At 39.1% G+C, this 72,089-nt stretch overlaps 2 long non-coding RNA genes across 2 annotated transcripts; both read right to left on the bottom strand.

Annotated features, from left to right (window-relative positions):
* Positions 1-36,666: 36,666 nt before the first annotated feature.
* On the bottom strand, positions 36,667-48,731 carry LOC132618167 (uncharacterized). Its single transcript, XR_009574009.1, has 3 exons — positions 47,881-48,731; positions 39,703-39,753; positions 36,667-38,456 (listed from the first exon to the last, which is right to left on the bottom strand). It is a non-coding gene; the product is annotated as an uncharacterized LOC132618167 (long non-coding RNA).
* Positions 48,732-60,771: 12,040 nt separating this feature from the next.
* Positions 60,772-62,288, bottom strand: LOC132619256 (uncharacterized). The gene is made up of 2 exons (XR_009574635.1): positions 61,963-62,288; positions 60,772-61,023 (listed from the first exon to the last, which is right to left on the bottom strand). It is a non-coding gene; the product is annotated as an uncharacterized LOC132619256 (long non-coding RNA).
* Positions 62,289-72,089: the final 9,801 nt, after the last annotated feature.

The raw sequence follows: 72,089 nt of genomic DNA, 5'->3' as shown, positions 1-72,089 counted from the left end.
AGATGGGCTCTGTAGAAGAGAGCGCCCCAAATAGCAGAAATAGGATCCTAAACGTGTGGATCAGCGAACCTGTCGTCAGTACCTGCGCGGCATGAAAACGCAGCCCCCGAAGAAAGGGGGTCAGTACGAAATATGTACTGAATATGTAAAGCGGAATCACAGAAGTCAAATCATAATGGTTACAGAAAATGAGTACAGAATCCAGAGTGTCAAATGCATATTTCCAAAACAGACAGAATGCGTATAGAAACATATGTCATATCATATCATATCATATCATATCATATCATATCCGGTCCCTGACACGGGACTCGGCAGACAGAATGTGGCCACCCTCCCGACGCTGGTGCCACTATACAGAGGAATCAGAAAAAGGGGGGTGGCCCCGTATCATATAATGTCATATCAAAATGGCCATACAGATCAGATCAGAATAGGCGGACATGGCACATCATACTCCACAGACCCATGTACGCGTATACCTGCCCCCTCACATCGGGACGCGGCGAACAATGCAGAGAATTACGCTTGACAACATATCCTGGCCCGGGCTCAGTGTGGGAAACATTGGGACATCCACGAATGGAGTAGTGAGAGACTAATGCAATTTAAAAATATCATAAATGTTTTCAAAGACTCGATGAAGCGTATCAAAGACAAACCAATCCAATGGAGTCGGACGGAATCATAATAAATGTATTTCGGATATCATAATAAATTACAGAAGTATAACTTTCCCGAAGTCATTCCGAGTGTCAAAATAATTTATAATATTTAACAGAATATTTAAAATAATATTCGTTAAGCGATTAGTAGGGTAATTAAAACATTTCTTTCAAAAATCGCTTAAAAAGGAAGCTTTAACACATTAGGGGCAAAACCGTAAATAGCGGGCCCGCCTTGGGACAAACAAGGCGGCGGGCTCAAATTGTGCCCTCTAAGCATATAGTATCACCTAAAAAGGTTATACAAACATTCTATGACTTTCTGAATAATTTAGAGCAAAATTGCATAATTTCAGAAAAAGCGTATCAAAATGGTTCAATTCTACTGAAGGAAAAACTGAAATTTTGTCTTGCGGATTCCGAGGGCCAAGAGGTCCTTCGAGGCCCGGATCCGACCCTAACACACTAGGGGCATGCCAAGGGAAGAATTGGGGTTGCTTTACATACCTTTCGCGCTCCTTAAGCCTTTCCAAACTCACTTCCCGTTTCGTCGAAAAACTGCAATTGGTCAAGTTTACCAATTGTGAATTATTAATGCCATTATTTCAACTTTAAGCATATTTGGCTACCGAAATTTCGGCAGCACTTCCCCTATACATATGACACCCCGAGAATTCAACTCGGCTATAAATCATCAACAACAACCCAAACGACAACAACAATATCAACAATGAACATTAAAAACACAAATATCCTTCAACTAGTCATTTTTCTCACAAGTTGACATAATCTTCAATTCAACCCAACTTTCAACTAAGATCAATAATTTCATATTCAACAACCATCATGATCATCACCATATAGTTCTAGAAACATTTCATATCGTTTTCCTTAAGATATACACTCGATATACATGATATACAATCTTCCGCCAAAATCATAACTTATGCAAAACATCAAATCTTTGGCATACAACTTCATAACAAGTTTCCAACTTCCAAATTCATCAACCATAATCATAATTCACATCTTAACAACTTCATTTCCATAATATCACAAAATTATTCTAAAGTGACATAATCATCTACATTCCAACTTCAACCAAAATTCATTCAACTTTCATTCCCAATATAATTTCCATCATAACCACAACTAGAATGCAACATAAAATTCAACTCATATATGTATACAACATATATAGACCCATGGCTACATATATATATACATACCCACTTTGCAAACTTCCTTATTTCCATAATTTCTACTCATTTCCACATACCACAACATAAACAAACCTTCATAACATAAGAAAAAGGAATTGATTCTTACCTTTTTCTACAAACTTCTTCACTTGAACAAGTTGTCAACTTGAAGAAATAAGTGCTCCTTCTTCCAAAACAATTACACCAAGTTGTAGAGGACACTTAATTTAGTAGGAATTCAACAAGAAAATAATTTTAGAGGCAAGATTTTGAGGGGTGATTTTTCTATGGCCAAACCCGAAATGCCCTCTTTTTGTTCTTGTTTTTCTCTTGTTTTTCCTCCTATTCTTTCTCTTGAAAGTTCTATGGAATTTGGATGATTAAGTGGTCTTTTATTCATTGACCACATGACTTAATTCCATGGGCTTGGATCCTTTTTATGGACCATGGCCGAATGGCTCCTCACTTGGGCCTGAATTGTTTTTTCATTTTTTTGGGCCAACTCGGTTGGTCCCGAGTTGGGCCTAGCCCACTGACCTTTCGACCTTACAACGTTCATATCTCCTTGTACCGACGTCACCTCGGAACCCACGACCTTACAACGTTCATATCTCCTTGTACCGACGTCACCTCTACAACTTGTATTTCAAGGTAATTTCGAAATTCCAAACTTACAATACAGTTTTTGCCCCCCAAAGTCAGGTCACCCGAAAACGTTTTCTTAAAAATATTCGTTTGGAGGGTTTCCACTTTGATTTGGTCCAAAGGTACTTCATGAGTTGTGTTTAACTTTACATATGTGATTCATATGACTTTTCAGATGTTCCAAAAAAAATCTCGGTATGTGGGCCCCACCCCAGCAGATGCTCCGAGGTTCAAAAATACGGGATATAACAGTAGCTTTCTGGGATTAGCAGGTTATTATAGAAGATTCGTAGAGGGCTTCTCATCTATTTCAGCCCCATTGACGAAGCTAACCCAGAAATCAGCTAAGTTCCAATGGAATGATGCTTGTGAATGCAGTTTCCTAGAGTTAAAAGACAGATTGACCTCAGTCCCGGTCTTAACACTTCCAGAAGGGTCAGATGGCTATGTTGTGTATTGTGATGCTTCCGGTGTCGGATTAGGATGTGTATTGATGCAGAATGGTAAAGTTATTGCATATGCTTCGAGACAATTGCGGAAACATGAAAAGAACTATCCAACTCATGACCTTGAATTAGCTGCGGTCATTAATGCATTAAAGATGTGGAGACATTATTTGTATGGTGTGCACGTTGATATCTATACAGATCACAAGAGTCTTCAGTATATTTTCAAACAGAATGAGTTAAATCTGCGGCAGAGGCGGTGGTTAGAATTATTGAAAGATTATGATGTGAACATTTTGTACCACCCCAAGGCAAATGTAATAGCCGATGCACTTAGCCGCCGATCCATGAGTAGTTTATGTGAAGTCCCTCCGGAAAAGAAAGAGATGGTTCATGAGCTCCACCAACTAGCTAATCTTACAGTACGTGTAATTGATTTGGGTAATGCAGGGATTAATATTAATAATCCTACAGTTTCTGTCACACCCTCATCTTGATAGGGCATGATGGGCACCCGACTCCCTTCAGAGTCGAGCGAACCCTTAAACATTCGCTTTACGAAAACCTGTCATTTCAAAAACTTTTAAACACATGAAACTTTTCCAAATAGAGGTCATTATCTTTATACAAATTATAAAAAAACTTTCAATCAATTACGTACTTTTTACCAACTGAAATCATCTAAAAATACATACTCTTTTAACGTCTATAAATGATTCGCACTTCTCGACGCCTTATCCACAGGACACTGTCTGCAAAGTCTCTAACACATACAAAACACCATAACAAAGGTACTCGACTTGGCAATACTCCAACTGAGATGGAGCTCGCCAATCCCGCTGGAATACCTTCTAGCAAAATCTTGTACTCACCTGGGTGTACCTGCGTGACATGAAACGCAACCCCCAAAGAAAGGGGGTCAGTACGGAATATGTCCTGAATATGTAAAGCGGGAATAAATGATAACCATCGAATAATTTAGGAAAGAAGAAATCATAACCAACCCAATACCTGCAGCCTTCGCTGGAAGAAACGTAAATATGTACGCAAATCTCAAGCAGGCTTCAAGTAAATAATTGCAATCTAACTAACATTTTCAAAATAAGTAATGTAATCTAACACACCTCCTTTAAGTGAATAATGCAATGCAACACACGTGCCGCTTCCGGCAAATTAATGATGGCCCCTTCGGGCAGCCGCTTCCGGCTCTATATCAATAATGGCCCCTTCGGGCATCCGCTTCCAGCTCAACATCAATAGTGGCCCATTCGGGCAGCCGCTTCCAGCTCGATATCAATAATGGCCCCTTCGGGCATGAATGCAAATATGCAAATGTATGGAAATCTCTTTTAAAGAAAATCCATAACATAAACTAAGGCCACGTGTCACATAACACACTCAGACATAAACTGAGGCCATAGCGCACCCAGGCGTAAGCTGAGGCCATAGCTCACTCAGGCACGAGCTGAGGCCATATATCATATAGCACACTTAGCTACGTCATGAAGTCATCTAGTGACTTAGGCTTGAAAATCTCGCACCCCCTTCGGAGTGGTTTTTCGAAAGTCTAAATAATAAAATATCGCACTCCCTTCGGAGTGGTTTTGAAAATCGACTTTATGTTTCCTTTAGTACAAAACTAGTTTTCTTGAAATCATTAGTAAACCACAAGCACGTTTCAAGTAAATCCGAGTTAGTCTACGAAAGTTACGAGCTTTTGAAGTACGAAACCTTCTAAAAACATTTCATAAGCCATATTTCGAAATTCAAGTATTATTCATATTAGGAAACTTCTGAATAATGTTTTGGACAAAATCAAATAGGGACCTTAAGATTATATTTAAGTATCAAAATATTCATCAAAGACTTTAGTCATATCGATTTTCTTTCGAACAACATTCAGAAATATACCCACTAAAATCTTTGAACATCATGTATATACATATCAAACCATATGGAGTACTTATGGAAATCAAAGACATCGGCCATCCTAGTGGCGCTAAGAATAGAATTTTCCTTAGAATCATACATATACGTTATTTGTTCATTTCATAAAGGTCATGCCAAAAGAAAGAAAGGTAGGCTCTACATACCTGTCAGTGACTTAGTCGTGGATCCTTTTCGCCTCGTCGCCCTTTTAGCCTATTTATATAAAAGTAACGTTATCGTTAGTAACTATATTTTCTAGTCCACAATTCTATAACCCATTTCTTATTGAACCTATATTTTAGTTTATATATCCCCATTTGGGGTTTTTTTATTATCTAAAAATCTAGCGAAAATCCGGCAGCACTTCCCCTATACATTCGCCTATCCCAAATTTTCAATCGCCCTCCTGTTGACACAGAAATACCAACAACAACATATGGATACAATCATATCTTCAATTCCTTCAATTCAACGAAAACAACATCATATTCACATCAACAAAATTCCAACTTTAACTTTCTAATCTTTTTGCCATATAATCCATGATAATAACAACCACACTACTAATTAAACTTCATTTACCATAGCTAGTTTAAATTGGCCCCATACGGCTCAAACTCCACTTCCATATCAACATACACAACTCTTGCAATTTCTTCCACATCCACCAATTCATACAAAGACTAATCATCTTCTAAAATATGTAGGAAAATATTAAACCTTACCTTAATAGTAGCGCCGTGAATAGTGACGCCGTGAACAGTACCCCGTCGTGAATAGTAGCCGTGAACAGTTTGCCGTCGTGAACAGTTTGCCGTGAACAGTGTCCCCGCCGTGAACAGTCCCCGAACCTCTCTCTCAATTCTCTATCCACAAGATAAAAAAATGATCTTTTGTTGCTGAATTTTTCTGGAAATATTGGGAACTTTTGTGCTGAAAACAAATGAGATTTTTGTCCCTTAAAAAGGAATGCTGAAGTCGGTTTCACGGTAGCTACAGTACTGTGGCAGTACTGTAGCGGTACTGTTGCAGTACTGTAGCGGTACCGCGGGAATGTTGTTTCTGCATCGACAGTTCAGTTTGTAACGTCTATAATTCCCTATTCTGATGTCCTATCAATGAACGGTTTGTTGCATTACAAACTAGACTCAACGAACTTCATTTTAGGATTTTGAAATACCATAAAACTCCACATATAATATGAGGTACGCGCCTCCAAAGTTGACTAAAACCCGTCTCGCGTTTCTCAAATTTTCGTCGAACTTATTTTCTTCAATTTGCTCGATCTCGAAATATTCTGAAATTATCCATACATGGTATTTATCACTTATTACACTAATAATGACCATGTTCTCGTGTTTCAAAGTACGTTTTCCCGATTACGACTTACGAGATCGTAATTCACCCGTTTTCTTCGTTGTTACGTACTTTCCATGGCTTGTGCCTTTCAAAGCACCCTGGGATGTCTCCGATACCCCATTACTACGATGAGGTACATGCCATACTCATGCACTGGAAATGCGAGGTATAACATCTTTCCCCCCTTTTGAACATTCGTCCTCGAATGTTGGACTGACTCTGAATTCCCAGTACTTTCTCAAGTGTTCTCTTAGTTAATTATGTCCTTCACATACCCCTTCTGTTTGTCGACTTGCTTTAATCCATTATAACGCACTCCAGGTCCTTACGTAGTCATTCCTATAGTATTTCCTCTTTCTGTTGTTTCCCGAGGTAATAATTCCACGTCATTGCCTTCACTCTCCTCTTAATTCGCAATCCGTTGTTAGTTGTATTGCGAGCTCTTCCGTTGAAATCTTACTTTCTACCTTGTGCGGTTAGTCTTAACTTGACTCCTTCTTCTTTCAATTAACTCCTCCTCTTTCTGTGTTCGTTTTCACTTTCGTTACAACTTGACTTTTATCCTAAATTTTCCCTATAGAACTTTGTAAGTCCTTCTTATTCTAAATTTGCTTTCCCGTTTCACACTAATCACATCATATCCTCTAGTTACTTCCTTGCTAGGCTTCACTCACTTCTAAAACAATCCTTATGGTATTCATATTACATCCTGCGGACTAGGCGTACCTAACCCTTTACCCTTTTCTGATTGATCTTGCCCTATCGGCATCAACTTTCAAGGCACATTATGAACCTATATTTCATTCTCCTTTTTACTTATTCCCGAAAAATTTTGGGCAGAGTTTCCTCTGTACTTCTTACTATCCCAGAACCTGCACGCAGGAAATACCAACAATGCCTCACAGGGCCAACATATATACACATATATCATATCGTATCACAGCCACACAGGGCTCCTAATTTCCAGAAAAAGTATAAAGGTGTCGGGACTTACCTCATATATCGCACCTCGAGACGTACCTGATCCTTTAACTATCTGTTCTGTTGTACTTTTCTATCCACCTTCTCTTTCATCCTCCAATCTTACATTTCAATCATATTCCAATATTCTTACCTTATACGACACACCTCTTTCGTACCATAACTTACTTGCTTATTGTGTAGCTCCCAATATCATCGGTCACTTTCTTTTGTCGATATCATTCTTCAGCTGAAATCAAAGGTTAGTGTAAGGGACTTCATTCCTTACGACTGGGCTCTATCGAACGATTTTAGGTATGAAAGAAAGAATGACACCCTATTAATGTCTCGTAGCCTCCTGTATATAGATGTGGTGCACAACACACCGATAAACAAGACTCTACTAGACACGACTTTGCAGACAACCCCTAGAACGACCTGCTCTGATACCACTTTGTCACACCCTCATCTTGATAGGGCATGATGGGCACCCGACTCCCTTCAGAGTCGAGCGAACCCTTAAACATTCGCTTTACGAAAACCTGTCATTTCAAAAACTTTTAAACACATGAAACTTTTCCTAATAGAGGTCATTATCTTTATACAAATTATAAAAAAACTTTCAATCAATTACGTACTTTTTACCAACTGAAATCATCTAAAAATACATACTCTTTTAATGTCTATAAATGATTCGCACTTCTCGACGCCTTATCCACAGGACACTGTCTGCAAAGTCTCTAACACATACAAAACACCATAACAAAGGTACTCGACTCGGAAATACTCCAAACTGAGATAGAGCTCGCCAATCCCGCTGGAATACCTTCTAGCAAAATCTTCTACTCACCTGGGTGTACCTGCGTGGCATGAAACGCAGCCCCCGAAGAAAGGGGGTCAGTACGGAATATGTACTGAATATGTAAAGCGGGAATAAATGATAACCATCGAATAATTTAGGAAAGAAGAAATCATAACCAACCCAATACCGGCAGCCTTCGCTGGAAGAAACGTAAATATGTACGCAAATATCAAGCAGGCTTCAAGTAAATAATTGCAATCTAACTAACATTTTCAAAATAAGTAATGTAATCTAACACACCTCCTTTAAGTGAATAATGCAATGCAACACACGTGCCGCTTCCGGCAAATTAATGATGGCCCCTTCGGGCAGCCGCTTCTGGCTCTATATCAATAATGGCCCCTTCGGGCAGCCGCTTCCGGCTCAACATCAATAGTGGCCCATTCGGGCAGCCGCTTCCGGCTCTATATCAATAATGGCCCCTTCGGGCATGAATGCAAATATGCAAATGTATGGAAATCTCTTTTAAAGAAAATCCATAACATAAACTAAGGCCACGTGTCACATAGCACACTCAGACATAAACTGAGGCCATAGCGCACCCAGGCGTAAGCTGAGGCCATAGCTCACTCAGGCACGAGCTGAGGCCATATATCATATAGCACACTTAGCTACGTCATGAAGTCATCTAGTGACTTAGGCTTGAAAATCTCGCACCCCCTTCGGAGTGGTTTTTCGAAAGTCTAAATAATAAAATATCGCACTCCCTTCGGAGTGGTTTTGAAAATCGACTTTATGTTTCCTTTAGTACAAAACTAGTTTTCTTGAAATCATTAGTAAACCACAAGCACGTTTCAAGTAAATCCGAGTTAGTCTACGAAAGTTACGAGCTTTTGAAGTACGGAACCTTCTAAAAACATTTCATAAGCCATATTTCGAAATTCAAGTATTATTCATATTAGGAAACTTCTGAATAATGTTTTGGACAAAATCAAATAGGGACCTTAAGATTATATTTAAGTATCAAAATATTCATCAAAGACTTTAGTCATATCGATTTTCTTTCGAACAACATTCGGAAATATACCCACTAAAATCTTTGAACATCATGTATATACATATCAAACCATATGGAGTACTTATGGAAATCAAAGACATCGGCCATCCTAGTGGCGCTAAGAATAGAATTTTCCTTAGAATCATACATATACGTTATTTGTTCATTTCATAAAGGTCATGCCAAAAGAAAGAAAGGTAGGCTCTACATACCTGTCAGTGACTTAGTCGTGGATCCTTTTCGCCTCGTCGCCCTTTTAGCCTATTTATATAAAAGTAACGTTATCGTTAGTAACTATATTTTCTAGTCCACAATTCTATAACCCATTTCTTATTGAACCTATATTTTAGTTTATATATCCCCATTTGGGGTTTTTTTATTATCTAAAAATCTAGCGAAAATCCGGCAGCACTTCCCCTATACATTCGCCTATCCCAAATTTTCAATCGCCCTCCTGTTGACACAGAAATACCAACAACAACATATGGATACAATCATATCTTCAATTCCTTCAATTCAACGAAAACAACATCATATTCACATCAACAAAATTCCAACTTTAACTTTCTAATCTTTTCGCCATATAATCCATGATAATAACAACCACACTACTAATTAAACTTCATTTACCATGGCTAGTTTAAATTGGCCCCATACGGCTCAAACTCCACTTCCATATCAACATACACAACTCTTGCAATTTCTTCCACATCCACCAATTCATACAAAGACTAATCATCTTCTAAAATATGTAGGAAAATATTAAACCTTACCTTAATAGTAGCGCCGTGAATAGTGACGCCGTGAACAGTACCCCATCGTGAATAGTAGCCCGTGAACAGTTTGCCATCGTGAACAGTCGCCGTGAACAGTGGCCCCGCCGTGAACAGTGCCCGAACCTCTCTCTCAATTCTCTATCCACAAGATAAGAAAATGATCTTTTGTTGCTGAATTTTTCTGGAAATATTGGGAACTTTTGTGCTGAAAAAAAAATGAGATTTTTGTCCCTTAAAAAGGAATGCTGAAGCCGGTTCACTGTAGCTACAGTACTGTGGCAGTACTGTAGCGGTACCGCGGGAATGCTGTTTCTGCATCGACAGTTCAGTTTGTAACGTCTATAATTCCCTATTCTGATGTCCTATCAATGAACGGTTTGTTGCATTACAAACTAGACTCAACGAACTTCATTTTAGGATTTTGAAATACCTTAAAACTCCACATATAATATGAGGTACGTGCCTCCAAAGTTGACTAAAACCCGTCTCGCGTTTCTCAAATTTTCGTCGAACTTATTTTCTTCAATTTGCTCGATCTCGAAATATTCTGAAATTATCCATACATGGTATTTATCACTTATTACACTAATAATGACCATGTTCTCGTGTTTCAAAGTACTTTTTCCCGATTACGACTTACGAGATCGTAATTCACCCGTTTTCTTCGTTGTTACGTACTTTCCATGGCTTGTGCCTTTCAAAGCACCCTGGGATGTCTCCGATACCCCATTACTACGATGAGGTACATGCCATACTCATGCACTGGAAATGCGAGGTATAACAGTTTCATCTTTGAATATAGAAGTGAAAGAACGGTAATATGAAGATCCTAAATTGTACCATTACAGAGACACATCTCATGACAAAGAGAAGTCCCCATTTGAAGTTTCCACGGATGGAATTCTTAGATACTGAAGCAAGCTATGTGTGCCGAATGTGGCAGAATTACGCCGACGAATTCTAGAAGAAGCACACTGTTCCCGGTATTCTATTCACCCAGGTGCAACCAAGATGTGTCATGATCTTAAACTAATATATTAGTGGGATGGCATTAAGAGAGACATAGCAGAATTTGTAGCTCAGTGTCCAAACTGCCAACAAGTAAAAGTCGAACATCAAAAGCCAGGAGGCTTATTGCAAGCAATGGAAAATACCTACTTGGAGATGGGAGGTGATCAATATGGACTTTATTGTGGGGTTACCTCGTTCCCTAGGCAAGTATGATTCTATATGGGTGATCGTGGATAGACTCACGAAAGCAGCTCATTTTCTTCCAGTCAGAACCACATATTTAGCAGAAGATTATGCGAGGTCGTATCTCAAGGAAATTGTGTGGCTCCATGGTATTCCACTGTCCATTATCCCCGATAGAGGAGCACAGTTTACAGCCAAGTTTTGAAAGTCCTTTCAAGAAGGTCTAGGTACTCCGGTGAGGCTTAGTACGGTGTTCCATCCGCAAACTGATGGGCAAGCCGAGCGTACTATTCAGACCTTGGAAGATATGCTACGAGCATGTGTGCTGATTTCGGTGGTAGTTGGGATGATCACTTACCCCTTATTGAGTTTGCATACAACAATAGTTATCATTCCAGTATCCAAATGGCTCCGTACGAAGCATTATATGGAAGGAAATGTAGGTCTCCAATCGGATGGTTTGAAATAGGAGAAGCATAGCTACTAGTCCCTGAATTGATTCGACAAGCGGTAGAAAAAGTCAAGGTGATTCGAGATCGATTGTTGATAGCCCAAAGTCGCCAAAAGTCTTATGCGGACAATCGCCGGCGAGACATGGAATTTCAAGTTGGTGATTGGGTATTTCTGAAAGTATCGCCAATGAAAGGGGTGATGAGATTTGGCAAGAAAGGAAAGTTAAGTCCTAGATACATTGGACCCTATAAAATTATCCGCAAGGTGGGTCATGTAGCCTATGAATTGGACTTGCCTTCGGAGCTTGAATCAGTCCATCCAGTCTTCCATGTTTCGATGCTCCGCAAGTGTGTGGGAGATCCCACAAAGATTGTCCCGATAGATGATGTGCAAGTGACAGAAAAGCTAACGTAGGAAGAAGTACCCATTGCTATCTTGGATAGGCAAGTGCGAAGACTTCGAAATAAGGAAGTGGCTTCAGTCAAAGTGTTGTGGCGAAACAACAACCGGGAAGAAATGACTTGGGAAGCGGAAGAGAAAATGAAATCCACATATCCATACTTATTCCAAACCCCAGAAGAGATTCAAGATGAAACACTAACACTATGAGGTACGTTCCCTTATTTTTCATGCTTTTGGTCATGTGTGGCCATAGATATGTTGTTATTATGTTGTGGCCCTGTGAAGGAATGATATTATGGGTTTTTGTGACAGGATGGTAGTGCCATATTACAGGGGAAACTCTGGCAAAATGTTCGTAGAATTCCGAGTGTTTAACATTCGAGGACGAATGTTCCAAAAGGGAGGGAGAATGTTACACCTTGGAAAATTCCCCGTTAGCGTACGGTGAATAGGATAGCGAGGAACACGAGGCATATGATGATTTGGATAAGTATGAAATAGCATTTTATGATCTTAATCCAGATTCAAAGACATTTGACCAAAAGGAAGAAGTTTGGCAAAGAAAGAAAAGGGTATGTTGCGTGTCGAGTAAGAATTACGAGCGACGAGTTAATGATGGCATAATGATGTCTTGGAGATGAGTGATAGCGTCCCTTAGATTGGTATTGAGGTGCTAAACAAGTGTCAAGAAGGTTCCATAAGGATCGGAGATCAAACGAGTCGACGAAAACGAAAACGGAACCACTGGGCATTATACGGCCCAACATACGGACCGTATAAATTATACTGGCCGTATGTTAGGCCGTATAATTGGCCAAGAGGGACATCACATTCTGGACCAAACATACGGTCCAACATACGGTCAGTGAAAACAATATCAAGTCCATGAAAACAAGTGTGTGAAGCTTAGTAAAAGTTCATCTACCTCAAGAAAAAGTTCACCTACCTCAAGGGAAGTGAAATAGGATTTTGGTGCTAGAAGAGTATTTACATTCAAGGCTTGTTCCTCCATCATCTAAGGAAATTTTCATGACCATATCATGTTGTTTAAGGTGTTGGAAGGCTAAGACACTTGAATTGTAGAAAGACATAGAAAATGGGTCATAAATGAGTGAATAGTGTCATTGTTGAATAGTGGTTGGGATGAATCATGAATGTTGGTAAGTTGTGATTGTGAATATGTTATAAATGACATTTAGACCATGGAATAGGTATTATATGTGAGAAAACGCGATAGGGGGTCATAACCATAATTGTGAAGAAATTGAAGAAAATTGGTGGATTGTGGTAAATGTATACAAATGATGATTGTTGTTTGCAATATTGTGAATGTTGTTGTGAACGTTTGGGACCTAATATAGAACATGGGAAAATTAGTATAAATGAAGGAAATGCTGCCCAATTTCCTCTAGCGTTAGTGAGTCCGTTCTTATAATTGTTAGCTAATGTCGATACGAATTCTCTTGAAGGTAGAACGTGGGCATTAAAGGAGCACAAACAAGCGATAGACTAGTTAAACGACAAATGTATGTAAGACTAATCCCTTCCTTCAAAGGCATGAATCCTTCAAGTTTTCTATAATCCCCCTACATGATGAAGCTTATGAGTCCTTAAATATACTAAACTACATACGAGCACGATAATGATGATGATGAGTTAAAGCACAGAGATCGTAGAGTTCATGATATGATGCTCCTATTATGTTAACAATGTCATTATTGTTAACACTCACCTTATATACTATTTCCTTCAAGGTGAAGCAGAATACTCATGAATGCTCATACTATAATCGGGGGTTCACGACCTTACGTCACCCCGACATAGCCATAGTTGCCTTCAAAGCCTAATGTATGCTCCTAATGATAAATGTGAAATGATGCTATGTAATGATATGTCTATAAGATTATCAATAATGCTAGCTTATAATATTCCTATGTTATGTATGACAATGCCGAGCTATGATAAGATTGTGATACGTTCATGAGATGTGTAATAATAATGGGTTATGATTGACTATATGACGATATGATTCCACCACGCCAATATGGCCGGGCATGTCACCGCTAAGGCGGGCTGCATATGATTCTACCAAATCTGGATGGCCGGGCATGTCACCGCTAAGGCGGGCTGCTATGTTTACACCGAGCCTCGAGGGCCGGGCATGATCAGCACTAGTGGGCGGCATATGATGGTTACCCGGACGCAGGTTAACGATGAGGATTACGATGTGATGATATATGTAATTTGATGACGTTTGTACCATGCTTATGTTAAATATGATATATGTAAGAAATGTATTTGCCTATGACACTCATGCAGGTTATATCTTTCCCTTATGGCTCACGATCCCTCTATTATATTTATTTCATTCTTGTCTTACATACTCAGTAAAATATTCGTACTGACGTCCGTTTTCTTTGGACGCTGTGTTCATGCCCAAACGTAGACAGGGAGGTGAGCTTGATCCAGACTCGTAGGAGCTGTTAGCTGACTGAAAGCACTCCTTTGTTCCGGAGGTGCTTATGACGATTCTTTTGTGTATATTCATGTATATGTATTTTGGACATGACGGGGTCTTGTCCCGTGCTTATGTCTAGCACTCCAGTAGAGGCTCGTAGATACGCAGTGTGGGTTATGTGGTCTCACGAGGTTGCCATTATGTATATGTATATATATATATTATTTTGATAGCCTAAAGGCCTATGTATATAAAGTATTATGTTTTGAAATGAAAGATGATTTTTCTTATAATTTGAGTATGAAATTGATAAAGGAACGTTGAATGAGTATAATGAGTAATAGAACGAGCGGTGCTCGGTGGTTAGCCCCGGGTACCCGTCGCAGCCCCTAGTCGGGTCGTGGCATGAATACTTTTAAAAAGTGTTAAGCAAGTGCCTAAAGGTACCGGGACCAAGAAAATCGAAGAAAATAAATTATTCAAAAATTTAGAAAAAGTTGGCAGATTTTTAGTCAACTTTGGAGGGGTATATCTCCTCGTATATTAGGAATTTTAAGGTGTTTCAAAAGCCTAAAATTAATTTTGTAGAGTGTAGTTTCCAACGCAACAAACCGATCGTCGATACGACATCGGAGTAGAGAATTATGGACGTTACAAGTTAGGCTGACAGAGCAGAAACGCACGCTATAGTAACGGGGCTGCTACAGTAGCCGCGCTTCTACAGTGACTGCTACAGTACCGGAACCGACTTTAAAACCTTATAAAAGGGGTTTTACCCCTCATTTTTCATCCAAACACTTCTCAAAATCTCCCAAACTCTCTAAAATAATCCCCCAACTTCCGTCCATAGAATGTTAGCACAAATTAAGTGAAATCTCCGGATTTAGGTCCGAACAGCGTATAGTTGTGATTATAAAATCGTATAGCGATGAGTTTTGGCTCACGTTCAAGTGGGAAAATCAAGATATCACAATATCAATGGGAGTAAGGTATGAATCTCTTGTTATTAATGTTAGTTTCGGTTTATTTACGAATATAAAGTTGTTAAATAGTCGTATAACGAGTTGGTTATTTGTGGAACTTGGAAAACATTGTCACGACCCGACTAGGGGCCGTGACGGGTACCCGGGGCTAACCACCGAGCACCACTCATTCTACTACTCACCATACTCATTAAGCGTTCTTTTATTAAATTCATACTCCAATCATAAGAAAATCATTTTTCATTTTAGAACATAAGTACCTTTATATACTTAAGCCATTCGGCTATTAAAATGATAATATATATATATATATATATATATATATATATATACAGTTGTAACATCGTGAGACAATATGACCCACACCTGCATATCTACGAGCCTCTACTAGAGTGCTAGACATAGGGATGGGACAGGACCCCGTCGTGCCCAAAATATACACATGTACACAAAAGAATAATCAAAGGCACCTCCGGAACAATGGAGTGCTCTCAAATCAGCTACTAGCTCCTACGAGTCTGGATCAAGATCACCTCCCTGTCTACCTGTGGGCATGAACACAGCGTCCAAAGAAAACGGACGTCAGTACGAACATTGTACTGAGTATGTAAGACAAGAATGAAATGAACATAATGAAAGAATCATAAGCCTTGGGAGGAAGATATCACCTGCATGAGTTTCATAAGTGAATACATTTCATACATATATCGTATATATATATAATCGTAGTACATATGTCATCACAGTGCATATATCATCACATCATAATCCTGATCGTTAACCCGCGTCCGGGTAACCATCATATGCCGCCCACTAGTGGTGTCATGTCCGGCCCTCTAGGCACGGTGTAATCATAAGCAGCCCGCATTAGCGGTGACATGTCCGGCCATCTAGGCACGGTGTAGTCATAAGCAGCCCACATTAGCGGTGACATGTCCGGCCATCTAGGCACGGTGTAATCATATCGTCATATACCCATCGTAACTCAACATTTTCATACGTAGCGTAGGTATGTTATAAACTTACATTATTGATTATCTCATAGACATATCATGACTTAGCATCATGGACATCTTATATTACACTAGAATTCCTCATACTTGCATTCATCATCATTATCATGCTCGTATCGTATTTCCTTTCTTAATCATGTGCGTATGTAGCTTTATATATTCATGGACTCATAGTCTCCATCGTATAGGATGATCATGGAAAATTAGGAGGATTCATGCCTTAGAAGGAAAGGATTACCCTTACCTACCTTTTTCGTTTAACTAATCTATCGCTTGCTTGTTCTCCTTCGATGCTCACGTTTCTACCTTCAAGAGAAATCGCATGAACATTAGTTAATCGATCACTTAAACGTGCTTGCTAAAGCTAAGCAAAATTGGGCAGCATCCCCTTTGTTCCTACTGCTTTCCCCATATCATATTTCAACTCCCAAACGTCAATAATAACATTCATAACGTGATTACAATCTCAACATATCAAGATTCATGATTCATATTAATCTACTATTCATAATTGCCACTAATCTCATCTTTTGTAATCCATTTTCCATTGTCTTCCATAATCCACGTGTTTCAACCTTTCCTTACCTTAAACAACATGGAATAATCATGAAACTCACCTTTGAATGCGTAGGAATGGGTTTTGGTCGGCAATACTTCACTTGGAGAAAACCCTAGCTTCACTCCCAAGAGAATTCTTGACTTGGAGGAACCCTAGTGAGCTTCTTGCACTTGATTCACTTGAATTCTTGATATTGATCTTTGCTTTCCTTTGTATTCTTGTATATGAAATTTGTGTGGAACTCTCTAGAAGCTTGGAGAGAAGTGGCGAAGTGAGGAGAATGAATATAATGAAGTGGGATCACATTTAAATACTTGGAGTAACTCAGCCCGTCGGGACTTATACGGACCACTTATACGGTCCGTATAACATTATACGGTCTGTATAACATTATACGGTCCGTATAAGTGTCTGTGGTTCACCACCATGGAAGACATTGTTGTTGTTGGGTTATACGGACCATTATACGGTCCGTATAAAGTTTCACGGGTCGTATAATGTGGTCGTGTAACTCACAGTTTTTCCGAAGTTGTCCTCGTCGTTTCGTTTGATCTCCAATCCTTATACAACCTTCTTAACACTTTTTTAATACTTCATTAATGATCTAAACATCCCTATAGCTCGTCCTTAAGTCCTTACCAAACAATCCTTAACGCAATAATTTATGAAACCTTTCCCAAACCCCACTTATGCTCCACTTGTCATTATCATTCCTTATTTCATCAATTCATATGTCTTCAAAGTCTTAACGTATGCATTTTACAACCACTAAATATCTGTCTTCTGTCTTAAGAACTTCCTGTTACCCTTAAGCTCGCATTGGTTTATTCACTGCGCGACGACATGAAATTTTCAAGGTGTAACAAACATCGTGTGGGATGTTTATGGAACATGATGGTGTTGTAAATGATGTTGTTGATGTTGGTATTGATGTTGTTGTTGTTGGTTGTTGAATTATGATTTCGGGCTAGGCATATAAACAGCGTAGATTCTGCCCAAATGTAGGCAGATTTTAAGGAGATTAAATTTGAAGGCTTAGGATAAGTATATAACAATGGGCCTAACCATAGTATGAATGATCTTATATGTAGATTGCGAGACCGGAAATATGTGGGAAAGCCGAGACGTGAATTTTCAAGTATGTTAATGTTACACCTCGAAAAATTCCAAAATTCCCCGTTGATGCACAGTGAATAGACTAACGAAGGGCATGAAGTATACGGTATTTCAATAAGTGAGAAATGACATTTAATGACCCTAATTGAGATTTGCAAAGACAATCGGAGAAGAGGAGAAAGTTTGCCAAGAGAGAGCAAGGCATACGATGTGTATCGGAAATAATTTATGAGTAATAAGTTAATGATTATTTAATAGTGTCTTGGAGAACAATTATAACGTCCCTTAGATCGTTAATGAGGTTTTAAACAAGTATCAAGAAGGTCCCATAAGGATTGGAGATCAAACGAAGTGACGAGAAAACGATCACAGAAAAGATGGGTTACACGACCGATTATACGGTCCGTATAATGGTCCGCAGAATCATCACAGTGAAGGTCCCTCACTGATGCGATTATACGGTCACTTATATGGACCGTATAATGTGCCGTATAATGGTCACAGAAGAAATATGTTGAAGGGGAAACTTCACGGTCACTTATACGGACCGTATAAGTGTCCATATATTTTCCCGACGTGTCAGATTTTTAAGTTATTAAAAAGGGTACCAAGTTCATTATTTCATTTCATTTTCATCCAACACTTCAAGAACTCTCTAGAACCCTCTCCACTCTTCATCCATAAGAACTCAAGAGAAATTTATGATCAACTTCATCAAACTAAGAAAACCAAGTGTAAGAACTCATTAGAGATCATCCAAGTCAAGAAATTTCATTGGAGATGAACTAGGGTTTTGGCTCAAGTGAAGTATTTCTACCCAAGCCTTATTCCTACACCATCTAAGGTAAGTTTTATGGTCTTTCCATGTTATTTAAGGTATTGAGAAGTTGAAACACTTGGATTGTAGAAGAATATAGAAAATGGGTCTTGAATGTCAGAATAGTGATGTTTGTGAGTAGTAGCTTGGGTTGAGTAATGATTCTTGATATGTTATGATTATAATCATGTTATAAATGATATTGAGAACATGGGATAAACATTGTATATGAGTGAATGTAATAGTGTGCTATGACCATGGATATGGATGACTCGAAGTGAATTGAGGAATATGGATAATATAGGTAAATAAAGACCATCGTTATGATGTTGTGAATGTTATTATTGATGTTTGGGAGTCGATATATGCTATGGAGGAATCCGTATAAATAAAGGAGATGCTGTCCAATTTTCTCTAGCTTTAGTCATGTATGCTAAGCTATCGATTTTCTAATGATAGTATAACTCTAATGAAGGTAGAAACGTGAGCATTGAAGGAGAACGTGCAAGTGATAGAATAGTTGAACGGAAAGGTATGTAAGGCTAAGCCTTCTTTCACAAGGCATGGTTACTTGGCCAAATATCTAATCTTCTATAAGCCTATGAGGTCCTCCAAATGATTCTATCTTTAAAAGCTACTAAACTCATGATTCTCGATATGTTACGATTGTACTAAATTCCTCCTATGATGAGTAATCCTCTAGGGATAGATGTAATGAACGACGATAGTAATGATGCTAAAGACGCTTATGGGCTTTTATGTATATGTGCTTATGTACGGCTACTATGAAACCCCGACCTTATATGGCCGGGTAGAATATATATATATATATATATATATATATATATATATATATATATATATATATATATATATATATATATATATATATATATTGAGCGCGCACCACTGCAGTTGGATACGGACAACCCTAAGCCTTGGTAGGGCCAGGTATGTATGACCCTGAGCCTTAGTAGGGCCAGATATGTGAAACACCGAACCTTCATGGTCGGGTATGCTATGTATATGATATGTATATGAATATGAATATGTATATGAATACGAAAATGGATACGAAATGAAAATGTGTACGGAAACGGATACGGATGTATGTACACAATCACGCATTAGAAATGGAAAGTCCCTATGAAGAGCAAGTAAGTGTTTATGACGATGATACTACCATCTCCCATCCTATGATATTTCTTATGTTTTCTATTATGCTTTCATAATGATGCTGATTATGCTTTACATACTCAGTACATTCTTCGTACTGACGTCCTTTTGTTTGTGGACGCTGCGTCATGCCCGCAGGTGGCCAGGGAGACAGGCTTGATCCATAGCTTTATTATTCAGGGACTACATAGCGGAGCTCCATTTCATTCGGAGCTATAGCTTTTGGTATTCATTCTTTTGTGTATATTTTTATGGGCATAGATGTGTCCTGTCCCGCCTATATGATATGACATACTCTCCTTAGAGGCTCGTAGACATGTGTATATGGTTAGATGTGTTTGGCCTTGTTGGCCTATATTTTGGATATCATTTTGTTAGCCTCGTCGGCTTATGTACATTGATATGGGCATAGTTGTTAATGATGATATAAATGTATTGTTGTCCAATGGGATTAGTATGATTGATGGATAGAAAGTATGATTTAGGTATGTGGCTCACCTAGATGTAAATGTGAAAGTATGATAAGAGGTGCCCGGGTGGGTTAGCGGTTGGGTCGTGACAAAAGTGGTATCAGAGCAGTTCTGTCCTAGGGTGTGTCTACGAGCCGTGTCCAGTAGAGTCTTGGTTATGGGTGTGTTGCGCGCCACACTTATAAACAAGAGGCTGCGGGCATTTTAGGAATGAATGACCTTCTTTCTTCATAAGATCGTGCGATAGAGATATGATATAAGGACTTCTTTTCCTTGACCGTGTGTTATGTATTTCAGAGATGCCTGTAAAGAGAAAGGCTATGGCAGCCCAAAAGGGCAAGACAGTGACAGAAAAGCGGGCTGAAAGAGCACCGTCAACGGTTGTAGAGGAAAGTGAGTCCCAGAATGCGGCTCAATCTCAGTCTCCCCCCCCCCCCCCCATTCAGTGCCTATTTCTGTGGAGTGTGAGGGAGCCTCAGCCCCAGCTCCAGTACCTCCGGCTCCTCCACCGGATGCTTTAGGCCAAGATTTAAAAGAGGACATTCATTTGCTTACTCAATTGGTTGCCGCCCAGACTCAGCGGCAAAGTACAGGGCAAGGTGATAGGGCTGTTAGTACAAGGGCCCTTGATTTTATTAGCTTGAACTCTCCGAAATTCTTTGGATCAAAGCCGGATGAGGACCCTCAGAATTTTATTGATGGAATGTTGAGGACACTTCTGTTGATACATGATTCGGACACCGAATCGATAGAGTTAACATCCTATAGATTGAGGGATGTCGCGATCCATTGGTACATGGTTTGGATGGATTCACGGGGAGCCAATGCGCCTCCCCCGGTATAGCAAGAATATGTAGATGCCTTCCTCCGACATTATTTGCCTCCAGAAGTTCGGCGAGCTAGAGCTGATAAGTTCTTGAATTTGAGGCAAGGAAGCATGAGTGCTTTAGAGTATAGTCTCCGCTTCAATTCTTTGGCTAGGTATGCTTCGGCCATGGTAGCGGATATGGGTGACTGAGTGCACATATTTGTGAAAGGCACGACCCAGCTAGGGGCCGCGACGGGTACCCGGGGCTAACCACCGAGCACCGCTCGCTCTATGACTTATTCTACTAATTTAATGCTCTTTTAATCAATTTATATTCAAATCATAAAGAAATCATCTTTCGCTTGAAACATAAATGCTTTCATAAACATAAGCTATCAAAATAATATGCACTTATATGTATATAACTTTGGGAGACCCCATAACCCACACTACGTATCTAGGAGCCTCTACTGGAGAACTAGACATATACAAATATATACAAAAGCATAGCCCGACTGGCACCTCCGAAATAGTGGAGTGCTCCTGTAAATCTGCTGATAGCTCCTATAGGTCTGCGTCGCCTCTCTGTCTACCTGTGGGCATGAACACAGCGTCCAAACAGTACGAATATTGTACTGAGTATGTAAGGCATAACAATGGAAATACATCAATGACATAAAGGAAACATCAATAAGGATCAACTGTATGTGACTGTCTCGTATAGAAGAAATAGCACATGCTGACTTACTTCATATCCATCATCATATCATATATTGCTGCGAAACGTGCAGTCCGATCCATGTATCATCATATATATATATATCTGTTAGTGCCGAGGAACGTACGGCCCGATCCATAAATAATATAGTATGTTAGTGCCGAGGAACGTACGGCCCGATCCATCACCCATATACCCCGCGTCCGGGCACCCCGCGTCCGGGATGAAATCATGCTACGCCAGCTGTACAGGTGGCTATGCGTCTATAGCGCCTCACCTTTCCCCACTTCCCCTGAAAACATTTTCATATCATATATATATCTATATACATACATACATAATATACGCAGCATGCATGAGAGCCCAAGGAGAGTTGTGTTCCTATCGGAGTGACGTAAGGTCGAACACCTCCGATTATATTATGGATTAATCATGATCGTCATGTCTCGCCTTGAAGGGACAATCATCATAAGGCGAGACTATCAACGAAATCTAATATAAAAAGAACAGAAAGTAGGGTCACCATCTTGTAGGAAGTCACTTCGTATACTTTTGGAAATCTTAAGGGAAGTATAGTCGTCATCCATGAATAAAATTTAGAAATCAAGAAATAGCTCGATATTCTTATATCGTTATTGAAAACATAAACTTGGAACCTTTAAACCCGGAATCATCATCATCATAATCAAATAGGAAAATATTCTCGTCTTGACATCATATTCGTCATTGCAAAAGCGTGTCCATCATTATGATCATAAAATCTTACGAAATCATAAACCTTCGTTTTGGAAAGACACAAACATTTTGGAAAACATTCACGGGTTATCAAGAGAGGAATCATAAACGTTTAGCTTTGGAAAATGAGGAAGCTATGGAAGCATTCATGAAGTCGTAACATTGGAGTCATGCCTTTGAAGGAAAGGGACAAGCCTTAACATACCTTGTTTGCTTAGCTAAATATCGTTCACTTGCTCTTCTTCAATATCGCGTCGTTACCTTCATAAGGGAATTCGAATTATCATTAGTTGATGGACTATAAGAACGCGTCGCTATTTCTAAAGAAAATTGGGCGGCACTTCCTTTGTTTATGCTACTTTTCCCATGTTCTATATCAACATCCAACATTCACCACAATATCACAATCAACAAACATCATTTACATACCCTCATCACATCCCACCAATTTCCTCCAATTTTCCCCATATTTATCCATATAGCTTATTATCGTGTTTCCGTACCTTTAATACTTATTTCATGATAAAAGCAGCATTTCTAGCATATTCATAACTATAACACCTCACTTCCATGATTTAATTCCATCATTATTCACTAGTGGCACTATTCACCCTTTTAAGACCCATTTTCCATGTCTTTCTACAATTTAAGCTTTCCTTAGTCTTCTAACACTTAAATAACTTGATAAAGTCATGAAACATACCTTGGATGGTGATTGAACAAACCTTGAGTTGAAATACTTCACTTTCACAAAACCCTAGTTCCACCATCTAGGGAATTTCTTGGCTTAAATGAACAATGAGGAGTTCCACACTCTTAATTCCTCTAATTTGGTTGTTATTGATCTTGATTCTTACTTGAATTCTTGGTTTAGAAGTGTGTGGAAGGTTCTAGAGAGAGAGAGGATCGTGTAGGAGAAAATGGGAAATGAAAAATGAAACTTTGGATCATATTTTTATAAAACACACTTCAGTCCCGATGTCATTATACGGTTCGTTATACGGTCCGTATAAATTTATACGGTCCATATAACTGACCGTAAAATGGACTCAGTGATCGCCCCTCTCTGTGACCATTTGACGATCCATTTGACGGGCCGTATAATCGTTATACGGTTCGTATAATTCACCGTAAAACTGACCTTCTCTCAACCTCATTCTGTGACACTTTGACGATTCATTTTACGGACCGTCAAACCGTTATACGGTCCGTATAGTACACCGTAAAACTCACCCTTCAGTCAGTCTCTTCTGTGACGCTTCTGCGGTCCGTATAATGGACTGTAAAACACTTTTACGGCCCGTATAATGGACCGTATACTCCCAGTTCACTGAATCTTATTTTCTTTACTTTGTTTCATTTCCGATCCTTATGGAACCTTCTTAAAAGTTGTTCAACTCCTCGATACCAATCTACGGGACCTTATTACTTGCCTTCGAAATGCCACACACACATTTTATCCTTATTAGACTATTTTGCACATGCTAACGGAAAAATTTCCGAGGTGTAACAGGATATGGGTGACCGAGTGCACATATTTGTGAAAGGCCTAGGGCCGCATTTGATGGATAGGTGCTTGACTGCGTCCCTTCAGGACAACCTGGATATTTCACGCATTTAGGCCCATGCCCAGAATTTAGAAGAAAGCCAAAAACAACAACAAAGTGAGCGTGAGCATGATAGAGGGTATAACAAAGGGGATAGATCTTCAGGTCTAATGAGTGAGTATAGAGGCGGGCACATACAGCAGTTTTCGAGGCATTCAGGCCATTCTATGACTAGTGCGCCTCCACGGTTTTCAGGCCAGAGATTTGATAGGTCCACTCATTCCGGGTCAAGTCAAAGTTTTTTCTGTTCGCAGTTCAGAGGTGATTCGGGTCAGGCAAGGCCACCCATGCCATGATGTTCCCAGTGTCGATTAGGCTCGGAGGTTTGCTATTTATGTGGTCGGCCAGGCCACATTATGCGCGATTGCCCCTCAGTTGGTGGTAGAGGTAGCACCCAGCCTTTAGGGTCGGTGGTCGGGTCTTCATCATCTGTACGCCCTATGGGGCCAGGTTCACATGCGCCAGTCGGCCATGGTAGAGGTAGAGGGAGAGTCCCCAGTTCTAGCAGTCCTCAGCACCGTATTTATGCTTTGGCTGTACGCTAAGATCTTGAGTCTTCTCCTGATGTGGTCACAGGTATATTATCGGTATTTTCTCATGATGTATATGCTTTGATAGATCTGGGATCCACATTTTCATATGTTACTCCGTATATTGCGGGACGGTTTAGAGTCAAACCGGAGTCGATCAAACCTTTTGAGATGTCTACACCAGTTGGTGAATCGGTAATAGCTAACCGAGTATATAGAAATTGCATAGTTGTGATTTGTGACCGTCGAACTATGATTGACTTGCATGAGTTAAAAATGGTGGATTTTGATGTTATTATAGGCATGGATTGGTTGGCTTCTTACTATGCCAATGTTGATTGTAGAATGAAAATGGTTCGCTTCCAATTTCCGGGAGAACCAATTTTAGAATGGAAAGGGAATATTGCGTCACCAAAAGGTAGGTTTATTTCCTATCTTAAAACAAGGAAAATGATCACAAAAGGGTGCATTTATCATCTAGTGCGGGTTCACGATGTAGAAGCTGAACCGCCAACTCTTCAGTCAGTTCCCGTAGTGAACGAGTTTCCGGATGTATTCCCGGAAGAGCTACCAGGCCTCCCTCCCGAGCGGGAGATTGATTTTGCTATTGATGTGTTGCCAGACACCAAGCCTATATCTATTCCACCTTATAGAATGGCCCCCGCAGAATTGAAAGAGTTAAAGGAGAAATTGAAAGACTTGCTTGATAAAGGCTTTATTAGGCCTAGTTCATCCCCGTGGGGAGCACCCGTATTGTTTGTCCGAAAGAAAGATGGGTCCTTACGAATGTGCATTGACTATCGGCAATTAAATAAGGTGATGATTAAGAATAAATATCCTCTTCCGAGGATTGATGACTTATTTGATCAATTACAAGGTGCCAAATGGTTTTCAAAGATAGATTTGAGGTCCGGGTATCATCAAATGAGAGTTAGGGAGAAAGATATCCCTAAGACAGCCTTCAGAACAAGATATGGCCATTTTGAGTTATGGGAAATGTCATTTGGGCTAACTAATGCACCGGCAGTATTCATGGATTTGATGAACAATGTGTTCAGGCCCTTCTTAGATCTATTTGTTACTGTATTCATCGACGACATCTTGGTGTATTCTAGATCTGAGGCAGAACACGCAGATCATTTGCGTACTGTCCTTAGAGTGCTTCAAACTCGAGAGTTATTCGCCAAATTTTCTAAGTGTGAGTTCTGGTTAAACTCAATGGCATTCTTGGTTCACATTGTTTCAGCCGATGGTATTCGGGTAGATAGCCAAAAGATTGATGCGGTGAAGACTTAGCCAAGGCCCACAACTCCTACGGAGGTTCGTAGCTTTCCGGGCTTAGCAGGTTATTACAGGAGATTTGTTGAAGGTTTTTCTTCTATTTCTGCACCACTCACAAAGCTGACCCAGAAATCAGCAATGTTTCAATGGACAGATGCTTGTGAACGTAGTTTATAAGAGCTAAATGATAGATTAACTTCTGCCCCAGTCCTGACACTTCCAGAGGGATCGGAAGGTTATGTTGTTTATTGCGATGCTTCAGGCATTGGGCTAGGCCGTGCGTTGATGCAACATGGTAAGGTGATTGCGTATGCTTCAAGGCAATTACGAAAACATGAGAAAAATTATCCAACCCATGACCTTGAATTGGCTACAGGTTTATGCTCTAAATATGTGGAGACATTATTTATATGGTGTCCATGTGAATATTTATACAGATCATAAGAGCCTTCAGTATATCTTCAAGCAAAAAGATTTGAATTTGCGGCAACGACGATGGTTGGAATTGCAAAAAGATTACGATGTTGATATCCTATATCACCCCGAAAAGGCATGTTGTGGCTGATGCTCTTAGCCGTAGATCCATGGGAAGTTTGTGTGATGTACGACCAGAGAAAAGGGAAATGGCTCGTAAGCTCCAGCAGTTAGCTAGCCTAGGAATTCGAGTAGTGGACTCAAGTAGCAGGGGAACTACCATTCAGAATTCAGTAGTCTTGTCGCTAGCAGTGGAAGTGCAAGAGCGACAATACGAAGATCCGATGCTAATGCATTACAGAGGTACACTCCCTCAGAAGGAGAAGTCATCATTTGAGATTGCAGGAGACGGAGTTCTCCGATGCCGAGGCAGAATATGTGTTCCTGATGTGGCAGGGTTACGCCACCAAATATTGAGGGAAACCCATTGCTCCCGCTATTCTGTCCACCCCGGACCAACGAAAATGTACCATGATCTTAAATCTATATATTGGTGGAATGGGATGAAGAAAGATATAGCGGAATTCGTAGCTCAATGTCCCAACTGTCAACAAGTTAAAATCGAGCACCAAAAGCCGGGCGGATTGTTACAAGCTATAGAAATTCCAACTTGGAAGTGGGAAGTAATTAACATAGACTTCATTACAGGCTTACCCCGTTCTCGACGTAAGTATGATTCTATATGGGTGATTGTGGATAGATTCACGAAGTCAGCTCATTTCTTACCAGTCAGAACTACATTTGTGGCAGAAGATTATGCAAAGCTTTACGTTAAAGAGATAGTGCGGCTTCACGGTGTTCTGGTATCTATTAGCTCTGATAGAGGGACTCAGTTTACAGCTAATTTTTGGAAGTCCTTCCAAGAGGGTTTGGGGACTCAAGTGAGCCTTAGCACGACATTTCACCCGCAGACTGATGGACAAGTTGAACGTACCATTCAGATTCTTGAGGATATGTTACGGCATGTATGATAGATTTTGGAGGTAATTGGGATGATCACTTACCACTCATTGAATTTGCTTATAACAATAGTTATCATTCTAGCATCCAAATGGCACCGTATGAGGCTTTATATGGGAGAAAGTGTAGATCCCCAATTGGGTGGTTCGAGGTAGGAGAGACTAAATTGATAAGGCCAGACTTGGTCCAGTAAGCCATAGAGAAAGTTAATCTCATACAAGATCGGTTATTAGCAGCTCAAAGTCGTCAAAAGTCCTATGTGGATAATCGTCGACGGGACTTAAAGTTCCAAGTGAAAGATTGGGTATTCTTAAAAGTGTCACCAATGAAGGGTGTAATGAGATTTGGCAAAAAGGGGAAGCTTAGTCCTCGGCACATTGGGCCTTATGAGATTGTGCGCAAGGTAGGCAAAGTGGCTTACGAATTAGATCTACCTCCTGATCTGGAGTCAGTTCACGTAGTTTTCCATGTCTCGATGCTTCGTAAATGTGTTGGAGATCCTACTAGGATCGTGCCAGTAAATGATGTTCAAGTGACATAAAAGTTGACTTATGAAGAGGTACCCATTGCCATATTAGATAGGCAAGTACGGAGGCTTAGAAACAAAGAAGTGACCTCAGTTAAGGTTTTATGGAGAAACAATAACCGAGAAGAAATGATATGGGAAGCGGAAGAAAATATGAAATCCAAGTACCCACACTTATTCCAACCCCCGGGAGAGATCCAAGATGAGATATCAAGATCATACGGTATGTATGTTTTCCGTTTTATGCATTTGGGTCGTGTGTGGCCAAACTCTATTGCTATTATGTTGTGGCCTGTGAGGTATTGTTATTAAGGGTTGTTGTGACAAGATGGTAGTTCCCTATTACTGGAGAAACTCTGGCAAAATTTTTATAGAACCCCCGAGATCTTAACATTCGAGGACGAATGTTCCTAAAGGGGGAAGTATGTTACACCTCGGAAAATTCAAAAATTCCCCGTTGATGCACAGTGAATAGACAAACGAAGGACACGAAGTATACTGTATTGCAATACGTGAGAAATGACATTTGATTACCCTAATTGAGATTTGCAAAGACATTCGGAGAAGAGGAGAAAGTTTGCCAAGAGAGGGCAAGGCATACGATGTGTATCGGAAAGGAGTTACGAGTAATAAGTTAATGATGATTTAATAGTGTCATCGAGAAGAATTATAACGTCCCTTAGATCATTAATGAGGTGTTAAACAAGTATCAAGAAGGTTCCATAAGGATTGGAGATCAAACGAAGTGACGAGAACAAGATCAGAGAAAATATGGGTTACACGACCGATTATACGGTCCGTATAATGTTATACGGTCCGTATAATGGTCCGCAGAATCATCACAGTGAAGTACCTCACTGATGGGATTATACGGTCATTTATACGGACTGTATAATGTGCCGTATAATGGTCACAGAAGCGAGAAGTTGAAGGGGCGATTTCACGGTCACTTATACGGACCGTATAAGTGTCCGTATATTTTCCCGACGGGTCAGATTTTTAAGTTATTAAAAAGGGGACCAAGTTTATTATTTCATTTCATTTTCACCCAACACTTCAAGAACACTCTAGAACCCTCTCCACTCTTCATCCATAAGAACTCAAGAGAAATTTATGATCAACTTCATCAAACTAAGAAAACCAAGTGTAAGAAACTCATTAGAGATCTTCCAACTCAAGAAATTTCAATGGAGGTGAACTAGGGTTTTGGCTCAAGTGAAGTATTTCTACTCAAGGCTTATTCCTACACCATCTAAGGTAAGTTTTTTGGTCTTTCCATGTTATTTAAGGTATTGAGATGTTGAAACACTTGGATTGTAGAAGAATATAGAAAATGGGTCTTGAATGTGAGAATAGTGATGTTTGTGAGTAGTAGCTTTGGTTGAGTAATGATTCTTGATATGTTATGATTATAATCATGTTATAAATGATATTGAGAACATGGGATAAACATTGTATATGAGTGAATGTAATAGTGTGCTATGACCATGGATATGGATGACTCGAAGTGAATTGAGGAATATGGATAATATAGGTAAATAAAGACCATCGTTATGTTGTTGTGAATATTATTATTGATGTTTGGGAGTCGATATATGCTATGGAGGAATCCGTATAAATAAAGGAGATGCTGTCCAATTTTCTCTAGCTTTAGTCATGTATGCTAAGCTGTCGATTTTCTAATGATAGTATAACTCTAATGAAGGTAGAAACGTGAGCATTGAAGGAGAATGTGCAAGTGATAGAATAGTTGAACGGAAAGGTATGTAAGGCTAACCCTTCTTTCATAAAACATGGTTTCTTGGCCAAATATCTAATTTTCTATAAGCCTATGATGTCCTCTAAATGATTCTATCTTTAAAACTACTAAGCTCATGATTCTCGATATGTTACGATTGTACAAAATTCCTCCTATGATGAGTAATCCTCTAGGGATAGATGTAATGAACGACAATAGTAATGATGCTAAAGACGCTTATGGGCTTTTATGTATATGTGCCTATGTATGGCTATTATGAAACCCCGAGCTTATATGGCCGGGTAGAATATATATATATATATATATATATATATATATATATATTGCGCGCGCACCACTGCAGTTGGGTACGGACAACCCTGAGCCTTGGTAGGGCCAGGTATGTATGACCGTGAGCCTTGGTAGGGCCAGGTATGTGAAACACCGAACCTTCATGGTCGGGTATGCTATGTAAATTATATGTATATGAATATGAATATGTATATGAATACGAAAATGGATAAAAAATGAAAATGAGTACAGAAACGGATACAGATGTATGTACACAATCACACATTAGAAATGGAAAGTCCCTATGAAGAGCAAGTAAGTGTTTATAACGATGATACTACCATCTCCCATCCTATGTTATTTCTTATGTTGTCTATTATGCTTTCATAATGATGTTGATCATGCTTTACATACTCAGTACATTCTTCGTACTGATGTCCTTTTGTTTGTGGACACTGCGTCATGCCTGCAGGTTGCCAGGGAGACAGGCTTGATCCATAGCTTTATTACTCAGGGACTACATAGCGGAGCTCCATTTCATTCGGAGCTACAGCTTTTGGTATTCATTCTTTTGTGTACATATTTATGGGCATAGCGGGGTCCTTTCCCGCCTATATGATATGACATACTCTCCTTAGAGGCTCGTAGACATGTGTATATGGTTAGATGTGTTTGGCCTTGTCGGCCTATATTTTGGATATCATTTTGTTAGCCTCGTCGGCTTATGTACATCTATATGGGCATTGTTTTTTATGATGATATATATGTATTGTTGCCCAATGAAATTAGTATGGATAATAGATGGAAAGTATGATTTAGCTATGTGGCTCACCTAAATGTAAATGTGAAAGTATGATAAGAGTTGCCCAGGTGGGTTAGCACCGGGTGCCCGTCGCGGCCCTCCGGTTGGGTCGTGACAGTTAAGGCTAGTCCCTTTCTTTCCAAAGGCATGATTCTTTTCTTGTGAACCCATAAACGTTCTCTAAAATGTCCTTATTCTCAAAAGTTAGAAGTTCATGATTCTAAAAGCTTCTTATGATACTAAAGATAAGATGTTTTCTATGATGAACATGATGATGATGATGATCCTAATTCTAGAGATTCCAAAGCTTGTGATTTTAATGTTATTATGAGATTATTGATCTTATTTCATTATTTTCTTTATTTTATTCGTTGTTGTTGATCTCACCTTATAATAATTGTTCTTTCAAGGTGAGATATAGCGATGATGATTGTTCCATAATATAAATTGGAGATTACCGACCTTACGTCACTCCGAAAAAGTTATAGATTTTAATTGGGCTCTCATGCATGTTTATGTTTATGTATGATTACACCGGTCCTAGTTGGCCAGGCATGACACCACTTCGGTGGGCGGCTTATGGATAATGAAAACACCGTGCCTAGTTGGCCGGGCATGACACCACAAGTGGGCGGCGTGAAATGGTTACCCCGGATGCGGGAGGCTTGGACGCGGGCTAATGATTATGTTATGTAAATTTATATGATATGAGAAATGTTTTATTTAAAGGTTAAGCATGCATGATATCTGCCTTGAGAGGCAGTCAGATGTACAGGTTATCTCTTTACGTCATGTTATGTTCCATGTCTCTTATTATGACATTATTCATGCCTTACATACTCAGTACACTGTTCGTACTGACGTCCTTTCTTGTGGACGCTGCGTTCATGCCCGCAGGTAGACAGGTAGACGCGACTGAGCCCTAGGAGCTCCATTAGCGGCATTTTGGAAGCGCTCCAGTTGTTTCGGAGCCGCAGTTATCGGTACTACTCTTTTGTATATATACACTTAGGTATGTGAGAGTCCTTCCCTGTCCTTATGGATTCATGTATCTTATTTAGAGGCTCGTAGATAGGCGTATGTAACTACGTGTTCCTTAACATTATCAGTTCTTATGGTTGTATAATATTTTGGTAGTTTTGTTGGCTTATGTTTATGGGCATTGTTGCTGATAACTGTACTAAGTATGATATTCACAAGCTATCTATGTGGCCCACCTAGTAATGATTATGAAATGTCAGACCGGAGGTGCTCGGTAGGCTAGTACCGGGTACCCGTCACGACCCTCTAGTTGGGTCGTGACAATACTATGATTAATTAGCAATCGTCGATAATTCGTATTAAGGGGAAATAGTTCGAGAACTCAATAGGATTGGTGAACCAACCGCAACCCTAGAACTTTCATGTCATTGATAATATGAAACCCGTTCTAGCTTGGTTCAGGTTCATTAGTTGTTTTTAGTTTATTTTATTTAGTTTATAATCATAACCGTCAGATTTCATCGCTTGTTTAGATAATTATCTTTAGTTTAATTTAGTTTACGGTTAATCATATGTCCTAGTGGGTTCGACAACCGAATTTCTAAAATCACTATAGTACTTGTACGACCATGTATACTTTGCGTGTGCATTTGGGAGCAACATTGTCACGACCCAACCCCGTGGGCCGCGACTGGCACCCTAGCTGGGTACCCGTACATACCTACCTGACCGAATTTCGTATCGTACAGATTTTTTTTTTTCAAACGGATATTACAGAAGTAGGCCGATACAGATACGGCACGCGCGCAGACATATATATATACCTGAACATGCAGACATTTACAGATAAGCCGATAAGGCTCACATACAGACGAAACCCGTAACCCACACATCTATCTACAGGCCTCTACAGACATACAGAATCATATGACGGGACAGGGCCCCGCCGTACCCAGAACTTCCATACATACAGAACATACGGAAAACAGAAGATATATATACCAAAGTACATGCTCCGAATCAAAAGGAGCTCTTCAAGATAGCAGAACCTGTGCCCTAGACTGGCGGCGTGTCACCGAGTGCACCTGTACCTGCGGGCATGTAACGCAGCCCCCGAAGAAACGGGGGTCAGTACAAAAATGTACCGAGTATGTAAAGCAGAAATATATCAAACATAATCATGATCTGGACCGGAAGCGCATAAATATACTAGACTGGCTCATAAGCCGGACAGACAGAGTCATAGTCCCAACAGACGGACATAATCATGGTCCAGACAGACAGAATCAGAATCCATACGGACATACAGAATCGGAATCCATACGGACATACAGAATCAGAATCCATACGGACATACAGAATCAGAATCCATACGGACATACAGACATAGTCGTAGTTCTGACGGATAGACAGAAGTATACCTGACAGAATTATGCATGCAGAGTAGTGCAGAGTCATACTGAATCATACAGAACCATACAGAGGCATGTGCTTATATACATACTGATGGCACATGCATACAGACATACAGATCCCGGCCCTGTCTGGGGGCGCGGTAAACAGAACCCGGCCCTCTTAGTACGGGACGCGGTAGACAGACAGAATCAGATCAGATCATATGCCATCCTGGCCGCCATCCCCATACACAGATCATAGTATCATACAGACATACAGATACCGGCCCGTACGCCGAGGGACGCGGTGAACAATGCAGAGAAATATGCACGATAACAGAACCTGGCCCGGGACGCAGTGAAGGAATGCATTGAGACAGCCACGAACAGATCCATGGGAAACCACATACATACAGACTCACATACAGACTCAATCAGACTAAAGGGTGCCAAACGGCGAGCCAAAATCAGAGTATACGGATAGTATGCATAGTACGCGCCTATATCCTACTTGGGAAGGCACGACAGATTATTATCAGAATCGGATTCTCAGATGTTCAGAAGTTATTTTATAAGAATTTCATAAAAATAGTTGTATCATAATCAAAATAATAGTTCAGATGGTTTCTGAGAAAATCGGACAAAACGGAAGTATTTAAAGTATTACAAAAGATATCGGGCCTTGCGGGCCCGCCTCGGACCAACTCGAGGCAACATATGTAAATTATCGCTAATAGACCTTATGAGGTCATCCATAATCGTTTGGAAGTGTTCCGACTCCGTTTAGGGGAGTTTTGTACAAAAATTCACTTTAAAGGCAATTTGTAAGAAAATAGCTTCAATTGAATTGAAGGAATTGGAGCGGTTTTCCGTCTCGAATTCCGGGGAACGGAGTCGTACTTAAGGCTCGCGGCCGAGCCTATCACATCCAGAACATGCTTAGGAACAAAGGAAAATGCTTCACATACCTCGATAGCGCCTTACGCTCGCTTGGCGTCGATCCCAATCTCGTCCAAAATCTAGAAATGGTCAAGTTTACCATTTGTTAGTTTCAAACTTTTCAATAATCCAACTTAACACATGTTTGCCTACCGAAATTTCGGCAGCATTTCCTCTGTATATAAGACATCCCCGAGACTTAGCTCGACTCAATTCACTACACAACAACCCAGAACAACAGTAAAAACAACAACAGACATTAAAACACACACTATGGCATCACTAGCCATCGTTTCGGCATAACGACACATCTTTCGTTTCAAACTTACATTTCCAAACCAAACTTGTTATTTTGATATTCATCACCCACCAAATTCATTACAACATACATCGGAAGCATCCATACCATTTTCACCCAATATTCATAAGGTATGCGAACATTCTAACTTTCCATTAAGCCACTACTTTTCCAATTTTTCCTAACCTTCAACATACAAGTTCATTATACATTTCCATCTTCCAAATTCATCCACAATAATCATAATTTTCCTCTTGATACTTTCATTTCCATTTTTACATAAACCATAACAAAGTTGTATGTTTTCCTACAACAACTTAATAACCATTAAGTTCCTTCACTCTCCTCACATAATCCATGATTAAAACAACCAAAATATTAATTCAAATCAGTCCATCAATTTCAATTAAAACAGCCCCTCACCCATAAATTTCAACAAAACAACAAACGAGTTTATAATGCTGTTTTCTCCGTTCTAATTCGTTAAAACTCTAAATAAACACTTTAATAACATAAAAGGAATTTTATAAATACCTTATCAGAAGATCCACCACGAAAATTTCATCCCCCAAGACCAATATTTATCTCAAATTGAAGGCAACGCAACATACAACGTTTTTCTCTTCATGAGCTTCGGGATTCGGAGCTCGGATTTTGATCAAAATGACCTTCTTAGCCTTGACGTTTTCTCTCTCTCTCTCTAATGGAATTTTCTGGATCTTTTCTGATCTGAAATGTGGAGGAGGAGGCTGAAAACTCCCTTAAATAATAAGGAAATGGGCCTGACCCGGATTGGAATCGGGTTGGGCCCATTTCACTGCCCAGCTTGACCCTTCCGCCTTAAAATGTCCATATCTCCTTGTACCGACGTCGCCTGGGAGCCCACGACCTACCGTTGGAAAGCTATTTCAATTATCTACAACTTTTATCTCTGGGCATTTTCCCAAATTCTAAACTTATAATGCCGGTTTTGCCCCTCCAAGTCAGGTCATCCGAAAACGTTTTCTTAAAAATATTCGTTTGGAGGGCTTCCACTTTGATTTGGCCCCAGGGCCATTCACGGGTTGTGTTTAACTTTACATATACGATTCATATAACTTTTCACATGTCCCAAAACAAATATTGATGTGTGGGCCCCACCTCAGCTTACAAATAATTCGACGTTCGAAAATGCAGGATATAACATTCTCCCCCCCTTTAGAACATTCGTCCTCGAATGTTCGATTGACCTTAGGGGGCCTCGTGACACTTCGGGGAGGTTCCTTCCTTTCTTTCAAAATTCCTTTCAACGTTACGATTGCTATCAACATCTTTCACCTCTTGTCACACTTCTCGGTTCCTTACAACGTTATCATAATTTCACGTTACATCAAACAGGTTCATAACTAGAGCCAGACGCACAAAAGCATATCGGACAGATTCATAGTCGAAGCCAGATGTACGGAAGTATGTCGGACAAACATGAGATCGGAGTCATACGTACAAAGAGGTATCAGCCAGATTCGAAATCAGAATCAGACGTACAAAAATGTATCAGACAGAGTCGTAATCAGAATTAGACATACGGAGATGTATCCGACAGACGCGTGATCAAAATCAGACGTACAGAGATGTATCAGACAGATTCATATCCAGAATTAGACACACAGAGGTGTGTCAGACAGATTCGTAATCAGAGTCAATCGTATAGGGGTGTGTCAAACAGAAACGTATTCAAAATCAGATGTACAAAGATTTATCAGACGGGAACATAATCGAGTTCAGAAGTGCATAGGCGTAATAGGCAGAGCCTTATCAGAATCGGGGGTGCAGAAGTATAACAGATAGGATCTGAATTAGAATCAGATCACTCCTATTAAGGCTCCAGTGTTTTATGAAAATTTCCCTTATTTGTAAACTTGTTCGCCAAGTTATCATACAAATCGTCTTACGTGTCGCTTATCGACCTTTTCAAAGATTCCGCTTATTCACACTTCTTATCTTTCATCTTTCCTACTATCCATACTCATTTTCTTTTTCAGACATCGTCATACCAGACCGAGTTATAATGGAATAGGGTTTTTTCTATCCTTTGATGACATTCGAATCCCCGTCTCCGCGTCGTTTCATGTATTCGGTTTAGTAAAACCTTTCGTCTATCACAACATTAGTTGCCGGGACTCGGCTCTTGATCCATATGGGCACCAAACGAAAATTATACACACACACATACACACATACAGATATATTTACTAGTATCTTACTGGCGAACGTCTCTGACTGTTATTCAAATCCGCTCAATTTCCCGAGCGGTGTTGCACCTTTTCTTTTTGCCCATTTAGTCCGCCTCGTTCTGCGCGACTCCTGTAAGGGCACTAATTACTCCACACATTCTCTTTTCCTTTAGATTACCCCAAATTTTCATTTATATCTATCATACTTACACTTGTGCAAAATTTTGCATTACTTCCCAGGGGGGTCACCCATCCCAGAATTGCTCTGGCTTGAGCACGCTTAACCCCGAAACTTTCATGCATTTTGACGCGTTAGGGCTGATATATTTTCGTCAATTGCCCTGCAGGACCTTTGTCACATAATTTTAGGGCAAATCGGGGTCTTAGCAAATTTTCGGAAAATTTTTGTAGCGGGTCCCACCCCCGGCTAAGTTGCACAATTACCATATTGCCTTTCTGAATCTCCGATATTCACTTTCATACACATATACATACAATTACAGACAGGCCACAGATTTAAGTCTTCGTCCCACGAATTCCGTCTCCAAATAGTCGGTGAAATCTGATAAAATATCACCATAAGGTGCTCTCCAACCACCGACAGAAGAAAACTAAATTCCGACAAGTATCGCGGAACCTGTTTGTACTTACTTTATATATATTTACTTCCATATCTCTGGAAAAACATTTGGGCAGAGGTTCCTCTGTATTTCTTACTATCCGAAACCTGTACACAAGAAATACCAACCATGCCTCACAGGGCCAACACATATACGCATATATATATATACATCATATCATGTCGTCTCGTAGCCACACGGGGCTAACAATTACAGATAAAATTATACAGATGTCGAGGCTTACCTCACATGCCCAACTCGAACAACATCGCAGGCTCCTTCCTGTTCACTTTTCTGTTCAATCTTCAACTTTATATTTCTACCACACATCAAACAACTTCTCCGACACACAGCTTTCATATTATTGCTTACCTGAGTACTGTGCGGCCTCCAATATCATCAGCCATTGCCTTCTGTCGATGCCGTCCTTTGGCTGAAATTAAAAGTTAGTCGAAAGGAATTCATATCCTACAGCTGGCTCTATCGCATGATCTAAGATTCAAAGAAGGGTAACATCCTAGATGCCCTGTAGCTTCCTGTTTATAGATGTGGTGCACAACACATCGATAAACAAGACTCTACTAGACACGGCCTGTAGACATTCCGAGGACTAACCGCTCTGATACCACTTCTGTCACGACCCAACCCCGTGGGCCGCGACTGGCACCCTAGCTGGGTACCCGTACATACCTACCTGACCGAATTTCGTATCGTACAGATTTTTTTTTTCAAACGGATATTACAGAAGTAGGCCGATACAGATACGGCACGCGCGCAAACATATATATATACCTGAACATGCAGACATTTACAGATAAGCCGATAAGGCTAACATACAGACGAAACCCGTAACCCACACATCTATCTACAGGCCTCTACAGACATACAGAATCATATGACGGGACAGGGCCCCGCCGTACCCAGAACCTCCATACATACAGAACATATGGAAAACAGAAGATATATATACCAAAGTACATGCTCCGAATCAAAAGGAGCTCTTCAAGATAGCAGAACCTGTGCCCTAGACTGGCGGCGTGTCACCGAGTGCACCTGTACCTGCGGGCATGTAACGCAGCCCCCGAAGAACCGGGGGTCAGTACAAAAATGTACCGAGTATGTAAAGCAGAAATATATCAAACATAATCATGATCTGGACCGGAAGCGCATAAATATACTAGACTGGCTCATAAGCCGGACAGACAGAGTCATAGTCCCAACAGACGGACATAATCATGGTCCAGACAGACAGAATCAGAATCCATACGGACATACAGAATCGGAATCCATACGGACATACAGAATCAGAATCCATACGGACATACAGACATAGTCGTAGTTCAGACGGACAGACAGAAGTATACCTGACAGAATTATGCATGCAGAGTAGTGCAGAGTCATACTGAATCATACAGAATCATACAGAGGCATGTGCTTATATACATACTGATGGCACATGCATACAGACATACAGATCCCGGCCCTGTCTGGGGGCGCGGTAAACAGAACCCGGCCCTCTTAGTACGGGATGCGGTAGACAGACAGAATCAGATCAGATCATATGCCATCCTGGCCGCCATCCCCATACACAGATCATAGTATCATACAGACATACAGATACCGGCCCGTACGCCGAGGGACGCGGTGAACAATGCAGAGAAATATGCACGATAACAGAACCTGGCCCGGGACGCAGTGAAGGAATGCATTGAGACAGCCACGAACAGATCCATGGGAAACCACATACATACAGACTCACATACAGACTCAATCAGACTAAAGGGTGCCAAACGGCGAGCCAAAATCAGAGTATACGGATAGTATGCATAGTACGCGCCTATATCCTACTTGGGAAGGCACGACAGATTATTATCAGAATCGGATTCTCAGATGTTCAGAAGTTATTTTATAAGAATTTCATAAAAATAGTTGTATCATAATCAAAATAATAGTTCAGATGGTTTCTGAGAAAATCGGACAAAACGGAAGTATTTAAAGTATTACAAAAGATATCGGGCCTTGCGGGCCCGCCTCGGACCAACTCGAGGCAACATATGTAAATTATCGCTAATAGACCTTATGAGGTCATCCATAATCGTTTGGAAGTGTTCCGACTCCGTTTAGGGGAGTTTTGTACAAAAATTCACTTTAAAGGCAATTTGTAAGAAAATAGCTTCAATTGAATTGAAGGAATTGGAGCGGTTTTCCGTCTCGAATTCCGGGGAACGGAGTCGTACTTAAGGCTCGCGGCCGAGCCTATCACATCCAGAACATGCTTAGGAACAAAGGAAAATGCTTCACATACCTCGATAGCGCCTTACGCTCGCTTGGCGTCGATCCCAATCTCGTCCAAAATCTAGAAATGGTCAAGTTTACCATTTGTTAGTTTCAAACTTTTCAATAATCCAACTTAACACATGTTTGCCTACCGAAATTTCGGCAGCATTTCCTCTGTATATAAGACATCCCCGAGACTTAGCTCGACTCAATTCACTACACAACAACCCAGAACAACAGTAAAAACAACAACAGACATTAAAACACACACTATGGCATCACTAGCCATCGTTTCGGCATAACGACACATCTTTCGTTTCAAACTTACATTTCCAAACCAAACTTGTTATTTTGATATTCATCACCCACCAAATTCATTACAACATACATCGGAAGCATCCATACCATTTTCACCCAATATTCATAAGGTATGCGAACATTCTAACTTTCCATTAAGCCACTACTTTTCCAATTTTTCCTAACCTTCAACATACAAGTTCATTATACATTTCCATCTTCCAAATTCATCCACAATAATCATAATTTTCCTCTTGATACTTTCATTTCCATTTTTACATAAACCATAACAAAGTTGTATGTTTTCCTACAACAACTTAATAACCATTAAGTTCCTTCACTCTCCTCACATAATCCATGATTAAAACAACCAAAATATTAATTCAAATCAGTCCATCAATTTCAATTAAAACAGCCCCTCACCCATAAATTTCAACAAAACAACAAACGAGTTTATAATGCTGTTTTCTCCGTTCTAATTCGTTAAAACTCTAAATAAACACTTTAATAACATAAAAGGAATTTTATAAATACCTTCTCAGAAGATCCACCACGAAAATTTCATCCCCCAAGACCAATATTTATCTCAAATTGAAGGCAACGCAACATACAACGTTTTTCTCTTCATGAGCTTCGGGATTCGGAGCTCGGATTTTGATCAAAATGACCTTCTTAGCCTTGAAGTTTTCTCTCTCTCTCTCTCTAATGGAATTTTCTGGATCTTTTCTGATCTAAAATGTGGAGGAGGAGGCTGAAAACTCCCTTAAATAATAAGGAAATGGGCCTGACCCGGATTGGAATCGGGTTGGGCCCATTTCACTGCCCAGCTTGACCCTTCCGCCTTAAAATGTCCATATCTCCTTGTACCGACGTCGCCTGGGAGCCCACGACCTAACGTAGGAAAGTTATTTCAATTATCTACAACTTTTATCTCTGGGCATTTTCCCAAATTCTAAACTTATAATGCCGTTTTTGCCCCTCCAAGTCAGGTCATCCGAAAACGTTTTCTTAAAAATATTCGTTTGGAGGGCTTCCACTTTGATTTGGCCCCAGGGCCCTTCACGGGTTGTGTTTAACTTTACATATACGATTCATATAACTTTTCACATGTCCCAAAAAAAATATTGATGTGTGGGCCCCACCTCAGCTTACAAATAATTCGACGTTCGAAAATGCAGGATATAACAAACATATACCACTTGGTATACAGAATTACACTTGGTTATACATGTTCATTTATACAAAAGTGTGTATCATGTATATCTGTAGTATATCAGAGTATATTGGGCGTATTCGTGCTAATTGGGCCACTCTTTCTGTTTATCTTTGTTCCTGCTAGGGTTGCTTTGTCTTGTTATCGGGTTTGTTGTTTACCTTTTCTCATTTCCTTCACATCTAAAGTATATGGGCTTGTGGTATCTATATCACACTTTGCACATATATTTGAATGTATGTGTGTATACTAAAATTGCCCAAATGTGCTTGCGTGACATATTCATGATAAATTCATTGTTTAATTAGTTACTAAGTGTAGATATCTTCTAAACCCCACTTTCCTACTTTTGCATGAACTATACCAATGCAAGCCCGATTAGGCCAGTTCCTTTTTCCTACCGATTCTGTTGGGCCTGAGGCCTAATAATTGCATTATATCAATTTTTTGCGTGGAGTGCCCTTCTTTTGGGCTGGTCTTTATATTTCGCCCCTCATTTATGTCTTCTTTTAATTTTGCCCTTGCCGCCTGTTTAATGAAAGTTTTTTGACAAAATTACCCTTACCCCATTAAAATCCTTTTTATTTCGTCATTTGCTCTTTTCTTTTCTTTTTTTGCTTCTTCTTTCCTCCTCTGTTTTGTGTTTGTCTCATCTGTTCTAAAACTTAGGTACGAATTTGGATCTTTTGCTCGTTTCAATATTTGTTTTTATGTTAAATTGTTATTTGTTGAATTTATATCCTTGTCTTCATCGTTTTTTTTATTTAAAATTATAGTGTTTTGTTATAGTGTCTGTATGATTTTTTGAACTTTAGTTTCATTCCCCATGTATATATTTTGGTTTTTTGAATGTCGTAATATGTTTTAGTTGATTTTGATATGCGTTTTGATTTTCTCTTTGTTGAATCGTTGATGTTTTGCCTGTGAACAGCTGTTTTATGGTGTTGCTGCTGTTTTTATTTAATAATCTGGTTTTTGTGAAGAATGTGTTTATCTGAGGCACATATGTCGGGTCCGGCAGAGTTCTTGGTTTTTGAAACTGAAGTTATGCCAGTTCCGGCATAAAGTTATGCTTGTTCCGGCATAACTTCATGAATTAAGTTAATTTACGTGTGCTTGGTTTTTTAGTGTTGTCTTGTTAATAATTTTGGTTTTTATGCAATCATATGTGTTTTTGGTGTTTCGTTAATAATGTTTTGTTTTGGTTATGAAAAATGAAAGTTTGCCTCTCACGGCATACTTTGTAATTTTGTAAACTGAAGTTATGCCGGTTCCGGCATAAAGTAATGCTTGTTCTGGCATAACTTCATGAATTAAGTTAATTTATGTGTGCTTGGTTTTTTGGTGTTGTCTTGTTAATAATTTTGGTTTTTATGCAATCTTATGTGTTTTTGGTGTTGTTTTGTTAATAATGTTTTTGTTTTGCTTATGAAAATGAAAGTTGCCTCTAACAGCATACTTTAGTCTTTTGTAAAGTGAACTTCTGCCTCCTCCAGCATACTTTTCTAGTTCGTAACACTTGCGTAAATTTTTGTTTTGCTCATGAAAATAAAAGTTTGCCACTAACAGCATACTTTGTTCTTTTGTAACGTGAACTTCTGCCCCCTCTGGCAGACTTGTCTAATTCTTAACACTTGTGTACTTTTTTATTTTGCTTATGAAAATGAAAGTTGCCTCTAACAGCATACTTTGCTCTTTTGTAAAGTAAACTTCTGCCTCATCCGGCATACTTTTCTAGTTCTTAACACTTGTATACTTGATGTTTTGCTTATGAAAATGAAAGTTTGCCTCTAACAGCATAATTTGCTCTTTTGTAAAGTGAACTTCTGCCTCCTCCGGTAGACTTTTCTAATTCTTAACACTTGTGTACTTTTTTATTTTGCTTATGAAAATGAAAGTTACCTCTAACAGCATACTTTGTTCTTTTGTAAAGTAAACTTCTGCCTCCTCCGGCATACTTTTCTAGTTCTTAACACTTGCGTAAATTTTTGTTTTGCTCATGAAAATAAAAGTTTCCTCTAATAGCATACTTTGTTCTTTTGTAAAGTAAACTTCTGCCTCCTCCGGCATACTTTTCTAGTTCTTAACAGTAGCGTAAATTTTTGTTTTGCTCATGAAAATAAAAGTTGCCTCTAACAGCATACTTTGTTCTTTTGTAAAGTAAACTTCTCTGCCTCCTCCGGCATACTTTTCTAGTTCTTAACACTTGTATACTTGATGTTTTGCTTATGAAAATGAAAGTTTGACTCTAGCGACATACTTTGTTCTTTTGCAAGGTGAACTTCTGCCTCCTCCAGCATACTTGTTCAGAACTTTGCCTGATTATTTTTTGTCAATTGAAGTTACTATAATTTCAAGTCTAAGTCATTGAGCATTGTATACTAATCAAATGGAACGTATAAACTAATTAAAATCATAACAAAGCAATAAATTTGATGAATTCTATGTTGTTGAGTAAAATTATGATTCGCAATGTGGAATCTCAGCTGAATATCAGTTGTTCAGTTCATAGAAGATGATTTGTTGTTATTTTCAAATATTAACAAATCTAAACTTAATAAAGCATCAAATTGAGTTGAATTACGTTCAATTGAAACGCTATATATTATGTATTTATCTTTTCCGATATTGTAGCAGCAAAATCAATGGAGATTTCTCCGGTGAAATGTTGGAACGATTGAAAGGTTTGTTGTTGGAATGATGGATAGGTTTAATTGGATGTTTGGGGTTCGTTACAGACTTTCAGGTTTTTATATGTGATGGGTAGGGGTAGTAACGTCTTTTCTTATTATTTTTTAGCTTAGAAGGGCAAATATTAAAGACCACGCATTACGGGGGCAAATATTAAAGACCAACGCATTTGAAGGGCATTCGCGCGAATTGCCGGCATTATATCAAGTCAGCCACATCATGAGAAGGCCCAACCTTGGGTAAAAATTGTGCAATTTCTGCTGGTGTGCTTATTAAACCCAGCAGCCCATTTCCTCTTTTTTTTTCTTCTATATATACATACATGTCCTTATACTTGTAAGAAAGTATTTGAATATTATTGAAACCCGGGGGAACCTAGTTGAGAACGATGGTAGTGTCGTTAGAATGAATATGAGACCTTTTTCAAAGAGACTTAAATCCGAATTTTGACATAATTAAAAACGGATGTTTCTTCTCAAGAACAATTAGAAGGGATGAATACTTTTCTTAAAATGATTCAAGATATTTTAAAGGATGAAAATTGATTTCAATATCAAAGTTACATTTGCTAAATATGAAAGTTGCTTTTTGAGTATACGAAGACTTTGGATTTGCATTAAAAAAACAAATGGACCTAAAACAACCCTTCTTGGTATTACATTGTTCATTTTTTTGCGCGGATTGCCCTTCTTTTGGGGTGGTCTTTAAATTTTGCCCCTCATATTTGTGGTCTTTAAATTATGCCCCTCATATTGCTGGTCTTTAATTTTTTCCCTTCGCATTGCAACACTGAGCGTTCACGCAGAAATCATGAGGTTCTGAGTTCGAACCCCCACTCAAGCATAAATTAAAAAAGAAAACCGCAAGGCAAAGTTTGGGTCGCGTGTATGCCGGACTCGGGATAAACTTATGAAGGAATTACCAAAGTTATGCCGGACCCAGCATACTCATGCCTTATGGGCAGACTTGGCATAAGTATGCCGGGTCCGGCATAACTTTGGTAATTCCTTCATAAGTTTATGCCGGGTCCGGCATAACTTTGAGATCTCATGTCAACTTTTTACAGATTTTTAGTGACATCAAAATGCTCTATTAAAATTCAAGTGGTTTTTGTGTCAATGTGGCCTAAAGACTTTCTTTGCTACATTTCCTGTATTGGATGTATTATAACTGCTCTTGTTAATATATTATGGGGTAGTGTTAGAAAAGAGTAGATGTCGTGATTTTGTTCCATTATATCTAAGCCTAGTTTTTCATGAGTATTAACACTATGATAATTATTGACAACATTTGCATGACTATGAGTGGAAGAGGCCACGCACAAAGTTTTTACCATGAAGCCTTTTAGTTCTGTAATAATATTGGAAGGAGGACACTGAAATTCTTCCTAGGTACTCTCATCCGGTGGGGGCATACTTTTAATGGGCAAAATTTTATGCCGGATCAGGCATAAACTTGTGAAGGAATTACCAAAGTTATGCCGGACCCGGCATACTTATGCCAAGTCTGCCCATAAGGCATAAGTATGCCGAGACCGGCATAAGTTTGGTAATTCCTTAACAAGTTTATGCCGTTGGGGGCATACTTTTAATGGGCAAACTTTTATGCCTGATTCGGCATAAACTTATGAAGGAATTATCAAAGTTATGCCGAACCCGGCATACTTATGCCAAGTCTGCCCATAAGGCATAAGTATGCCGGGTCCAGCATAACTTTGGTAATTCCTTCACAAGTGTATGCCGGTGGGGGCATAGCGAATTTAAACTCTGCCTTGCGATTTTTTTTAAAAATTTTGACTGTGTGGGGGTTCGAACCTGGAACTCATGGGGTTTAGCCGAAGGGCAAAACTTAAAGATTTTAAATATGAAGGACAAAATTTAAAGACCACCCCAAAAGAAGTGCGAATTGCCCTACATTGTTTGGGGCCTCGGCCCAACAAAGGAAGAATAGAACCGTTTTGGATTTTGAACCCACAAAAAATGGATTTCTTTTTTTGGGTAATATATATCTTTTAAAACCAAAGATCCTGTAGATTTCAAAGGGAAAGAAAAACTAAAGTCTTGTCTTTGTTTTACCAAATCATTGCTTCTAAAGTAAACAAAATACACCAAGTCTTTGTTTGAATTAATTCATAAGATGTAAGTGACTTACTACTTTGGACCAAATTGAAGTAGAACTCTACTCAAAGGCGAATTTGAGTGTGCATTGGTCAAGAAAGTAAGTGCAAATTACTTGGCTCTCTTGGAATAAAATTAAAACCTTCCTTTACTTAAAATCAAAACAATTTTACAAAGTTTTTTCAAAACATACCATGAGTAGACAAGAAAAGGTAAGACTTTACTCAATATCTCTTATTTTATACATATCCTTTTTAAACGCATTTTAAGCAAATATATACTTTTAGCCACAATTTTAAAACTTACAGGAACAACCGCATTTTGATTCCTTTCGAGGTGCTTAATGTCACACCCTTTTTTTTCCGCAAAAAAATATAAATTAAATTTAAAATTAAGTTTAAATTTATTTAAAAGGGATTTTCCACTTAAATAGACGTTTTGAAAAGGGATTATTTTATTTATTCAGAGTCGTCACTTGGAATTGAGTTTTGGTGTTTCAAGTCACCTTATGAATCCCTAATCAAAAGGAAATGACTCTTTATTTTTTGGGTCTGCGAAAACAACAGTCCGGGTAAGGAATTCTGTTGACAGGAGGGAAGGTGTTAAGCACCACCCGAGTCCTGTGGTTCAAGCACGATCACTTTATCAACTTATATCTAGCTTAAATTAATTTTCTAGATACATTATGCTTATGAGCTTAAAAGTACTTATTTCCTGCCTTCTTTGATATGCTTTAAACTTGTTCAAAACTGTATCATTTTTATTAATATGTGGTGTACTGGTGGCAGCGCTTTCCAGCCTTACCACGATTTTTGATTTTTATCTCGCGCCTTTAGCTGCCTTTATGGATTGTTCCCACTTCCCGTGCCTAGATAAAAATCTGACGTACTTAAAGTCTATCCGTCCCAATTAATCCAGCTTTGAATATGGTAAGTAAATTTTATTTAAAACGATTCATCGGTAGCAGCGCTTTCCGAATTTATCGTTGAAAATTACTTAAATTAATTAATTCACTTCTAAATTCTTTTGATTGGGTCGTAACCCAACAAACTCTCTTTTGAACTTTTGACAACGGGTCTTGAAGTCATTCGCAACTCATGTCGCTCCCTTACAATTGTTTTTTATCACTCCTTTCTTTTATTTGATAACGAGGTTTGAAATAATTCGCAACTCATCTCACACTAAAAGAAAAGTTAATTAGTCAGGCCTTTGAAAATAATATAAGTTGACGGAAATTTAACACGGACCATACATACGACGAGCCATGTATCCGAATAGAGTAAAATTGAGCCAAACTTTGAAAGAATAATTAAATATTAAACCTCCGTCGAGCAATTTCATAGAAGGAAAGTGACAGGATTTAAATAACATAAAGCCATTCACATTATTCTAATTGATGAGAAGCATTTAACAATTCTATAAATTATTATACTTAAAAAGGCTTAAAAAAAACATCTAAACTAGAAATCAAACACAGATTCATTCTCTTATGGCCTTCACATGCTGAAACATTTAAGCACCAAATCATTTAATTCAAATAAAACTGTACCAAACCCAATTCTTTTAATCTCATCGATCTAACTAACGAAACTGTTCATGCGATCAATACAATTTTCCCGGACAGTTCTACATTGTTTAAAACAATGGCCTAACTCCCGATCAAAACCATTAAATTCTCCGAAACTTTTACTCATATTCTACTAATAAATTATGATCTCTTTCTTAACAAGATAATAAACCAAATCAGAATAACAAGCTAATGACCAACAAACCATGCAAAGGCAAACCTTATTCACGAGTAAGAAATTAACGAGAATATCCGAGCATCAACCAAAAAAAAAAAGATTCATATAAAATATTAAAATAGAAAATAGTAGCGGGAACGAACCTTCAAATTCTTTTTGATTAACAACGAAACCGACGTACAAATTATAGATTTTCCAAAGCTAGCAAAAGCTAACTTTCGGGTCCACGAACTCAAAACCTCGAACTCCAATTAAACCTTTTAGAATCTCCAAAATTTCTTTTAGGTATTTTTCCTCTCTATGGTTTGTGCTCACTGTTTTGCTCTATTTTAACTTTTTTTTTTCGTGTGTTTCTGTCGTGTGTAGGTGTGTGTATTTATATTGTATATTGTGTGCTGGTTGTGTAACGTGAGGGAGTAGGAGTTTAGGGGATAACTTTGGCTGAGAAATTTTTGGTCGAAGGGGTTACAAGGATTAGCATGGGGGAAGAAGACGTAAGGGAGGAGAATTAGACTTGGTGTAGGTTTCTTAGATTTTGTGTATGTGTGTGTGTGTACGTGTGGTGGCGGTAATGGGAAAAGGGGGGTGTTTACAGATTACTATTTTTAGGTTAGTAGTAGTTTTTTTTTTCCAGTTGTTTGGATCTTTTTTTTTTTGTTTTATTAAAGTTAAATAAAGATAAAAATATGAGGATAAGAATATTAGCTAATTATATCTAGACAAATGAAATATAGAAAAAAAAAAATAGCTAGTCCATAATAAAATATAACTAAGAAAATACTAAAATCACTAGCTTATTTATTAAATCCTAAATTAAAGAAGACATATTTTTTAAGTTTCATTTTCTTTTAAAAAATAAAGAGGCAAAACTTATCCTAAAATGAGGCTATATTTTTGTAGCTTTCGAGCTTTAAATGTAAGGCTTACTAAAAATGAAATAAAAAATTAAAATATTTAACTAAACCTAAAAGAAATATTTGAACGCTAAAAATAGTGTAAAAACTTATGTTCGGTTAAAAATTAGGTGTTCACAGAATGTCCCTCTTTGCTTGGAAACATGAAGAGTTTTCAGGCAAAGAAGTGAACACTATGACTAATTGTTGACCTGACCATTATTTGAAAGACCAAAAGAAATAAAAGAAAAGGATGTGACTGAGTCCTTATTTTGTGCAGCGTACATATCCCGGGTTAAAAGGGAATCAGGTCACGTGTAGTTCAAGTGGGTAGAAGGATGGAATGATGAGTTGGAGGATCGAGTGAGGTCCCTTCGAGGTTCCGGTCCGTGGCTCCTGTTATTACATAAAAAAAAAAACTAAAAAAAAACTAAAAAAACAAAAAAAACTGAACAATACAATAAAAGAGGAAATGAAATACAAGATCCTATCTAATCTACTTGTCTTGAGTCTTCCTTTAGACCTTCACTTTGATCTTAAGTTATCACCTCACCTTTTTTCGGTGGGTACCTTGATCTCGAAGTTTGATTTTGAAGTTAGAATTTGAGTCATGAACTTGCAGTTTGGGATGAGTTGTTGATGCTCTACCTTATGTAGTTCATAGAATATTCTTGGATGCTTGTTTCTTGAGTAGAAGCTGAGAAGATGTATCTTGAGACGTTGGGCCGCTTTGTGTTTCAAAGCTGACTCTAGCTGTCTCGAGATTGAACATTCTTCTTTTCTCCGATCAGAGATGGAACTCCATTTGTCATCAAATCTGTGTTTTGTAGGGAACCTGCAAGCCATTAAAGACGAACAAAACAAACAAAAGTTTTCTGCCCCAGTTTGCACTAGGAAAATTATGTGAGTTATCAGTAAAAACTAGAAACTAACTACTAAAAGAAAATAATGATTGAATATAAGAAAATCACAAAAATAAAATAAAATGCAACCAGAGAATATTGTACCCTGTGAAGGCAAGAAAAGAAGTAGGGATTTTGTTTCTTATAATGTCGCCAGGGACTGTTGTACCCTGTGAAAGCATGAAAAAAGTAGGAATTTTTGTTGCTTAAAACGCAACTAGAGATTGTTGTACTCTGTGAAGTCATGAAATAAGATTTAGGGTTTTTGTTCCCTAAAATGCAACCAGGGATTGTTGTACCCTGTGAAGTCATGAAATAAGAAATAGGGGTTTTTGTACCCTAAAATGCAACCAAGGATTGCTGTATCCTACGAAGGCATGAAAAAAAAGTAGGGATTTTTATTCCTTAAAACGCAACCAGGGATTGTTATACCCTATGAAGTCATGAAATAAGATTTAGGGATTTTGTTTCCTAAAACGCAATCAGGGATTGTTGTACCCTGTGAAGTCGTGAAAAAAGAAGTCGAGGTTTTTGTTCCCTAAAATGCAAGCAGGGATTGTTGTTGTTACGCCCCAGAAAATTTCATATTACTAAGGCTGCAGACGGCTTAATGTGAGCTCAAGGAGGAGCAAATATTACAAGTATAAAGGATGAAATTCTACTGTATTAGTGTTATATCCCGCATTTTAGTACAATCGGATAATTCAAGGTAATTGCGGGGAGCTGACAAACAAGGTCTTACTTTTGTTTTGTTAAGCATATGAGTTGCTTATAAAGAATTTAGAAGCGGAAATATTAAGAAAGGTCAAGGGCATAAAAGGAATTTCCCAATATGACTCGTGGAAATTTGGAGGAAGACGAAGGACAAATTCGGAATTTGAAAAATAATTTTTCATGAATTCTAGAACTAAAAAAAAAAAAGAGTGGGCTTGGTCTTGGGCCATGTTTGGCCGTCCAACCCCTCTTGATGGGCCAAGCCTATGTGGGATTAAAATCCATAAGGTTAAAAGAAGACCAAGTCTTCTTCTTATCCCATAATTCTCTAGAGTTTTCAAGAAACTAGGAGCAAAGAAAAGAAGGAGAAAACCTTGAAGGCCATTTCGGCCAAGAGGAATCCCACAAGAAAAATTGACAAAAGTTCCTCCAAAAAATCATTTCCTACCAAGTAGAGGGTCCTTAACAAAGTGGAGTTGTTGTTGAAGCAAGAAAAATTCATAATCATACAAGTTGCCAATTGTAGACAAGTGAAGAAGTGAAGGAAAAAGAAGGTGAGAACTTGTGCTCTTTTACATGTTATGGATATTTATGCATGTTGTAGTATGCAAAAGTGAATGAAAATTATGAAGAACAAGAATATAGATGTGGCCGTGCATGCCTATGTGTGTGTAGAGACCATGTGTTAATTATTTTATTTAGTGTTTGGTTGTTATTGTTGTGAATGTTATGTGGAAAATGGAAGTTGAATGATTTTGGAGAGATTGTAGTTGTGAATGCATGATGAAGCCGTGTGTGTGCATGGTGTATATAGCCGTCTATGTGTGTGGTATGGTGAATGGATAGCGAGCAAGTTTTATTTAGTATGTTGGTCGTTGTGTTGTGGAGCTCATATTACAAATGAAAGCCTAATGAGCATAGAGAAATATTAGTAGTGGAAAGCTTGTTTTGGAAGATTATGTAAATTGAATGTTATGTTCTTGCATGTATGAAATATAATGATACTAGAATAGTGTTGTTGGAATATGTTATAAGATTGTTATTGTGTTCATTGGAGTCGGAAGGTTTTGAAGAAAGTAGTAAATTGATATCATGTATCTTGAATTGAATATGTGAATCGCTAGTGTGGTTGTGGAGTTTATATTGATAGTTTGGCCGGGTTCGAATTCCCGGATTGTGATTGATTAAAATTTGGCTAGGTTGAATGTTGAGGATGGTATATTTACAGAGGAAGTGCTGCCGAAATTTCGGTAGCCAAGTGTTACCTTAAGATTCCAACACTAAATACCCTAATGAAAGTTCGGGTAAATGTGACCAAATTGCAGATTTTGGCGGATTTGCAGCTTGAATTCGGGATAGCAAAAGGAGCGGAAAGAGGTATGTAAGGCTTCACCCTTCTTTCTATGGCATGTCTTAGACGTAATAAGCTGGGTATGAGCCTCGGGGACAACTCTATTCCCCGGAATCCGCACCTAAAGTTTCCCCTTTCTCGTTCAATAGAATTGAACTAAAAATTGTGCAATATGTTAGAAAGACTTCCTAAATATCTAGAGCTCGCATAGAGAGGTCCTGACTACCCTAAAACCCTCCCAGGAGACGTCATGAAATGTAACGAACGTAAATTTGATACGCCTCCTCATTTGACCCGAGGTGGGCCCATGGATCCCGGATTTTATTTATTGTTCCGGTTGACCTATTTTGAAGTAGAACCTAAAGGGAACCTTTGATCCTTATACCGCTTATCTAATGACAAGTAATGTAGCTATTCTAATGAGAAAAAAATCCTACGACGATAATGATAACGACGATGTAAGAAGGAGAATATGTCTATGACGAGAACAACGAGAACGATCGCATGTCTAAAAGCTTTAAGTGAAGGATTCAGTATGAACACAAGAATAATGGACTAGTTCTTGAGTCCAACTCTATTCCTTTGACATGACTCTATTTTCCAAAGACTCTAAGGTGCACGAAGTAATGTTTTATGAGTTTTACGATCTTGTCCCATGTTTTCTCTTAATACTATTCTTCATTGATAGTCTCGCCTCACAATACTAGTTCCTTCAAGGTGAGACATGACGATCATGATTATTTCATAACGTAATCGGAGGCTACCGACCTTACGTCACTCCGACGTGGACATGGTTTTCTTGGGCTCTCGAGCGTGTTGTATGCATGTTACAAGTATATGTATATGATAAAAGAACCAGAGCGCTATAGACGCTGATGTATGTACACGACACATGTATATGTATATGATAAAAGAACCAGAGCGCTATAGACGCTGATGTATGTACATGACACACGTATATGTATACGATGAAAGAGCCAGAGCGCTATAGACGCTGATATATGTACATGATGTATGCATACGTATACGGGGAAGATGGAGATAAGGGCAGCGCGTTATATACGCATATCCACCTGATCAGTTGGCATTATATGACATGATATCATCCCGGACGCGGGATGTGTATATTTATGGTTAAATGGATCGGCTGCCGACGCCTCGGCAATATGATATGTCCTATTTTTATATATATACCTATATGAACAAGGAAAGATTTTTAAAGGAAAGCTAAGCATGCATAGCATCTGCCAAGGGCATATATATATACAGGTTATGTTTCTACCTCAGGACATATGCTATTACTCTTTTATGTCGTTATCGCCCGTTTTATATTTCCCGTATGCTATTATTCATGCCTTACATACTCGGTACACTATTCGTACTGACGTCCCTTCTTGTGGACGCTGCGTTTCATGCCGCGCAGGTCAGCAGACAGACGGTTTTGGTTCCTAGAAGCCTCACCAGCAGCACTTAGCAGCGCTCCAGTTGTTCCGGAGCCTCACTTCCTTGGTACCATTTTGTGTATATATATTCGGGCACGACAGTACTTGGCCCTTCTTATGTACATGTGTACTATGTCTAGAGGCTCGTAGGCAGATATGTACAGTTAGATGTCTTGTATTTTGAATTGTTCGCGTCTCTGTATAATGTGATAACAACGCTTACTAGTCTATGTTTATGATGACGCGGCTAATGTTAAAGCTCAGCAATGAAAAAGAAATGTATAGCACAGTTCCTACGGCCCGCTGAGAAGTAAAGGTAAAATGATAGATAAGGGGTGCTCGGTACAAGTATCGGGTACTCGTCACGGCCCCTAGTCGGGTCGTGACAATTAGCATGAGGATAGCATGAGTATGATATTTGGAATTCGTACAATACGATTGGAATGATACGTTAAAAGATATATAGCCCTCGTAATCATAAGCTGAGGTGGGGTCCACATGTAGAGATTTTATAAAGGACATATGACAAGTTAAATGGATAATATATGTGAAGTTAAACACAACTCAAGAAGGACCCTTGAGCCAAATCAAAGTGGAAGCCCTCCAAAAAGATATTTTTAAGTTACGTTTTCGGGTGATCTGACTTCGGGAGGCCATAACCCCATCATTATTTGGGAATTTGGGAAGACTCCTAAAATTAAAGTTGTAGATAATTGAAATACCTTCCCAACCATAGGTCGTGGGCCTGCATGTGACAAAGGGATAAAAAGTTATGAACGTTTTAAGGCAGAAAGGTCAAGCTGGGCAGTGGGCTTGGCCCAACCCGATTCCAAGTCGGGTCAGGCCCACTTCCCTTGCTATTTAAGGGAAATTTTCAGCCTTATCTGCCTCATTTTCATACAAAAGGTCCAGAATATTTTAGAGAGAGATAGAGGAGAGTTAGAGAGAGAAAGTGGAGAATCGATCAAGTTCGAGGCCCTGAATCCCGAGGCCCGTGAAGGATAAAGTGTAGTACAAGTTGTTGCCGTTGTTTTAAGCTAAAATTTGAACTTGGGGGATGTTGGTTTCGTGGTGGCTGCTCATATAAGGTATGTTTAAGATGTTCTTACCATGATCATTGATAGATTTGACGGGTTAGAATAGAGAAAATGACGTTGAAAGTTCGGTTATAATTTTTGGATATCAAATGACTTGGGGGCTGTTTTGGTATGATTAAATGGATAGAATTAGCTGGATATTGATATAAAATTATTGTTGATATGTTGTTGATAAGTTGTTGTTCTTGAATTTGGGAGAATAAAGTGTATGAAGATATCGTATACAAAGCGTATACTGGGTTATTTTGGTGTATATCTTTGGGAGTTGATGCTTTGAGTTTAAAGAGATTTATATGAGATGGTTGTTGTTGTTGTTGGTTGCTGATTGTGTTGTTAAATTGAATTGGAATTAGAGGGAAGCGAAGATTACAGGGAAAATGCTGCCTGAATTTACGGAAGTTAATTACGAGCTTAGAGAAGTATATGAACCTTTTTCAAGTTGTCTACGGGGTTTCCTTTACCTTGATTGTGGATAGGCCAGTGTTTGGAAGCATAAGTTAAGCTAATCACGTAAGCGACAAGGTATATAAGTCAAACCTTTCTTCCTTTGGCATGATTCTTGTTGTTATTCATTCTATATGTACTCCATATGATTCTATTCTTAGACGAGTAAGGTCTAAATGTTTCTTGTGATGGCTTATTGATATTGTACTCCTATTCTGTTTCAAAGGGAACACCCATAAGGTGCCAAGTTGAGTTATGTATATGGTTTTACTAATGATTTCGAGGAAATGAGTTTTATACTAAAGGAAACATAAAGTTTGATTTTCAAAACCATTCCGAAGGGGGTGCGAGATTTTACTACTTCATTTCGTTTACGATTTATGTCTACATTCCATAGTATCATCCCTTTGTACTGATATGATCACTTATTCTTTGGGTAGGGCAATAAGATGAAATTGAGTAGAATATAAGTAGTAAGAATTTGATAACAATTCTACCCTCAAACCTGAAAGTATGTCCTCCTAAGTCTAGTGAGATACAAATTTGCTAACTTCTTATGAAAGTCTAAGGCTAATAACTGGATTATGATTAATTAATTAGTGACTTATGCTTTGAATTGAAATTGTTATTTATGAATTGAGTTTGTGTTGATATGATGGTGATATTAAGCCGGAAGCGGCTGCCCGAAGGGGCCACCCTAGCTAAGCCGGAAGCGGTTGCTCGAAGGGGGCATCATTATTATGCCGGAAGCGACCGTCCGAAGGGACTATTGTGATACTAGCCGGAAGCGGCTGTCGAAAGGGACTATTCTGTTAACATGTCGGAAGCGGCATATGTTTTGGATTGCATTATTTACTTAAAGATTGTTTTGAGACTTCGTGTGCACATTTATGTTTCTTCTAGCAAAGGCTACAGGTATTGAGTTAGATTGTGATTTCTTCTCTCCTAAGTCAAATTATGATTATGAATTGTTACCACCTTACATACTCAGTACATTGTCCGTACTGACGTCCTTTTGCCTGGGGACGCTGCGTTCATGCCCGTAGCCCCAGATTGTTTGGCAGGTTAAGTGTATAGCTAGGATGCTTGGACGTCAGCTGGGATTGGAAAGTTCCACCTCATTCTGGAGCTGTGCTGAGTCATGTATCGATATGTATGATTATGGGTATGTCAGGGCCCTGTCCTGACTCATAATGTTCAGTTTACTTCTTAGAGACTTCTGCAGACAGTGTCCTGTGGTATGTTTGTCGAGATGTCGACAAAGTGATGTCAGTTGGGTCATTTGTGGATTTTAAAAGAGTATGTATTTTAGATGATTTCAATTGGTTAAAGTACTTATTTGATTGAAGGTTTTCATAATCGTTATAAAGATGATGATTTCTATCTGGAAAAGTTTTATGTTTTTTTTTTAAAGTTTTTGAAATGACAAGCTTTGATAGAGCGAATCTCTAAGGGTTCGCTCGACTCTGATGAGAGTTGGGTGCCCGTCATGCCCTACCACTGTTAGGGTGTGACAGTTGTACCCTGTAAAGGCATGAAAAAAAAGTAGTGGTTTTTGTTTCCTAAAATGCAACCAGGGATTAATGTATCCTGTGAAGGCATGAAAAAAGGTAGGGGGTTTTGTTCCCTAAAATGCAACCAGGGAATGTCATACCCTGTGAAGGCATGAAAAATAAAAGTAGGGATTTTTATTCCATAAAATGCAACCAGGGATTGTTGTACCCTGTGAAGTCGTGAAATAAGATTTAGAGGTTTTCGTACCCTGTGAAGTTGTGAAAAGAAGTAGGGTTTTATTTCCCTAAAATGTAACCAGGGAATGTCGTATCCTATGAAGTCATGAAAAAAGTAAGGGCTTTTTTTCCCTAAAACGCAACCAGGGGATGTTGTACCCTGTGAAGTCATGGAAAAAGTAGGAGTTTTCGTTCCCTAAAATGCAACCAGGAATGTCATACCCTGTGAAGGCATGGAAAGAGTAGGGCTTTTGTTCCCTAAAATGCATCCAGGGAGTGTTGTACCCTGTGAAGTCACGAAAAAGTGGTAGTTTTTGTTCCCTAAGATGCAACCAGGGAATGTCGTACCCTATGAAGGCATGGAAAAAAAAAGTAGGAATTTATGTTCCCTAAAATGCAACCAGGGATTGTTGTACCATGTGAAGCATGAATAAAATAGGTTTTGTTTTTCTTAAAAAAAAAGCCCCAATTTTTTAAACTAAGGAACGTTGAAATTCTTTTTGTAATTTTTTCTTTTTTCTTTTTCTTTTGAAATGAATTTATTTTTTCATAAAAATATGCCCCAGTTTTGATCTTTTGAAGATATGAGACTTTTTACTAAGCGAGACCGAGCCCCATTGTAGGACTTCCTACATATCCTGTCGTAGCAAGAATCAGGTCAAACGTAGTTCACAAAAACTACATTTGTTTTTGCTGTTTTAGCTTCTGTTTTTTGTTCTTTTTTTTTTTTTCAAAAGGTTGTCTTTTGTTAGGAGCACCAGAGGATGAAGATGGAGAAATCAATTTATTGGTTTAGCATATCTTGACTTTAGCTGTCACCAACTATTAGTATTATGTATGAAAAAACACCACCGATTACTTATGAACGAACCGGAGGTCAACTTAAAAGTTATTCCTATAGTTTCAAATAGTACTTCAAATATAATTAAGTATTGACAAGATCTATTCATCTTGTGTCACGACCCAATTTAGGATCGCGCGAGCACCTACCATTCCCACCTCGATAGGCGAACCCTCAACCAACACAAAACATTTACAAGATATGTTATAATCAAAAACAGAAATCAAACTGATACATTCAAATAATTAGCGGAAGTGTTTACAACTATTTAATATATACACTGACTTACTTTTCCCATGACCCGGTCTAGACTAGTACAAGGGCGACTAATGTTGAACCGAAATATAATAATAAGTCTAAGACCCAACCTCCAACTTGGAATGAAAATGATGGAGGCCTTCAAGATAGGCACCGTGACTCATTTTGAAAACTCCAACAATCAATTTCCTAAAAAACTCTACGCCCCAAAAGGGATGTAGCAAGAGTAGTATCAGTACAACACTAGTACTGGTAAGCATCATAAACCAACAATGGTTAGAAGAACAGATCAGTATTAGAATTCACAAATTAACATGGTAGGTAAAACTAGGTCAACCGTGCATATCACCTACCGCTAGGCTCAACAAATAAAGATTCTTAATCTCATTAATTCCTCCCTAGTGATCTGTTTGCCTAACTTACATCATGCTCCTTTCTAACTCATATAACATACAATAGACAATTGGTTCAAGTATCACCAGTCAACTACCATTACACTATTCATTCTTAGTATCAGGAAGTTATCACGTCATTCTGATTTTAATTATTCGCCTACATTTAGGAAGCCAAAAAGTACAACTGAGCCAATGAGTGTCAAACATAAGTAATTCAAGATCATGGCCTATGGTTATAGCAACTAAGCCCAACCGTGTCAAGTCCCAATGTATCCAATCTGAATCCGTATATCACAACCAGATCACAAGAATATCACGAGAAGTCAAAGGACACAATGCAATGCAACAATGTATGAAATATGGATGCAATGCATATGCACCGTACAAATGTACTCCGATGATAGAACATCACATCTCGGCAGCACAACCCATGGGGGACCCGTGAAGTCTATGTACCTCACAATTCCGACAACAACCTCGGCAATCGCTGACTCATGATTCCCGCAACAACCTCGGCAATCGCTACACTCATCCTCGATTCCAGGATAAACATTGGACATCGGTCCTCACATCACTCTCATCCAACTGAGCCCAGCTCATAACGGTGTTTCCTTAAGTATCATCAATGTATCAACAGTATATCATGAAGGATGATAATGCGTGAAATGTATGAGTTCAATGTCAATCATCAAATCAATATCAAAATTACCATGCATGGGCACACCAACAATAGCATGAAAAAGGCTACACAATAAGCCATAATGGAATAATTGTCCTTGTCTCAAACGCCAACAAGTAGGATACTACAATATCATGAACGAGATTAACACTAGTCACCAATGCTCAGCACGGACAAAATCACAATAAAAACATCATTTCATTCCTTTACTTCCTCACGACATCAATATATGATAACTACGCTTCTAACTTATGGCATCAACTACTAAACATCCAGTCTAGAATCATTTAATGTTCTTTGGCACGTTTATCAATTCCAATACCAATTTATGATTCAATATTAAATAACACAGGACATGATTATGCACTCATGCGGGAATTCCTCATCCATAGAACATGCAAGCCAAGTACCGAAAAACTAGTCTTCCAAGCCACATAAAATCCACCAATACGCAAAGAAACACTAACACACGCACCTAGGGAATCTACAGGCCACAACCTCAAACACATAATCAATATAACAGTACCAACCTTAGATTTCCATCCCAAACACTGAAATCCTATATATGCATTCTCCGTTTCATCTAATACACGAATTATGCTTTAAGTCTAACCAGAGTCTACCAAGAAAAGAAGTCGTAACCTACTTCACGCTGAATAGGTGTGCGAACATCCACTTGGATTCCATCTTCCATCTTCGTTGGGAATTTGTAGATCCGAGAGGTCTAATAACGATGAATATATTCGAGTAAGCAACAATTGAAGAAATCTATCAACAATTGAAGAAATCTGGTCATAGGGGTAAAATCATCATTTCTAAATTACTCATTCTAGATTCTTGATTATTACTATTTTATCGCTTTTATGAAAAATTAGGTTTACCTAAGTCAAACTTTTCTCAATGATCCATATGAGACACTATTAGCAACTTAGCAACTTAACCCATTTGAGAAATAGCAAGGATTTGGGTGTAGAATTAGTTATTAAACTAATTCTTGCAATAAGGAAGCCATCTTAGAGCTACTAATTATACTAGGACAATCATTACTATAATTCCCCAAGGGTCCCATAAGAATTTTGAAGAAAGAACCTTCATTTAAAGCTTTGCCATAATCAAGGTTAGTGTAGGAAGGAAAGGAGAAATTAAAGGAAGAGAAATGAGGGAATTAAGGAGATTACCTTCCCAACATTTTGGTCTCAAGGAGCTGAAAATACCTCTAGATGGTGGGTACAACTTGGGAAAATAATTGCTAGGTCAAGTCAATAAATGGGGTTTTAAATAGGTCAATCATTGGTCGTCTAGTGCTTGAGTGGCACCACTTCGGTGTCCTCGAGTCAAATTTAGCAGTCAAAAGAAACCTTTCCCGCCTTTGCCTCAGCGGGGGTGTGGTCGCTGGGGCGTGACCGCTATGGTAGTCATCCTGGCGCTGGGGCGACCTGACTGGGTCCAAGTCTCGAATTTTGATATTTTAATTACTATCCGCACAACGGGTCCATTTAATTTAGATGTTCATCGGGAATACATAACGAACTGAACAATTCCATTATGTCAAAGTTGTGAATCTTTCGGGATTTACGGTACCGACTAAACGGGTCGTTACATCAGATACCAATTAAACAATCGTTCGTCCTCAAACGGCAAGAAGCGAACCAAGGCGCATGGAGAAGTAAGCTCGTGAATTGAACTTAGTAGCGTGGATTTTGAACAACTTTATCTCGTGGAAGTCTATGCCAGCTCTATGATACGGTGTCTCTATTAAAATAAGCTTGAGTAAACAAAAGGCCTGAAAGAAGTAACTCTCAACTTAACGCATCACCAAAATTAACGTTACCACTCCCGTCTAGACTTATCAGAAAAGGTTCAACATGCACGAATTTAATTCTAGCAGTATACACATTATGATGGCTCGACCGCTAGTCTTCACGACGAAATCCCAAGGGTAATAACTCCGATGAATCCGAAGGATTTATAATCATAGGTCCATTGGGGACATATGTGTCACGACCCAACCCCGTAGGCCGTGACTAGTGTCCGAATTGGACACTCATATCACCTGTTAACCATAATCTTTTATAACCAGCATATTATGAACTTATTTGTATAAAAAAGACAGGACGTTATTCTAAAGCTGTCACAATTTTGTATGTCGTAGGCACCTGTCTCCTGAGGAGTTACGATCTTCAACAACAACATATATATGTTTACGCAAGCCGACAAGGCTGCCACTACACGCAACATCCCAAACATATATATATATGCAAGCCGACAAGGCTGCCATTACGAATGGGTACGCCCCAAACATAAGTCATATTCATACAATGCAACAACAACTATATACAGACCCACACATGTGTCCACAGACCTCTAAGAGTAATGACAGTATCATATGACGGGACAGGGCCCCGCCGTACCCCAAATAAACACATACATATACAACAAAAGGGAGTTATACCACAAGCTAGGCTCCGGAACAAAGGAGCACTTCAAAGTAGCTGAATAGATATCCTAGGCTGGCGGATCTCCGAAATGAGCGTCTGTACCTGCGGGCATGAACGCAGCCCCCCGAAGAAAAGGGGGTCAGTAAGGAATATGTACTGAGCATGTAAAGCATGAAATATAGTGGTAGACTCATACTGAGACAAGGTGTGTAGGACCCAATGCAACAAACAGAATTTCATAAAACTTGCCTTTGAACATATTTCATCTGTATCGTTCTCATATCAATATCAATATAGAGTTTTGTAACCAAGGCTGAATAATCATTCTGTATATAACATATATAACGTGTCCCGACCCTTTAGTGAGGGACTCGGTAATTATAATCATAGCATCATAACATAAACATATACGTGTCCCGGCCCTCTAGTGAGGGACTCGGTAATAAGGAATATATGCCCTCCTGGCCGCCATCTCCATATCATCATGTCATCATATCATCATATCATCATATCATCATATATATATAACGTGTCCCGGCCCTCTAGTGAGGGGCTCGGTGAGTAATATAGTAAATATGCGCACGAAAACGTGTCCTGGCCCGGGACTCAGTGAAGGATATAGCAGTAAGCACGAGCAGAATAATAAGCAACCACATATATGCAATTCATCTTTTGAGACTCAGTAGATAAGTAACTAACCAGCTCTAAAGTGTTAGGATAATAATCATATTCAGTTCTTTTTAAATCTCATTACAAGTTATAGCAAGGAACGTTTCAGATTTCATGTACATGTATCAATTTGACATGGTGTAACTTTTGATAGTCAAGTATGCCTTTAATTATGCAATTATTTAAAAGTAGGAACTTCTATACATCATTCATTAGTCAATCATATAGTAGGCTCGTGACCATAACATTATGGAATGAATAGAATCATAAGTCATGCTTGGAACTAGAGAGTAGAATTTACCCCAAGGTTCATATCATTTCTTACTTACGTCTAGGACATGCCAAAAGAAAGAAGGAATAGGCTTTACATACCTTTAGCGTTTAGTCGTATTATAACTTGTACTTGCTGCCCAATAGTACTTATCCTATATCAAGATATCAAGAGCTACAATTAGTCTACGAGGGAATTCAATATGTATTTTAACGTTAACAATCCCTTTCCAACATTTAGACGACGTTTCGTTCGCATTCAAACCAACTAGTACTACAAGCTAATATTGTTAGTCATTCTTTCATGTATCAATCCGAACTTGTTTAAACATGACTTAAGGGAACTTTGGACAGTCCGTACATCATTTAAAACAGGCCCTTATCCACGGCCAAACAGCACACACAACATTACCATTTTCGCTTCGCAATTTTCCAACTTCAACTACAATGACAACAACACGTTTACAACATTACTTATACGATTATTGGAACTGTTTTAGCATCATATTAACTCTTACAACAGCCCACAAACCATTTCAATTTCAACTTGAATCATTAAAATTCACTTTCACTATACGTTCATCACAATAACCAACATTTAACATCTAACATTAAAACAGTCCACGGTTTGGACTGTTTTCCCCCTTCAACATGATTCATTTCTTTAACACCTCAATTCACATATTCATAATGCATACAATACACCACAATGTCCATAACAACAACAATCAAAACATGACACAAAACAGTCCATAAATTTCCTCTAAAACAGCCCCCTACACGGCTTCAACACAACCACAACAACTTCATGATTTTCATCCATTTATCCACACTACAACACATTCAATTCCTTCCCAATACATGTACAATAAGATTAAGCATGATTCCATTTAAGTCTACAACACACGGCCCACTTCAACTTCAAGAAAAACAGTCCAATACCAATATGCAACATCATAAACATACTTCTACAATCTTTGTTCATTTACATATGTTGACACACGTCCAACCCATCAACAATACATGCAAAATGAGACCAACATGGCTTCACCCAAGCTCACGGCTCACCTCAACTTCAACCACAACAACAAAACAACAACAACATGCACGAATTATACATTCAAATCATCATACAACACAAGAAAAATGATCATTCTTACCTTGTAACTAAACACTTCAATCGGCTAGCCCTTCACTTTCACTTCTTGAATTTTAACACTTGCTCTTGCTATTCCAATGAATGCTACACGTTAATACACCTTTAGGGGAGTTAAATTGTCCAAGAAACTGATTTGTTTGGAGCAATTTGGAGGATGGTGTTCTCGGCCAGCTTGTAGCCGAGAGCCTCTCTCTCTATCACTATATTTTCTACACTTTGAAATGTTTAAATGAGCTAGTTAGTTGATAGTGAATCAGCATTTTACCTTATATATGAGTTGCAAGAGTTGGACAAGTGTCCCATTCAATATTTGGGTCAAATATTCTTTGACCTTCCCACTAAACTACACGGCCAACTATGGCTATTTTTAATGGACTGATTTAGTTTTCCAATCCCACTTAATAATCTAATCATGGTTAATTTAATCCCAATTATCTATTAATGCTTCTATGCCAAACGAAATTTGTAGGTAACTTATGACTTGAAACGAAACCGGAAGTTAAAGTCTCTACTTCGTATCTTAAAATAGTCTTGTCTTTAACTTGTCGCGTTCAGTTTAAAACGTCCCAAAGTATGAAAATATGGGGTATAACAATATGGGTAAGGCATTAAACTCGGGTCGCAATTAAAAGGACGAAATTATTGGAAACAACAATTTCTAGGAGCCTGCTTCAGCGGCCTGATGTAGCGCTGCAGCGGTACCGCGTAAGCGGTCGGACAACAGCTGGAGCGGTCAACGGGGAATCAGAAAAATAAAAGGCCTTACCCCTTTCCACCTTCCCCATTCCCTCAAATACACTCCCCCAAATCCCCGACTGCCTCTCCATATCCTACCACTCCACAACTTCCTATCTCCCTCTTAAACACAATAAATCCTCCTTAACATCCTCACACTTCATTCTACTCCTAAACCCAAATTTACACTACTATATTTTTGCTCTCCAAGGAAGGGAAAAAAAGGAGCTTCAAAGGCCATTCGCAATCAACGCCAACCTCACTCGTATATCCAATATTAAGGTAATAAATCACTCTCCTCTACTCATAATAGGGTAATGAAACTGAATTTTTGAGTTTCCATGCTTCAATAAACGGGTTTGTAATTCAAAAGTTGGGGTTTTTTGGTTTTTGGTTGATAGACTTAATGGGTTTCGATAAATTGGATTACGCAACTTGTCTAGCATTAGAATAATCTATACATCGAATATAGTGTAGTTAATGCGCAGATTTGGATTGAAAAACTTGAGCATAGTAAAGAATTTTTGTTCTGGAAGAGGGTGTTGGCTTCCATCGAAATTTGGGTTTGTTGTTGCTAGAAATTATTTTCTAAGGGTTTCAAACATCTTGCATGCTTGATATCTGCTCGATCCATACATAAAAATAATTTTTTAAAGTCTTTGGGTGTTGGGAAAATCGGGTCTGTTGGAGAAGATGACAACGCTTCAGTGGTCAAGGGACTACTGGAGCAGCTCTGCTTTAGCGTCTAAAGGGTCGCAGAAACGGTCGAGTGAGAAATGGCAAGGGATGTGGAAGCGGTCACTATGCCCGCTATAGCGTCTCCGCTGTAGCGGTCTGAGTGACCGCTTCAGCGGTTTCTGCACAAAAACTGCAACTAGAAATTTTGGAAATAACTGATTCTGCTGAGATTTTGAGCGTAAAATGCAAACTTTTGATTTCTTAAATCTGGTAACATGAATCCACATAATTTACTGTTCCCCGCAGGTACAATGGCCAAAAATCAAGAAGCCGAGCAACAAGAATAACAAGAGGAGAAAGTACCCGTCTATCAAATCTTCGTCAGTCCCCAATGCGAGCGTCGTTTCTTGGAGCAGAGGCGCATGCCCCTACTATTGGAGAGGGGTTTTAATATGACTAACGTAGAGAAATGTTCCCCTGAGTTTCTGAGAGGTTGCAAGCGATAAAGTGGATGCGTTTGGTTAAGGATCTCGGGCGATGCAATGAGAATTGGGTAAGGGAATTCCATGCCATGCTGCTTACCATAGATTGGGATTCTACTGACTCGAGGATTGTGATTCGGGGGTCTTCGTGAAAGTCGAGGGTAGGGCGATAAACCGAGTGCACAAAGTGGATAATAACGCGGTGGAGCTTTTGGAGGCTAAAAATACTGCTGACAATGGGGAGTGGCTGGTGTCTAAGCTAGTGGCTGAGGAGGATAGAGCTTCTATCACTTGGGGTAGGTCCAGGGTAGGGATAGGGAGTGATGAGTTTACTACTGAGGTAAGGAGGTGGTTGAATATCATCTCTCGCCGGGTCCGTCCCTCTAGGAATGTCACCTCTGTGACCTATCCTAGGCCCTTCTGATTGCTTTTATCTTGGATAACATACCTGTGAATGTGGGTTCGTAGGTGATTGAAGAATGGAAAGACTTTATGAGGCATGGGCCATTGAGTTTGATATTCCCGTCATTAATCACTTTATTGTGTAAGAAGGCTGGGATCCACATGAGGCCTGAGGACAACATGGTTGATTCTGATGCTGATTTTCACCCATCACGAGTGGTTGGTCACGGTACTTCTATCCATAGCAAGAAAAGGAAGGTTGGTGAGGGGAAGAGTGCTAGTGCTAGTGTGGGTGGTGGTTGAGATGGAGTTGCCCCTGTTCAGGGCCCGTTTGAGCGTATAGATACTCGCTTTGACGAAATGATGTCGATGTTTTAGGGTATGTCGAGGCCTTCAGTGGAGGTGGGTTCTTCTAGTACTGGCGAGGGTTGTTTTACCAGGAGGAGATGAAGAGTTATTTGGAAGCACAGAAAGAGATGGGTGAGTCACTCTCTACTTTGCAGGCCGTCTACACTTCTCTGGCCACAGATCATGTCCAGCTTCGTAGTGACTTTGAGAAGGAGCGGGTCAAGAACAAGTCTCGGGACAAAGTCCACCTCAAGGCCTGGTTGCCCTTGTAGGGCCTTTTATCTCAAACACTATCTCTTTCGGTTCTGTGGTTTGGTTCAATGGTTTGAACAATTTTCTTTTGGTTTTTGGATAATCTGGTTTGTAATAAGTTATGGATAGCTTTCCGCCCTTGTCGAGCTTTGTTTTTATGTGACTGATTTTTGGTGAAATGGCTGTGTTCTTTGAATTTGGTTGGAATTATACAGGTTGGAGGTTCGGTAGAAAGCTACTGGTTTGAGGCTTTAGGAACACCGCTTCTGCTGTCGAGCCATCGCTGCAACCATCACGCTTCAGCGGCGGTTCTGCGCAGACGCGGTCGAGGGGGAATTGACAGGCTCGCTTCAGCGGACTGGCCTCCACTATGGAATTAGCGCTGAGGCGGATGGGCTGATATGGGAGAGGCTGTGGACAATTAGGAGTGGCGCTCCAGCGGTCCCTCTTTCGCGGAAGCGGAATCGCTGGCGCGATATGCCAGCCGCTTCAGCGGCACCACTGGTAGTGACCCAACCTCAATGCCCACTCTCATAAATAATTTTAAGAACTGCTTCGAGAACGTATTCAACTGAAGTCCGTCCAAACACACCACATATCCCAAAAACGTTAAGATACCAATTGGACACACCGAGATACCAATTTTACCGAAGTAGCATGACTGGAAAGATAGAAAGGAGATTTCCTAAATGTCCTATGGCTTCTCGTGGATGGGCACAAATATCTATGTACCATTCCACGAGACTCCACTAGAGATTTCTCTTGTACTTGTGAGACCGGTAACCTAGGCTCTGATACCAACTTGTCACGACCCATTTTAGGATCACGCGGGCACCCACCATTCCCACCTCGATAGGCGAACCCTCAACCCAACAAAAAATATTTACAAGATATGTTATAATCGAAAATAGAAATCAAACCGATTCACTCAAATAATTAGCGGAAGTGTTTACAACTATTCAATAAATACACTAACTCAGTTTCCCCACGGGCTGGCCTAGACAAGTACAAGAGCGACTAATGCTGAACCGGAATACAATAATAAGTGTAAGACACAACCTCCATCTCGGAATGAAAATGATGGAGGCCTTCAAGATAGGTACCGTGCATCATTTAGAAAACTCCAACAATCAATTTCCTGAAAAACTCTACACCCCAAAAGGGATGTAGCAACAGTAGTATCAGTACAACACTAGTACTGGTAAGCATTATAGGCCGACAATGGTTAGAAAAACATATCAGTATTAGAATTCACAAATAAACATGGTAGGTAAAACTAGGTCGACAGTGCACATCACCTACCGCTAGGCTCAACAAATAAATATTCTTATTCTCATTAATTCCTCCTTAGTGATCCGTTTGCCTAACTTACATCATGCTCCCTTCTAACTCATATAACACACAATGGACAATTGGTTTAAGTATCACCTGTCAACTACCATTACACTATTCATTTTTAGTATCAGGAACTTATCACGTCATTCTGATTTTCATTATTCGCCTACATTTAGGAAGCCAAAAATACAACTGAGCCAATGAGTGTCAAACATAAGTAATTCAAGATCATGGCCTATGGTTATAGCAACTAAGCCAAACCGTGTCAAGTCTCAATGCATCCAATCTGAATCCGTATATCATAACCAGATCACAAGAATATCACGAGAAGTCAAAAGACACAATGCAATGCAACAATGTATGAAATATGGATGCAATGCATATGCACCGTACACATATACTACGATGATAGAACATCACATCTCAGCAGCACAACCCATGGGGGATCCGCGATATCCATGTACCTCATGATTCCGGCAACAACCTCGACAATCGCTACCTCACAATTCCGACAACATCCTCGGCAATCACTACACTCACCCTCGATTCCGGGATAAACATCGAACATCGAACATCGGTCCTCTCGTCACTTGTCACGACCCAACCAGAGGGCCGCGACGAGCACCCTGTGCTAGCCCACCCGGGCGCCCCTTAGCGTACCATTACACTTACATCTAGGTGCGCCACATAATAAAACATATATTTCTATTCATCCATCATACTAGTCCCATTGGACAATCAACACCTTTATATCATCATTGCCATCTATGCCATATCAATGTACATAAGCCGACGAGGCTATCAAAATGATATACAAAATATAGGCCGACAAGGCCAAACATATCTACCCATATACATATGTCTACGAGCCTCTAAGAATAATACGTCATATCATATAGGCGGGACAGGACCCCGCCGTGCCCATAAATATGTACACAAAAGAATCTATGCCAAAAGTTGTAGGTCCGGATGAAATGGAGCTCTGCTATGTAGTCCCTGAATAATGAGGCTATAGATCAAGTCTGTCTTCCTGGCCACCTGCGGGCATGACGCAGCGTCCACAAACAAAAGGACGTCAGTACGAAGAATGTACTGAGTATGTAAAGCATGATCAATATCAATATAAAAGCGTAATAGACAACATATGAGATAGCATAGGATGGGAGGTAATGATATCATCGTCATAGCACTTACTTGCTTTCCATAGGGACATTCCATTTCTATTGTGTATCTGTGTACGTACATCCATATCCGTACTCGTTTACTTTTCGTATCCATTTTCGTATTCGTATTCATTTTTCCATTCATACTCATATTCATATCGTTTACATTCATATACATTGCATATATATAACCTTTACACAACACTTACATATACTTAGCATATTCGTACTCATATCGATGTCATATACATAGCATTTATATATAGCATACCCGACCGTGAAGGACCGGTGTTTCATACATACTTGGCCAACCAAGGCTCAAGGTTACACATACCTAGCCCTACCAAGGCTTCAGGGTTCATCTACCTGGCCCTACCAAGGCTTCAGGGTTATCCGTACCCAACTGCAGTGGTGCGCATGCATCGTCATACACATACACACACACACACACATATATATATATATATATATATATATATATCTACATATTCTACCCGGCCATATAAGCTCGGGGCTTCATAATAACCATACATAGACACACATACATATAAGCTCATAAGCATCTTACTACTATCATCCCTATCATTATCATCATCGCTATTATCATCGTTATCGTTTTTGTTATTATCATCGTTATCGTTATCACTATCATCGTCGTAAATTACATCTATCCTTATAGGATTACTCGTCATTCGAGGAACTTAGTACAATCGTAATACATATCGAGAATCATAAGCTTAGTAGCTTTTGAAGATAGAATCATTTGGAATACGTCATAGACTTATAGAAGATTTAGATGATTGGCCAAAGAACCATGCCTTATGAAAGAAGGGTTAGCCTTACATACCTTTCCGTTCAACTATTCTACACTTGTATGTTCTTTTTCAATGCTCACGCTTCTACCTTCATTAAAGTGCATACTAACATTAGAGAATTGATTGCTTAGCATTCATGACTAAAGCTAGGAAAAATCAGACAGCATCTCCTTTGTTCATACTACTTCCTCCATATCATATAACAACTCCCAAACGTCAATAATAATATTCACAATATCATCACAATAGCCTTTATTCACCTACATTACCCTTACTCCTCATTTCACTCCAATTCATCCATATTCATGGTCATATAACACAATTGCGTTCATTCATATAAAAAGTCTATTCCATGTTCTCAATGTCATTTATAACATGATTATAATCATAATGTATCAAGAATCATAACTCAATCCAAACATTTACTCAAAAGTGACACTATTCCCATATTCATGACCCATTTCCTATTTCCTCATAGAATCCAAGTGTTTCAACTTTCAAATACCTTAACCAACAAGGAAGTGTCATAAAACATACCTTAGATGGTGTAGGAATGAACCTTGGGTGCAAACACTTCACTTGAGAAAAACCCTAGTTTTACCTTCACTTGGATTTCTTGTTTTGGAATAACTTTAATGGGTTTTCTTACACTTGATTCACTTAGTTTATGTTGTTGATCACTAATACCTCTTGAATTCTTGTGAAATAAATGTAGAGAGATATTTTAGAGAGAAGGGGTGTGATATGGAAATGAAATGAAATAACACTTGGATCCTTTATTTAATGAACCATTCAGTCCCCGACCAGGTATACGGACCAATATACGGTCCGTACATATTATACAGGCCGTATGTTTGGCCGTATGTTTGGTCCAGAGAAGTATGCCATTCTGGGCTGATTATACGGTCCTAACATACGGACCGTATATTTTATACGGCCAGTATGTTTGGCCGTATAATCCCCACTATTCCGAAGTCCGTTTTCGACGACTCGTTTGATCTCCAATCCTTATGGAACCTTCTTAGCACTTATTTGTCACCTCACTAACAATCTAAGGGACGTTATAACTCTTCTCCTCACTAAATCCTCGTGAACTCGTTACTCGTAATTCCTTTCCGATGCCTATCGTATGCCTTGCCTTCTCTTGGCCAACTTTATTCCCCTATCTCAAACATCTTTGAAATCTTAACTAGGGTCATCGAATGTCATTTCGTACTTATTGAAATACTGTATGCTCTTACTCTTCACTAGTCTATCCACTTGTGCATCAACGGAAAATTTTCCGAGGTGTAACATCACTCTCATCCAACTGAGCCCAGCTCATAACGGTGTTTCCTTAAGTATCATCAATGTATCAACAGTATATCATGAAGGATGAGAATGCATGCAATGTATGAGTTCAATGTCAATAATCAAATCAATATCAAAAGTACCACGCATAGGCACACCAACAATAGCATGAAAAAGGATACACAATAAGCCATAATGGAATCACTATCCTCGTCTCAAACGACAACAAGTAGGATACTACAATATCATGAAAAAGATTAGCACTAGTCACCAATGCTCAGCACGGACAAAATCACAATAACAATATCATCTCATTCCTTTACTTCCTCACGACATCAATCTATGATAACTACGCTTCTAACTTATGGCATCAACTACTAAACCTCCAGTCTAGAATAATTTAATGTTCTTTGGCACGTTTATAAATTCCAATACCCATTTATGATTCAATATAAATAACACGGGACATGATTAGGCACATCATGCGGGAATTCCTCATGAATAGAACATATAAGCCAAGTACTGAACAACTAGTTTTCCAAGCCACATAAAATCCACCAATACGCAAAGAAACACCAACACACGCACCTAGGGAATCTACAGGCCACAAGCCTGAACACATAATCCACATAACAGTACCATCCTAAGATTTTCATCTCAAACTCCGAAATGCTATACATGCATTCTTTGTTTCATCTAATACACGAATTATGTAAGTCCAACCGGAGTCTACTAAGAAAGGAAGTCGTAACCTACCTCAGGCCGAACAGGTGTGCGAACATCCACATGGATTCCATCTTCGTAGGGAATTTGTAGATCCGAGAGGTCTAAGAACGATGGATACATTCGAGTAAGCAACAATTGAAGAAATCGGGTCATAGGGGTAAAATTATCATTTCTAAATTAATCATTCTTGATTCTTGATTATTACTATTTTATCGCTTTTATGAAAAATGAGGTTTACCTAAATCAAACTTATCTCAACCTATGAGACATTATTAAAAACTTAGCAAATTAACTCATTTGAGAAATAACAAGGATTTGGGTTTATAATTAGTTATTAAACTAATTCTTGAAATAAGGAAGTCATCTTAGAGCTACTAATTATTCTAGGACAATCATTACTATAATTCCCCAAGGGTCACATAAGAATTTTGAAGAAAGAACCTTTATTTAAAGCTTTGCCATAATCAAAATTGGTGTAAGAAGGAATGGGGAAATTAAAGGAGAAGAAATGAGGGAATTAAGGAGACTACCTTCCCAACATTTGGTCTCAAGGAGCTGAAAATACCTCTAGATGGAGGCTGCAACTTGGGAAATAATTGCTAGGTCATGTCAATAAATGGTGTTTTAAATAGGTCAATCATTGGTCGTCTTGCACTTCAGCGGTCGGTTTACTGCTTTAGCGGCACCGTTTCAACATCCTCGAGACCGCTTCTGCGGTCAAAAGAAACCTTTCCTGCCTTCGCTTCAGTGGGGGGTCGCTGGGGCGGGATCGCTGTGGCGGTCAGCCTGGCGCTTGTGCGGCCTGATTGGGTCCAAGTCTCGAATTTTGATATTTTAATTCCTA

This window comes from Lycium barbarum, chromosome 11 (assembly GCF_019175385.1).
Source record: "Lycium barbarum isolate Lr01 chromosome 11, ASM1917538v2, whole genome shotgun sequence".
NCBI classification, from domain to species: domain Eukaryota; kingdom Viridiplantae; phylum Streptophyta; class Magnoliopsida; order Solanales; family Solanaceae; genus Lycium; species Lycium barbarum.
The sequence above is the reverse complement of the archived record's forward strand: the minus strand, read 5'-3'. Positions and strand labels throughout refer to the sequence as shown.